Below are 61,389 nucleotides of genomic sequence, written 5' to 3'. Positions count from 1 at the left end.
TGCATTATCCCTGTACTGTGACATCACTGTGTCCAATATCCCTGTACTGTGACATCACTGTGTGTATTAACTCCATAATGTGACATCACTGAGCATATTAACCCTGTACAGTACACAGGGTACAGTAGGACAGGGGCATTATTATGTGCAGCCACAGGACAGGGGGCATTATTATTAATTTGGAGGTCCGCAACAATTGTCAGTCACTAAGTAACCTAAGGACTGTTTATATGAGACTGTTACTGTGCCGTGGATATTGCAAGCACTTTAGTAAAGTTATTCACGTTCAAGTTCAATCACTTTGTGGACCTTCAGTCATTTCATGCACCTATCGTTACTGGGAAGGGCGGCGATAGGCCAGAACATTGATTCAGCATACCAGCCCTCAGCCTGGCGTCACGAACTATAGGGTTAACATATACCGATAACCCCTCATATACCGATACTATACCACCACTACCATGCACCCCCCAAGGGCTACCACATGTGTCATCATTGTGTATTACCCCTATACTGTACCATCATGGTGAATTACCCCTGTACTGTGACATCACTGTGTATTATCCCTGTACTGTGACATAATTGTGTATTATCCCTGTACTGTGAAATCATTGTGTATTACCCCTGTACTGTGTCATCACTGTGTATTACCCCTCTACTGTGTCATCATTGTGTATTACCCCTGTACTGTGTCATCATTGTGTATTACCCCTGTACTGTGTCATCACTGTGTATTACCCCTGTACTGTGTTATCATTGTGTATTACCCCTGTACTGTGTTATCATTGTGTATTACCCCTGTACTGTGTCATCATTGTGTATTACCCCTGTACTGTGTTATCATTGTGTATTACCCCTGTACTGTCTCATCATTGTGTATTACCCTTGTACTGTGTCATCACTGTGGGTATTATCCTTGTACTGTGACATCATTGTGTATTACCCCTGTACTGTCTCATCATTGTGTATTACCCCTGTACTGTGTCATCTCTGTGTATTACCCCTGTACTGTCTCATCACTGTGTATTACCCCTGTACTGTGTCATCACTGTGGGTATTATCCTTGTACTTTGACATCATTGTGTATTACCCCTGTAAAGTGCCATCATTGTGTGTTACCCCTGTACCTTGACATCGCTGTGTGTATTTTACCCGTACTGTGACATCACTGTGTATTATCCCTGTACTGTGACATCACTGTGTGTATTTTACCTGTAACGTGATATCACTGTGTATTATCCCTGTACTGTGACATCACTGTGTATTATCCCTGTACTGTGACATCACTGTGTATTACACCTGAACTGTCACATCTCTGTGCATTATCTGTGTACTTTGCCATCACTGTGTATTACCCCTGGACTGTGACATCACTGCGTATTTCCCCTATACTGTGACATCACTGTGTCCAATATCCCTGTACTGTGACATAACTGTGTATATTATCCCTGTACTGTGACATCAATATGTGCATTATCCCTGTACTGTGACATCACTGTGTCCAATATCCCTGTACTGTGACATCACTGTGTGTATTAACTCCATAATGTGACATCACTGAGCATATTAACCCTGTACACAGGGTACAGTAGGACAGGGGCATTATTATGTGCAGCCACAGGACAGGGGGCATTATTATTAATTTGGAGGCACAGGACAGGGGGCATTATTATTATGTGGGGCCACAGGACAGGGCCCAGAGTGTTTTGCATTTCAGAGGTATGGTGTATATTACAAAGAATTTCTGGGGTGGTACAGTTTTCATAGGCCACATTTTATTGCGGTATTTATTCAGAGGGTGCACTGTCTTGTAAGGTTATACTTAAAGGGCGCAGTGTGAGGTAGTATTATATTCAGAGGAAACAATGTGTAGTAGTATTATATTCAGAGGATAGAGTGTGTGGTTGTATTATATTCAGAGGGTACAATGTGTAGTAGTATTATATTCAGAGGTACAGTGTGTGGTTGTATTATATTCAGAGGGTGCAATGTGTGGTTGTATTATATTCAGAGGATACAGTATGTGGCAGTATTATATTAAGATGATTCAGTATGTGGTTGTATTATATTCAGAGGGTACAGTGTGTGGTTGTATTATATTCAGAGGATACAGTGTGTGGTTGTATTATATTCAGAGAGTGCAGTGTGTGGTTGTATTATATTCAGAGGGTACAGTGTGTGGTTGTATTATATTCAGAGGATACAGTGTGTGGTTGTATTATATTCAGAGGGTACAGTGTTTGGTAGTATTATATTCAGAGGGTACAGTGTGTGGCAACATTATATTAATAATAGTTTTTATATAGAGGATCAGAATTCGCTGACATAGTGAGGAGTAGAGATGTCGTGAATTGTTCGCCGGTGAACAGTTCCCGTTGAATTTAGCATGTTCGCGTTCGCATCGTCGGGCGAACATATGTGAAGTTCGATCCGCCCCCTATACTTTAACATTGCAGTAAACTTTGACCCTGTGAGTCAGAGTCAGCAGACACATTACAGCCAATCAGCAGCAGTCCCTCCCTTCCAGACCCTCCTACCTCTTGCACGGACACCATTTTACCCTCATTCAGCATGCTGCAGGCTTAGGAAGTGGAGGGACAGAGAAGCTGCTCCTGCTGTATAGGGAAAGCGATAGCTAGGTTGCTGCTAGGTGGTGTATTCAGGGTCCAGTTTACTTCTAAAGCACTAGTGTAACATCTGCTTTAAGGACAGCACCCAAAAAAGCCCTTTTTAGAGCTGAAAGATATCAGTCCGTGTGTCTTGCAACAGCTGGAGGCACCCTGGTTGGGAGGGAACCGCTGGTTAAAAGGGGTACTCCAGAATCAAACTTAAGTTCCTTCAAGCAACTAACTACTACAGTATTCAAAGGGCTGAAAGATATCAGTCCGTGTGTTTTGCAACAGCTGGAGGCACCCTGGTTGGGGACCACTGCATAAAAGGGGCACTCCGCTGGCAAGCTTTTTTTCTTTAAAGCAACTAACTACTACAGTATTCAAAGGGCTGAAATATATCAGTCCGTGTGTTTTGCAACAGCTGGAGGCACCCTGGTTGGGGACCACTGCATAAAAGGGAACTCCGCTGGCAAGCTTTTTTTCTCATTGTCACACTAGTGCAAATCACATTTGGTGTGACAGTTGTGCAAATAAAAAAAAATACATTTTTTGGCTGTTAAATAAAACCAGTTGTCACTGTCAGTTCACATCACAGTTGCCAGTTTTTTTTGCCTGCAGGGCAAATTGTGTCACCCTAGTGCAAATCACATTAGGTGTGACAGTTGTGCAAATAAAAATAAAAAACCTTTTTTGGCTGTTAAATAAAACCAGTTGTCACTGTCAGTTCACGTCAAAGTTACCAGGTTTTTTTGCCTGCAGGGCAAATTGTGTCACCCTAGTACAAATCACATTTGATGTGACACTTGTGCAAATTTAACCAAAAAAATGACAGGCAGAGGAAGGCTACCCCGCAGGGGCCGTCGTGGTGCTGGGATTCCCTTTGGCCCTAGAATGGCCAGTGATCAGAGGCCACGTACCCTGAACCCCCAAAGTTCTGAGGACTTAGTTGGCTGGCTATCACAAGACACCTAATCTACTACAACTTCCGCTCGGAACCTTGACGCACCGTCCTTCTCCTCCTCTAGCTTAGCTTCGGGCACCGCCTGCCGCCACCAACAACACTAGCACCACAGCAGCTTTACTTGATCCGTCAGAAGAGTTATTTACACATCAGTTTGAAGACATGAGTGATGCGCAACCATTATTGCCAGAGGATGTAGTTAACAGGGATATGTCTCAGTCAGGCAGCATTACACACATGGATGTACGGTGTGATGATGACGTTGTACCCGCTGCTGCTTCCTTTCTTGAGGTTTCAGATAGCGGTGAAGGTGTTGATGATGACAATGTGTCCGTGGATGCCACGTGGGTGCCCGCTAGAAGAGAAGAAGAGGGGGAAAGTTCAGATGGGGAGACAGAGAGGAGGAGGAGACGAGTTGGAAGCAGGGGGAGGTCGTCGCAAGGAGCTAGTGGCACAGTCAGACAGGATGCATCGGCACCCGGGGTCAGCCAGACGGGACGCCAATCAACGCATGCTGTTGCCACCACCAGAATGCCGTCATCGCAGAGCTCAGCAGTGTCTTGGTCTTGCTCCACATCACCGGCACCCCCCCTTCTGGACTTTATGATAATTTAAACTTGAATTTTCAAGAGTACTTACCATTACACAAAGGAACGCTTGTTGTGTGTGATTTTTAAACTTAAATTTTCAAAAATAAAATACAGAGAGGGATGAACTCTGTTTCTTTATTTGATGAAAATTTTTATTTAGAAAATAATTTCTTTGTCTGTTTCTCCGTTCTGCATTATAGAGTCTTCTGGACTCTTGGATATGCTCTTGTTCTTATATTTCAGCCATGTGTACATGCCTAATTTTTCTGGCCTCTGGTGCTGCACTTTTTATGCTGCCGCAATTTTTCTGGGCGCTGCTACAGCTACGGCTGCAACAAAACCAAATTGTTGAGCCATGTGTACATGCCTAATTTTTCTGGTACTCTCTGCTGACATCTCTGTCCATTTTAGCAACCTTGCATATTAGATGTATGGTAAGGGTAGCATGGTGGCTCAGAGGTTAGCACTGCTGACTTGCAGCGCTGGGGCCTTGGGTTGCCTAAAGGAGGGCTCTAACTATGTGCTGCCTAATATGGGGGAATCTATGTGCTGCCTAAAGGGGGGATCTAAATATGTGCTGCCTAAAGGGAGGCTCTAACTATGTGCTGCCTAAAGGGGGGCTCTAACTATGTGCTGCCTAACATGGGGGAATCTGCGCTTCCTAAAGGGGGGATCTAACTATGGGATGCCAAAAGGGGGGCTCTATGTGCTGCCTAAAGGGGGCTAAAGCACGTTTTTCCAAACCATTTAGGAATGTTAGGTGATTTATGCCCTTTATGGATTAAAACCAGACTCTGCATCAACTATGTAATTTTCCATGGGAATTTTGCCATGGATCCCACTCCGGCACGCCACAGTCCAGGTATTAGTCCCCTTGAAACAACTTTTAAATCACTATTGTGGCCAGAAAGAATCCCTGTGGGTTTTAAAATTCGCCTGCCCATTGAAGTCAATGGTGGTTCGCCTGATTCGCGAACTTTTGCGGAAGTTCGCGTTCGCGGTTTGCGAACCGAAAATGTTATGTTCGCGACATCACTAGCTGCTAGCACTCGACTGCATCAAGCTTATACCCTCTTTCGCCACTCTCCCACTGACTCTGCTAGGGAGGCATGGAAGGCGGCCAGAGCTCAATTTGAATTATGGCCTGTATAGACGGGAGAGATTGACTCTCTAAACTAAGGGGCGAAGATGGAATGCTACATATTGACCGTTAATAAATCTCTGGCCACCTATTATGCTAAATTATACCAAGAGACACCTTCTGATGCCTCTGTAGGGGCGGAATTTCTGAAAGGTCTTGATTTACCATGTAAAGGAAGACCCTATACACGCGGTGGATAACCTCATAGGTTCTAATCCTCGTAATCTCCACTCTCTATCCAGCCCTTCTCCTTAAAATTTACCCAGATACCTTTTTTTTCTCTTGGGCCAGCTGGATTCCTAATGGATATATTTTGGACTGTATCTTACAGGGCTGGCATAAGGTTCGCAAAAGTGTCATCAATGAGAGATGGCGTGAAACTTATTTTAAATTGGCCCATAAAGCCCTTTACGGCTTCACTATACTCCCCACTCTGGCTTTCCCTAACAGGATCATGGCATGCCCAAAATGCTCTACTCCACTAACAGATACTTGGCATGGGGTGTCTGTCCTTCTACAGTTGATTACTGGCGCATGGTCCTAGCTTACATATAAAATACGTGGGATATAACACTTCCTTTCACAATGCGTTCCCTACTTTTCCACCAGTTTCCTCCTCCGGAACATGTTTCCCCTCCTCTCCCCAAGATACCCCAACTAATACATGTAGTCCTCCTGGTCCTTTACGCTGCCTGCTTGCCTCCTGGTTGTCCTCCTCCATCCCTACCCATACTATGCTACTCACTCAACTCAAACTATTTAGCAATGTCCGTAGGTTAGATACATATACATATACTGGTCACCTTTCACTGTAACCTATTTTATACTGATGGCACTCGATTCTACCTCTTTTATCCATAATCCCACAGTAATTTATATATTCCTCCCCCTGCTTTCTAAAACTTTTCATGTAAAAAATAAGGTTTATCATCGGCACCCCTACTCTATCTATCAACTACAGACAATGGCTTCACTTTCCCCTCCGTGCTACACATGTGTTGCTTCAGGATTACCTTAAATTTTGCTGTCATTTAAACCTCACATCCAAGCCCTTACCTACTGTCTTTACCTCAAAAATGTTTTCCAAATCCCCTCTTTTCTCAACACTGATGTAACATAAATGCTAGTAGATGCCCTTATCATCACCTGCCTGGACTGCTGCAACATCCTCCTCTGTGGCCTTCTCTGCTCCTCTCCATTCCATCCTTACTTTTGTTGCCCAACTAATCTACCTCGCTCCTCCTCTGAACAGAGCGGGCTTCTGGTTCAGGAATTCATCGGCGCTGACCGGGAGAAGGACACCAGACAGGTAGGATACCTTCACAGAGGGTTTTATTGTGGATAATGCAACGCGTTTCGCCACGCATGCGTAGCTTCATCAGGCATGCAAATGAGCATTCACATCTTACTTTTATATGTGGGGATTAACCCCTTCCCATCACAATTAAAATTAAAAAGTGCCGGGGCCAACGTCCGCACATCTCAAATGGAACACAGATAAAAGCACAAGAATTACAAAAATAGAAAGTATACATAGAAATAGGCATATCTAAAAAAAACATAATACCACATGCATAAAATTGTACATGTACTATGAATAAATAAAAACATATACATAGATTTATGCAACATAATATATATAAAGAGATAAGAAAAATTCTTAGTCGGGACTTAGTATTATAATTTAAAGTTACTTCGGAGTATCTAGTCTAGTCATTCCTTTGCTACTTTGTATAGCTATATTTAATATATATAGCATACCGTTATTAAATAAACCATAATATACATGTGCTAGTTATACTATAAATAGAGAAATAGTGAATATATATACACAATTAACGTACATTTTCTATGGTCTCATTGAGACCCCCCGGGGCTAAAGTAGCGAGTCTATGTATCCAATAAGATTCTCTGTTGATTAGACATTGATAACGATTCGGAGTATTCTGCGGAATACTTTCGATAATAATCAGTTTAAACGAATCCATGGAGTTATTATGTACAATTGAAAAATGTCTCGAAATTCCATGTAACATAATCCCATGGGTTTATGTTACATGGAATTTCGAGACATTTTTCAATTGTACATAATAACTCCCATGGATTCGTTTAAACTGATTATTATCAAAAGTATTCCGCAGAATACTCCGAATCGTTATCAATGTCTAATCAACAGAGAATCTTATTGGATACATAGACTCGCTACTTTAGCCCCGGGGGGGGGGGGGGTCTCAATGAGACCATAGAAAATGTACGTTAATTGTGTATATATATTCACTATTTCTCTATTTATAGTATAACTAGCACATGTATATTATGGTTTATTTAACTCCTTAAAGACTGAGCCCTTTTTCACCTTAAGGACCAGAGCATTTTTTGAACATCTGACCACCGTCACTTTAAACATTAATAACTCTGGAATGCTTTTTTTTTGGTTCACATATACAATATGTCCACTTTATGTTTGCATCATAAAATTTATGAGTTTTTACTTTTGGAAGACACCAGAGGGTTTCAAAGTTCAGCAGCAATTTTGACATTTTTCACAAAATTTTCAAACTCACTATTTTTCAGTGACCAGTTCAGTGGATTTGAAGGATCTTCATATTAGAAATACCCCACAAATGACCCCATTATAAAAACTGCACCCCCCAAAGTATTCAAAATGACATTCAGTAAGTGTTTTAACCCTTTAGGCGTTTCACAGGAATAGCAGCAAAGTGAAGGAGAAGATTCAAAATCTTCATTTTTTACACTCGCATGTTCTTGTAGACCCAATTTTTGCAAGGGGTAAAAAGGAGAAATTTTTTACTTGTGTTTGAAACCCAATTTCTCTCGAGTAAGCACATACCTCATATGTCTATGTAAAGTGTTCGGCGGGCGCAGTAGAGGGCTCAGAAGGGAAGGAGCGACAAATGGTTTTTGGGGGGGCATGTCACCTTTAGGAAGCCCCTATGGTGCCAGAACAGCAACTTTTGTATATGTAAAAAGAATATTTTTTTTTTTACCTAAAATGCTTGGTTTCCCAAAAATTTTACATTACCCCCCAAAATTTGAAGCCCAATTTCTCCTGATTCAGAAAACACCCCATGTGGGGGTGAAAAGTGCTCTGCTGGCGCACTACAGGTCTCAGAAGAGAAGGAGTCACATTTGGCTTTTTGAAAGCAAATTTTGCTCTGGGGGCATGCCGCATTTAGGAAGCCCCTATGGTGCCAGAACAGCAAAAAAAAAAAAACACATGGCATACCATTTTGGAAACTAGACCCCTCGGGGAACGTAACAAGGGGTAATGTGAACCTTAATACCCCACAGGTGATTCCCGACTTTTGTATATTTAAAAAATATATATATTTTTTTTACCTAAAATGCTTGCTTTCCCAAAAATTTTACATTTTTAAAAAGGGTTAAAGCAGAAAATACCCCCAAAAATTAGTAGCACAATCTCTCCCGAGTACGGCGATACCCCATATGTGACCATAAACTGTTGCCTTGAAATACGACAGGGCTCCAAAGTGAGAGTGCCATGCGCATTTGAGGTCTACATTAGGGATTTGCATAGGGGTGGACATAGGGGTATTCTACGCCAGTGATTCCCAAACAGGGTGCCTCCAGCTGTTGTACAACTCCCAGCATGTCTGGACAGTCAGTGGCTATCTGGCAATACTGGGAGTAGTTGTTTTGCAACAGCTGGAGGCTCTGTTTTGGAAACAGTGGCGTACCAGATGTTTTTCATTTTTACTGGGGAGGGGAGGGGGGATGTGTAGGGGGATGTGTATATGTAGTGTTTTTTACTTTTTATTTTATTTTGTGGTAGTGTAGTGTAGTGTTTTTGGGGTACAGTCGCACGGGCGGGGGTTCACAGTAGTTTCTCGCTGGCAGTTTGAGCTGCGGCAGAAAATTTGCCGCAGCTCAAACTTGCAGCCGGATGCTTACTGTAAACCTCCGCCCATGTGAGTGTACCCTGTACGTTCACATTGGGGGGGGGGGGGATACCTCCAGCTGTTGCAAAACTACAATTCCCAGCATGTACGGTCTATCAGTGCATGCTAGGAGTTGTAGTTTTGCAACAGCTGGAGGCACACTGGTTGTGAAACACAGTTTGGTAATAAACTCAGTGTTTTGCAATCAGTGTGCCTTCAGCTGTTGCAAACGATACAACCCCCAGCATGTACGGACAGCGGAAGGGCATGCTGGGACTTGTAGTTATGCAACAGCTGGAGGCAAAACTACAACTCTCAGCAGTCACCGACAGCCAACGGGCATGCTGGGAGTTGTAGTTATGCAACCAGCAGATGCACCACTACAACTCCCAGCATGCACTTTAGCTGATTGTGCAAGCTGGGAGTTGTAGTTATACAACAGCTGAAGGTACACTTTTCCATAGAAAAAATGTGCCTCCAGCTGTTGCAAAACCATAAGTCCCAGCATGCCCATAAGGGAATGCTGGGAGTTGTGGTGGTCTGCCTCCTGCTGTTGCATAACTACAGCTCCCAGCATGCCCTTTTTGCATGCTGGGAGCTGTTGCTAAGCAACAGCAGGAGGCTGTCACTCACCTCCAACTGCTGCTCCACGACGCCGCGCAGGTCAGTCCCTCGCCGCTGCCGTCGCTTCTGGGGCCCCGATCCCAACAGGGACGGATCGGGGTCCCCAGCTCCCGGGGTCTTCTTCCCGCACCCGCTCACGTCCTCCGGAAGAGGAGCGGAGCGGGTTGCAGGAGTGACACCCGCAGCAGGCGCCCTGATTGGTCGGCCGGGAAACTGGCCGACGAATCAGGGCGATCGTGAGGTGGCACCAGTGCCACCTCACCCCTGCTGGCTATGGCTGTTCGGGGCCGTCAGAGACGGGTCACCGGGTCACTGGAGACCCGATTGACCCAGAATCCGCCGCAGTTCACTGGACTGAATTGTCCAGCGATCTGCGGCCATCGCTTTCAGCAGGCATCCGGCACCAGCTCCCCTCCAGCTAGTGGCTGGGGACGGAAATGCGCAGGGCGTATCCATACGCCCTGTGTCCTTAAGGACTTGGAAACGGGGGCGTATGGATACGCCCTGTGTCCTTAAGGGGTTAATAACGGTATGCTATATATATTAAATCTAGCTACACAAAGTAGCAAAGGAATGACTAGATACTCCGAAGTAACTTTAAATTATAATACTAAGTCCCGACTAAGAATTTTTCTTATCTCTTTATATATATATTATGTTGCATAAATCTATGTATATGTTTTCATTTATTCATAGTACATGTACAATTTTTAGGCATGTGGTATTATGTTTTTTTTTTAGATATGCCTATTTCTATGTATACTTTCTATTTTTGTAATTCTTGGGTTTTTATCTGTGTTCCATTTGGATGTGCGGAGGTTGGCCCCGGCACTTTTTAATTTTAATTGTGATGGGAAGGGGTTAATCCCCACATATAAAAGTAAGATGTGAATGCTCATTTGCATGCCTGATGAAGCCACGCATGCGTGGTGAAACGCGTTGCATTATCCACAATAAAACCCCCTGTGAAGGTATCGTACCTGTCTGGTGTCCTTCTCCCGGTCAGCGCCGATGAATTCCTGAACCAGAAGCCCGCTCTGTTCACCGTTGTCCTACATCAGGAAGGCTGCAGATCCGGAATATTTATCTACGCGATCACCATTGTTGTGTATGGGCTACACAACTTTGTCTGGTGAGCGGTGATTTTTCCCCCTACCCTCCCCCTTTACATTGTAGTGATCTTATTCCACAAGGAGCGCCTCCGCCTCTTTTCTTTCCTTGCTCCTCCTCTGTCTTTCCCTTCTGCCAAGCCCATCACTGGCTATGTGTCGCCAAAGTGGTACTCCGCCCCTAGACATCTTACCCCCTACCCAAAGGATAGGGGATAAGATGTCTGATCGCGGGGGTCCTGACTGCTGGGGATCTCACTGTTGCACCCGGTGTTTGTATAGGGCATCGGGTGCAGCGCCGGAGGCTGGTGACACCACGGCCATGCAGCCTCAATGCAAGTCTATGACATCACGGCCACACCCCTCAATGCAAGTCTATGGGAGGGGGCGGGGCATGGTTGTGATGTCACGTCCTCCCCGGTTCCCTCCATGCACTGGATGTCTGGGGTGCCACAGCTGAGATTGCGGGGGTGGAGTCTAGGGTGTCTAGGGGCGGAGTACCCTTTTAAACTGTTCACAATGACATACAAGGCCCTCCACAACCTGTCTTCTCCATTCATCCGTGACCTGAACTCCCAATACCACCCCTCACATAGTCTCCAATCCTCACAATATCTTGTCCGCCCTCACACAACCGTCTTCAAGATTTCTCCTGTTTTTCCCTCATATTCTGTAACTCGCTGCTACCCCGACATGTTGGACTCTCACCCACCATAAAAACGACAAACAGCAAATCAAAACCCTATGTCGGCAGAATAGTCTGGAGCCTCATGGTGCCTTATGGAACTCTAGGCTCACATTGTCTTGAAGGCAATGGGAACTAGAGAATTGTGCAATGTGCAATAAAAAGTCATAGTACTTAAAGGTGTTATCCGTGAATAAAAAAAACAAAGCTATTTGTTTCAAAAACAGCTCCACGTCTGCCCCCAGGTTGGGTGTTGTATTAAAACATGTCCCATTCACTTCAATTGAACTAAGCTGAACCACACCCAACCTGGAGACAGACGAGAAGCTGTTTTTGAAAGAAATTAGCACTGTTTTTCTATTCCTGGATAACCCCTTTAAGGCTAGGATTCCACTGAGGTTTTTTCCCACCAGCAAAAACGCCAGGAATGACTGCCAGAAAAACTGTCGCAGCTTTTTCCTGCCTTTTGGCAGCTTTCTGATGTGTGGAGACAATTTTGTTCCCTGTGGTAGTTTTTTCACTGTCTTCAGGTACCACTCTGTGGGTCGGATGCTGAGCGTCCAATCCAAAGAGTTTAAGGAGATGAGGAGTGTGGCATCAATACTCTCCTTCCCTAGCCGTATAGTATACAGGGGTGCATAGTGTATCCGTGTATACTATACAGGAGCCGGGAATCCCGCACCAGACTGACAGGACTCCCTGCTCCCATAGCCCCTTTGGGCGGTATACAGGACATACAGCTATCTATAGATAGCTGTATATACTGTAAACAGTATGTATCAACTTTTCAATGCAATCAGACCACAGGTGGGCACATACTGGGTGGCTTCCCTCTGTCTTTCTCAGGGCTCCGTTTCCTGAGTGCAATAAACCGGGAAATGTAGAAACAGACATATGACTGGGAATTGCACTTAAAAAGTTCTTTATCTCAATATTCCTTCATATACAAACTTGCAATGAGATATACAGAACATAATCACCCGATGCTCAATAAACTGTTCAGAGATTGATCCACTCGGTGTCTTCAGAACTCTCCATGCGAGGCTTGCTGCTTGTTGGACGGTAAGTTCCTGGCCATGTGGACGCTAATTCTGAGGGGGTGTGGAAAGGCTCGCTAGCATGCGAGCTGCTGGACGTTTCAGGAGTCTCCTCCCTTTCTCAACATAGTTCCTGTGAACCCACCACCACCTACTTATACAGGTACGTTCTCTCGCGAGAATTCATTTCTATATACAAAATAATATAAAATAATTAAAACCAGGGTTCTGATCGGACAGTATTCATAAGAACACATTAAAATAACAGCTTTCATTAATCCCTTTTGGGGCCAAAGAATCAAGACAATGTATCTAAAAAACTTCTCTTTGATTTAATCTCTTCTTTACCTGTTCACTATTAATACCCTCTATCTCCTCCAGTATTAACCATTTTAACTCACTTATCTGATGCCCATTCTCTACAAAATGTCTAGCCAGACTTGACTCCCCGTATTTCTCTTTATTGCCATAATCTCCAGATACAGTATCTCCATTCTCCATTTGCTTTTTAAACAACCTGATGGAACTTCTATGCTCATTTAGTCTAATTTTCATTGCACGAACCGTCTGTCCCACGTATGTCATTCCACATGGACATTTTAACATATAAATAACCTGTTTAGAATCACATGTATGAAAACCTTTTAATTAGATTTTATTCCCACGTGAAGGATGTACATTATCACCCCTAATTATGCTGTTACAATTTTGGCATGACCTACATGGGAACGTCCCTACTTTCTGTGCTCTTAGAAATGATTGTCTAGTCTCTTTTTTTCTCTGTTATATCTGCCCTAATCAAATGATTAGCTATGGATCTATTTTTTCTATATATAAATCTCGGTTTTTGTCTGAACAGACTTCCATATTTTTCATCTGCTTTAAGTAAATTCCAATACTTGTTCACCACCCTTCTTATCAGTTTAGTGTGACCGTCATATGTCGATATACATGTAAAGCTTCTATCTTTATTCTTTTTCTTCATCCTATTTTTCTTTCTCAATTCTTCCCTAGGAATTTGATCTACTTCTTCTGCTGTCTTAATTAATTATTTTTCTTCATAACCTCTTTGGGCAATTTCCTAATTAGCATCTCTTTATTTTTAATATATTCCTCTTCCGTAATACAAATTCTTTTAGCCCTTATTATTTGACCTTTTGGTATTCCTCTGAATACCTGTGGGGCATGGCCACTGTTTTTATGTAATAAATTATTACGGTCGCTCTTCTTGGAAAAAAGGGTGGTCTCAAACCTATTCCCTCCATAACGCACCTCTACATCCAAATAATGAACGAGGTTTGGGCTATTTTCACATGTGAACTCTATTAACGGGTGACAATTATTTAGAAACTGTATATATATCATCAACTTCTTTGGGGTCCCTGTCCAGATGACAAAACGATCATCCACATACCTTAACCATTTCTTCACATGAACTGATAATGGGTGTGCTGGAATGAACTTTTCTTCAAACTTACTCATAAAAATATTAGCAAAACTTGGTGCGACAGGGGACCCCATCGAAGTCCCCTGTCGCTGTAAAAAGAAATCTTGTCCAAATCTAAAATAATTCTTATACAAAATCAGTTCCAGCAGATCCATTATGAACTGTATCTGAGTATTACTCAGAGTAACATCCTTAATTAGTTCCTCTTTTATACTCAATATTCCCTCATCTGTAGGAATATTGGTATACAAGCTTTTAATTAGAGATGAGCGAACTTACAGTAAATTCGATTCGTCACGAACTTCTCGGCTCGGCAGTTGATGACTTTTCCTGCATAAATTAGTTCAGCTTTCAGGTGCTCCGGTGGGCTGGAAAAGGTGGATACAGTCCTAGGAGACTCTTTCCTAGGAATGTATCCACCTTTTCCAGCCCACCGGAGAACCTGAAGGGTGAACTAATTTACGCAGGATAAGTCATCAACTGCAGAGCCGAGAAGTTCGTGACAAATCAAATTTACTGTAAGTTCACTCATCTCTACTTTTAATGTCTAGAGTACAGAGTAAAATATCTCCCTCCATTTTCACATCATTATATGATCCAAGAATTCATTCGTGTCTTGCAGACAGTTCAGCAATTTCTTAACGATCTTCTGGAGAGAAGTATCAACATATACCGCTAGAGGGTATAAGACTGAGTAGACCCCCGAGACGATAGGTCGTCCCCGGGGTCGACTCATGTCTTTGTGTATTTTTGGTAGCAATTACAGAAGGGGAACACGGGGGTTATCATTAATGAGTAATTCTTTCACTTCCTTAGTGATTATACCTTGAAGAAAAGCTTCTTCTATTATACAATCAACCTCTTTTTTAATCTCTCTTGTTGGATCATTATGCAACTTTTCATAAACAGTTTAAACATCTAATTGAGAATACTTCTGACATATACAGTTCTTTGTCCTGAACTACCGCTGCCCCTCCTTTATCCACTTTTTTTTATAATCACTGCGGTTTCCTTTTTTAGATCTTCTAATACGGTTTTTTCCTCTCTAGATAAATTCGGTTTAATCCTATATTTCTCTTTGTTCCATTCCTCTGTTATTTCTTTAATCACTACCCTTTGAAACGTATCCAAAGTGCTGCAGTTTATATTCGGATCCTCGGAACCTCGATCATTATTTGGATGTAGAGGTGCGTTATGGAGGAAATAGGTTTGAGACCACCCTTTTTGCCAAGAAGAGTGACCGTAATAATTTATTACATAAAAACAGTGGCCATGCCCCACAGGTATTAAGAGGAATACCAAAAGGTCAAATAATACGGGCTAAAAGAATTTGTAGTACGGAAGAGGAATATATTAAAAATAAAGAGATGCTAATTAGGAAATTGGCCAAAGAGGTTATGAAGAAAAAGGATTAATTAAGACAGCAGAAGAAGTAGATCAAATTCCTAGGGAAGAATTGAGAAAGAAAAATAGGAACAGCAACAAAAAACGTGGTCTCAAATGGCTGGAGGTGCTCAACCCCAAATGCAGTTGTGCATATATACTGGGGGAGCAGATCCTGCCCTTGTAGTCCATTGCTAGGGGCGATCCCCAGCATAAAAATGCATACAATGGAGGATGCCTGCAGTGGACTACAAGTGCCACAATAGAATCCTACACCAGATAAACGGTGTGGATGTGTAACAATTAGAATACAATACAGAAATGTAGGTGCACTACTGTGGTAGATGTATACAATGACATTGGCTAATCCCTCAACACTGATGTTAAAATTGAGACATTTGCCAGTGTATCCTTATGTTAAGGACACACCAGAGCCCGCACACCAACGCCAAGGTTTCACCTTGGCGTTGGTGTGCGGGCTCTGGTGTGTCCTTAATATAAGGATACACTGGCGAATGTCTCAATTTTAACATCAGTGTTGAGGGATTAGCCAATGTCATTGTATACATCTACCACAGTAGTGCACCTACATTTCTGTATTGTAAAGAAAAATAGGATGAAGAAAAAGAATAAAGATAGAAGCTTTACATATATATCGACATATGACGGTCACTCTAAACTGATAAGAAGGGTGGTGAACATGTATTGGAATTTACTTAAAGCAGATGAAAAATATGGAAGTCTGTTCAGACAAAAACCGAGAGTTATATATAGAAAAAATAGATCCATAGCTAATCATTTGATTAGGGCAGATATAACAGAGAAAAAAGAGACTAGACAATCATTTCTAAGAACACAGAAAGTAGGGACGTTCCCATGTAGGTCATGCCAAAATTGTAACAGCATAATTAGGGGTGATAATGTACATCCTTCACGTGGGAATAAAATCTAATTGAAAGGTTTTCATACATGTGATTCTAAACAGGTTATTTATATGTTAAAATGTCCATGTGGAATGACATACGTGGGACAGACGGTTCGTGCAATGAAAATTAGAGTAAATGAGCATAGAAGTTCCATCAGGTTGTTTAAAAAGAAAATGGAGAATGGAGATACTGTATCTGGAGATTATGGCAATAAAGAGAAATACGGGGAGTCAAGTCTGGCTAGACATTTTGTAGAGAATGCGCATCAGATAAGTGAGTTAAAATGGTTAATACTGGAGGAGATAGAGGGTATTAAAGGGGTACTCCGCCCCTGGCATCTTATCTCCTATCCAAAGGATAGGGGATAAGATGTTAGATCGCCGCGGTCCCACTGCTGGGGACCCCCGGGATCCCCGCTGCGGCACCCCGCCATCATTACTGCACAGAGCGAGTTCGCTCTGTGCGTAATGACGGGCGATACAGGGGCCGGAGCAGCGTGACGTCATGGCCCGTCCCCTTAATGCAAGTCTATTGCAGGTGGCGTGACGACCGCCACGCCCCCTCCCATAGACTTGTATTGACGGGGGCGGGCCAAGATGTCACGAGGGGCGGAGCCGTGACGTAACGATGCTCCGGCCCCTGTATTGCCCGTCATTACGTGCAGAGCGATCTCGCTCTGCGCAGTAATGATAGCAGGGTGCTGCAGCAGCGATCCCCGGGGTCCCCAGCAGCCGGACCCCGGTGATCTGACATCTTATCCCCTATCCTTTGGATAGGGGATAAGATGTCTAGGGGCGGAGTACCCCTTTAATAGTGAACAGGTAAAGAAGAGATTAAATCAAAGAGAAGTTTTTTGGATACATTGTCTTGATTCTTTGGCCCCAAAAGGGATTAATGAAAGCTGTAATTTTAATGTGTTCTTATGAATACTGTCCGATCAGAACCCTGGTTTTAATTATTTTATAATATTTTGTATATAGAAATGAATTCTCGCAAGAAAACGTACCTGTATAAGTAGGTGGTGGTGGGTTCACAGGAACTATGTTGAGAAAGGGAGGAGACTCCTGAAACGTCCAGCAGCTCGCATGCTAGCGAGCCTTTCCACACCCCCTCAGAATTAGCGTCCACATGGCCAGGAACTTACCGTCCAACAAGCAGCAAGTCTCGCATGGAGAGTTCTGAAGACACAGAGTGGATCGATCTCTGAACAGTTTATTGAGCACCGGGTGATTATGTTCTGTATATCTCATTGCAAGTTTGTATATGAATGAATATTGAGATAAAGAACTTTTTAAGTGCAATTCCCAGTCGTATGTCTGTTTCTACATTTCACGGTATACTGTAAAAAGAACACGAGGTCCATTTACCTCCCTCGCTCCCTGTCCCTGCAGAGTCAGTGTAGCTCCGCCCCCTAGTGATGATGTTATTAGGGGGCGGAGCTTCAGACGGGAGCCAGGCTGGTAAGGGTGTGAGGCTCTGTTCACATTGTCCATTTTGTATAATGTGAACAGACCCTTCTGGCAGTGTCCTCCCAGACAGGGAGATTCCAACTGTTGCTAAACTACAACTCCCAGCATACCCAGACAGCTAAAGTCTGTCTGGGCATGCTGGGAGTTGTAGTTTTGCACCAATTCGAGGCTCTCTCTTTGGGAAGACATTGCATTATGGGTGCTCTCTCCAGTGGAGAGCGCCAAAAATGTACTAACCATGTTTTTGTGTTTTTTTTTTCTTCTCGTTTCAGATCCGTGTATCCAGAGGATTACGGCGGATTTGGTGGATGAATTGGATTTTTTTTTCTTTTAATAAAATGGCTAAAGAGGGCTTTTATTTAAATAAAATAATTTTTCCAATGTGTCGTATTTTTTTTTTATTGACTTTTCAGGCTTAGTAGTGGAAGCCATCTTATTGATGGAATCCATTACTAAGCCAGGGCTTAACATTAGCCCCAAAAACAGCTGGCGCTAACCCCCAATTATTACCCCGGTACCCACCGCATAGGGTTCCCCATATTTTTATTCACAAAACTCCACTGGGGAGAGTGCAATGTCTACCCATACAGAGAGCCTCCAATTGTTGCAAAACTTTGTTTGCCTTTGTCTGTCTGGGCATGCTGGGAGTTGCAGTTTAGCAACAGCTGGAGTCTCCCTGTCTGGGAAGACACTGCCAGAAGGGTCTGTTCACATTTTACCAAAGGTACAATGTGAAAAGAGCCTCAGACTTACCAGCCTGGCTCCCATCTGAAGCTCCACCTCCTAATGATGTAATCACCAGGGGCGGAGGTACACAGATCCAACCGGGACTGGAAGGAGGTAAGTGAACTTCTTCATCTTCTGTATACACTATATACAGCTATCGATAAGTAGCTGTATATTCTGTATACCGCCCAAAGGGTTAACCTACACTGTCCAGCAGTGTAAGTTAACTCTTTCCTTGCTAGGCTGGTGCATAGTGCACAGCTCAGCAAGGGGTTAAGTGAGCCAGCAATGTGTTTACTGATACACATTACAGGCTCACTGTAAGTTCTTGCTGAGCAACAACCTATATCTACAACGTATATCTACGGCTCAGCATCAGCTGTTCTCCCGGCTGAGTCCTAAAATTCATATCAGGACGATCACAACAGGTATCAGGGGTGACACTTGGTGTGATCTGTCCCTTACTGCAGGTACTACTGCTCCCAACATGGAGCACACTCTGCTCCATGCTGGGAGTTGTAGTATCTGTACTAATAGACAGAGGGCTCGGATGTCACTTCTGACACCCGTTGCAATCTGTCTATTATCGCAGGCACTACAGCTCCCAGTATGGAGCAGAGTGTGCTCCATGTTGGGAGTAGTAGTACCTGCAGTTAAGGACAGATCACAGTGGGTGTCACTCCTGACACCTGATGCAATTGTCCTATCTATTGCAGAGATGGATCGGCTTTCTCCTGCACTCGCATCTCTGCACTATACTCCAGCCGGCCAGTGATGTGAATAGAAACTCACATCACTCATTCATATTTTCCGTACTTTTTTTTTTTTAATGGTACCTTTCAAAATTTTAATAAAAAAGTTATCTCCATCCCTTTTTTGGATCGCTAAAGTCCCAAAAAAAGAATAAAAATCGCCTGCAAAAACGGCAAAGGGAAAAGCCACATGGCGCTTTTCTTGGTTTTTTTTTTTCCACTCCCATAGACTTCTATGGAAGGAAAATACCAAGATTTTCTCGAAAAAAACGCCAAAGTATCAACATTTTTGAAAAACTGCCAAGGAGCCAAAAATAGCTGAAAAACGGCATAAGGATAAAAAAAATGCCAAACTGAAAAATGGCAAGTGGATATGGCATTTTGTAGTTCACTACTGACTTGCAGCTAACATCTGGCCGCTGCATTTTTTTTCACTGAATGGGCGTTTTTTTTGGACGTTTTTGTGTGAAAAACCTTAGTGGAATCCCAGCCTAATGGTGTTCATTAAATAGTGATAAACTCTGTACTGCAGGAAGGATGGGAGGTTCACCTGCAAAAAGACCTTTTTGCAAAAAAAAGACACTTTTGCATGACAGAAGCACAGAACAGCAGCCCCGTATCTAGAGCAGAAAACTCCAGCTAATTTCTTCCTTTCTTTTGATGAACAGTAGTATCACAAAAAAGCAAAAATAAAAATGTATTAGATATGCATTAAAATGTATAGAATCGTTTAAATTCTTAGCTCGAAATCAATCAATATAAATGCCAAAAGAAAAGTGTCACACCAGAGCATGTAAGCTGTGCAGATATACTGATGGGGACATATTTGCTCCTCACCACCAGGATAAAAAAAATCAGGGACCTGAGTGAGTGGTCAGATTCTGGACCTGGGTATCTACCTTTCCAAGCTGTTTATGGTCTTTTTAGGTTTTGTTCATTTATGCAGGACAATTTATGGTCTATTTTGTTCCCTGCGGAACCCTATTATGTAATGAGGGAGGGCATTGGGACAGGGTTTCTTCTGTGGGAATTATTAGAGGACATATTAGTTATCCCTAGGGCATATATAAAGGGCACTGGGGTGATTTGACATGCTTTAAAACATTTTCACACATATCTGTCACAAATACGGTATATCAGACCACATCTTTTTGCACCACAAAACTGAGTTTTAGGATATGTTCACACTGCGGAATCAGCAGCAAAAAATGACAATGTGGAATTTGATCCGCCGAGAAAATGTACATGCAGAGTCCCTTTGTTTGAAGGAAAAGTGAGACCATATATGCTGCCCTGCCACTGCTAAAAAATATAGCGATATAGCCATAGTTATTCTGTATGCTTACAGTTTTTTTTGTGCAATAGGGACAGTCCCTACTCCTGTCTCCTCCTGTATCACTGCCGGACCACCGAACCTGAGCCATTGAAGTGGAGACAAAGCCTATGCCAGATCTCACATATGCGCTGCGTCTGTGTCTGTACCTGTTTGTGACGGTTTTCTCACAATTCTTCTGTGATTTTTGCTCCAATATTTATTTTTAACAGCATACAAAATTACTTTTCATCACTAGTCAGGTGGTGGCAGGAAATCTGTCCGCTTCAATGGGTGTAGTGCCCGCTGGGTGGGAGAGAGATCATTCTGAAAATATTTGTATTTTTGCAACAGCTGAAGGCTCATTGGTTAGAAAACACTGGTCTTTTGAATGGATGCAGCTCATTTGTGTTTCAATGGGTGGGGTGGCTGATGTGTGGGAGGGAGGAAATGACCTAACACTTACAAACTATGAAACTATGGGATTTGTAGTTGAAGAAGAAAACTCCAACAGGAAATAGCCAGTTCACAGAAAGATGGTTAATCTCATGCAAGTTAGCCCCAAGAGAAGCACAGATCCTTTCTAAGCATGTCCATTACTGTCTGGCAGGTACATACTAAAATCACCTTATGGTGGAGAACCCCTTTAAAGAGCATATTAGTGTAGCCCCTTTATTGCAGTACAACAGTGTTCCCCAACCTTTAGTTATCTCGCTTTTGCAAAGCTTCAACTCTCAGAATACTATAAAACAATTACTTGTTTTCCATAGGGCTTTGCTCTCATGATACAATAGATTCAATATACAATGGTCGTCCTGGAACACATGAATATTGTAACTTGAGGGACCACTGTATATTTAATTTAGTGTTGTATAATGCTTAATTTCCTCTGTGGTGGCGCTATAGGAAAATGTGATCAATTCCAACAGACTGCGGCTAATTGTTGTTGGTTCCAGCAGAGGGACACATCTTGTCATAAGCTCAATTTTGGGAGACCCATCTTACAAAAATGTACTGTACAAAATTAAAATCCAATAATTTTACTCCATAAGTAAACAATATGCAGCAATACCTTCATATGTGAAGTTTATTTTATAAGAACATAAAGTAGATACATGAAATCAGTCATATTGTTTACACCATTTGGTAGTGATATGTTTAAGTGATTTTTGACTTGACGTTATGGTAAAAATAATTTAATATGTAAAAACCAAAACTGTCTGGTTTCCCCATAACAACCAATCACAGCTCAGCTTTCATATTCTAACAAGCTGTGGTAAAATGAAAGTCGAGCTGTGATTCGTTGGGAAAAAACAGACAATTTGTTTTAATTTTTTATAATTTTTTATTTATTCTCCCATCTTCTTCTGTACTGACTACACACACTTTTTGGTTTTGCATCATCTATATAGTCCATATACATCTCAACTGTCCATTGTCTTGAATTGTCATATATTAAATATTTCAGTACTCATGTTAACTTGACTGATAATCAGAATTTCTCATGGATTCACTTGGCCTTGATACCGGGGCCTTCTATTCTATAAGAACAAGAATTAGCCAAAGTATTATCTTGTACCGATGAGCCGCGTCCAACAGTGTCCAAGAGGAGTTCTGCCTTGGACTTCATGTTTGTCATCTGAGAGGAGTATCACGTCAACACCATATCTTGTAATGTACAAACTGTTCTTAAGAATAAATGATTTTGCAAGTAAGTCGATTTTGTAGATTGTTCCAGCAGTCACTACAATGAATATCATTGGGTTTTTCCCACTTTTGACTATACTTTACTATTTGGTCACTGCATAACTATTGCTTTTCTTTTGGTCAATTGCTGTCATCATCTGTATTGCCCATGAAGCTTTGAAGATTGAAGAAATCGAGGGAAGCATTTACCACCTGAGACAGGTGCACAATGCCTGTGATCACCAGGGCCAGTATAAAAGCAGGCAGCGCAATGTTCCAGATCGTGGCCAGGATATTGTAGCATCGTGCCTTCCGTCCATAGCGTCGAGCAGCCAGCTCATTCCCATGTACCTTCTGGTCTCGTGCCTAGGAGAAAACAGGACATAGAATAGTAAGATCAAGTAAGAATTTTGACTCACATTCTTACTGTGCCAAACTAAAGTACCGTATTTTTTGCCGTATAAGACGCACTTTTTTCCTCAAAACTGGGGGGGGAAAGATGGTGCGTCTTATACGGCGAATACACACCTATCGGCGCGGTCCCTGCGGCCATCAACGGCCGGGACCCGCGGCTAATGCAGGACATCACCGATCGCGGTGATGCCCTGTACTAACCTTTCAGACGCGGCGATCAAAGCTGACCGCCGCATCTGAAGCGAAAGTGACACTCACCTGGCTGCTCAGTCGGGCTGTTCAGGACCGCCGCGGTGAAATCGCAGCGTCTCGAACAGCTTACAGGACACCGGGAGGGACCTTACCGGCCTCCTCGGTGTCTGCTCCATGCCGGGATCCCCTGCATGGCCGGCGCTCTCCTTCAACGTCATCACGTTGTCGCGCACGTTGGCCCGTCATCCAATAGGAGCGGCGTGCGTAGCGATGTGATGACGGCGACGTGATGACGGCGACGGAGAGCAAGGATCCCGGGGAAGAAGACGTCCGTAGCATCGGGGACACCATGGCAACAGCGATGGAGCGACATCCAGGGCAGCGGTGACGAGCGGTGACAGGTCCGGAGTGGCGGGGACACGTGAGTATTACCTCCCATACCAGTGGTCTTCAACATGCGGACCTCCAGATGTTGCAAAACTACAACTCCCAGCATGCTCAGCCAACGGCTGTCAACATCTGGAGGTCCACAGGTTGAAGATCACTGTTGGGTTCAGAATCTTTTTTTTCTAGATTTTGCACCTTTAAAATTGGGTGCGTCTTATATGCCAGTGCGTCCTATAGGGCGAAAAATACGCTAAGTCATCCTTTTAATGTAAGCGTACCAAATCACTGCATATTCAGACTATATACTGGATTTGTTTGTAGTATATAGTCTGTAACTATGGGGACACATAGGTCTATATAGGAGCTGCATACATAAAACAGCACAATATTTATTTAATCAAAGCAAAGATACTTCATTTTTTGAGTCCTATTTTTCCCATTCTAAAGTATTGATGTATTAATCAGACATGATAATATGAATATATTATATATTCTTACAGTCTTACATGAGAATAACTAAAAAAAAAAAAATCACTAGCTTCTGCTGAAAGCCACACAAGGATAAGGAGTGCCACACAAGGGTATCAAAAATAATATAAAATAATAATATAACATATATTTTATATATATATATATATATATGTATAAATAATTCATATTTCATATTGAAAACATGAACACATGATGAGTAGCTCCTACAGAGTGTAATACCACTGCTGCTTAATGCAATACGCAGTAAATAGGGGGTGTAATATAATGTAAAGTATAAAAAACACAGCAAAAATCATAAATGATGATGGATGATTATGGATAGTTTTCTAATGTAGAGAAAGCACAATAAATAATTATATTGGACACCCTTACTCCGGTGGGAAAAAAAAATTCATATCAACTGGCTCCAGAAAATGACTTTTATATAAAAAAAAATCTTAATCCTTCCAGTACTTATCAGATGCTGTATACTACAGAGGAAGTAGAGCTTTTCTTTTCAGTCTGACCACAGTGCTCTCTGCTGACACCTGTGTCTGTGTCAGGAACTGTCCAGAGTAGGAGAGGTTTGCTATGAGGATTTGCTCCTACTCTGGACAGTTCCTGACATGGACAGAGGTGTCAGGAGAGACTGTTGGTCCGACTGCTGGGGCCCCCCGCAATCTCCTGTACGGGGCCCCGGCAACCCGCGGGAAGGTGGCATGTTGACCACTGCACGAAGCGGCGGCTGACACGCCCCCTCAATACAAGTCTATGGCAGAGCCGTAGCGCTGCCTTCGGCAATCTCCGTCTCTGCCATATTGATGTATTGAGGGGGGGGGGGGGGGTGTCGGCTGCTGCTTCGTGCAGTGGTCGACACCCGCTATCTGACCAGCGAGCCGGGGCCCCATACAGAGAGATGGCGGGGGGGCCCCAGCGGTCGGACCCCACGTGATCTGAAACTTATCCCCTACCCTTAGGATAGGGGATAAGTTTTTCAGCACTGCACTACCCCTTTAAGAGTTGTGGCGAGCTACATTTTCTACTGCAGGTGAGATGTAGTATTATATGCCACTTATTCAAATGAATGGAGAGTTCTGTAATAACTAGAACCAAAGGACAGGTGGTCCGAGGTTCTAATGCAAAGATGGGCATGAAAGGTTCAGCAGAGGACCGCTCCATTTGCAGCATAGATTGAGATAATCACTTATTACTGGGGCCTATCAGGTTGTTGTTATGTCATGCGCATCGGAACCATTTATTCTGGTGGGACTAGTGCATATGGAAAGGGATTGTCATCCTGAAACAAACCCTTTAAGTATACGTAATAGCTGACTGTAAGAATGTAAACCGCATGTCTGAAATGTGTTATCTTATTGTGCTCCATTGGTTTCTGGTGACCAGGAATCTGTCTTTAGCCCTCAGTGACAATTACAAGAGTTGTGGATGCACCTCATGCCTTGTACATGGGTCATGTTGCCAAATACAGAACATTCTTCTTCAGCTGGATTGTAGGAGATTGTTGGGTTGTTTGAACATATAGCCACAAAATGACAGAGGAGCAAACCAGAGGATAACCCACTGATGTAATCACAGCTGCTCCATTCCATTGGACTATATTTTGGACATGCAATTGATGTTGCTAAAAATGATCCCTTATGTTACCTTGTGTTTTTTTTGTTTTTTTTTTACTTTTCTTCTCTTTGCATTAGATTGTAAATAAATAATAAAATACATTAATGTATAAAAAGACTAGAGAAGAATAATGAGAAGGTCAAAACTGAAACCACAGAAATAGTCCCACCATATTAAGCAGTGAGTAAATTCATAACAATGCAGAGAGGTAAAACTGATAAAAAATGATCTACCTACGAATAACTGACAGAATATATAGTTTCTTATATTGTTTAAAGGGAACCTGTCACCTAGATTATTTTTTATTGACTGGAGACAGATATTGAAAAATGTTCTTTTTTTTCTAGTCTGTTTCCATTTTCTGTAAATTTTTTAATTTTTTGTATACTATGGGGGCAGCCATATAGCCCGAACTTCTGCTTTCCTTATTTAACAGCCTTTAGATATTTTCTTCACAGCAGCTACATCGATATTAGAAATAGACTAGAGGAGACCCACCTGTCTATGGAAAGGTTTTCTAGGCATGTTCTGTGACCTGCACAGAGCTCATTGTACAGCGAAAGGGAGGAGGGGAGCTCTGACCATCACCTATTGTGAATGGCCTGGTCTATATACTGGTGTCACCTTGTACTGTAATACTTTTTATGATGACAGGGAGAGGATTGCCGAAAAGTTTTCACTGTAGAACATAAACGTATCAGCTCATCATCAGGCTTAGTGGCCAGAATGAAAACTGAAAGATTTCATGATTATTCTAAAATATAAAAAAATTATCATAAAATAAAAAAATAGAAAAATCACTAAATATTCTGGAAAGGTATTTTAAATATAAAACTTGACTTAACAGTAAGTAATTTTCTTATGACACATTCCCTTTAAAGGGGTAGTCCAGCACAGGAAAACTTATCCCCTATCCTAAGGTCTCTCCTACAGGGCCCCGGCTCTCCGGCCAGATAGCGTGTGTCGACCACCGCACGAAGCGGCAGCCAACACGCCCCCTCAATACAGCGCTATGGCAGAGCCGGAGATTGCCAAAGGCAGCGCTCCTGCTCTCCCATAGAGTTGTATTGAGGGGTCGTGTCAGCTGCCGCTTTGTGCAGTGATCGACACGCCCCCCTGCCGCGGACTGCTGGGGCCCCATACAGGAGATCACAGGGGGTCCCAGCAGTCGGACCCCCCTGCGATCTGAAACATCTCCCCTATCCTTAGGATAGGGGATAAGTTTTCCTGTACTGGAGAACTCCTTATACTATTTAATGCCTTAACTATTTAATGCCTGATTTCGGTGCAGTTTATATACATTTTATTATTAAATAAAACATGGAATTAAATATAAAAAATATAATAACAATCCTTTTCAATATAGTTACCTTCTTTTGGCTCTACTCCTGGTTTTGCTTGTAAAAGAAAAAATATATTACAAAAACTGCATTCACAACTGTGTGTGTGACTTCTGTCTAAGGAGAGATTGGAGACAAATATGTACATGCCGCAAAAAGAGGTAAGTAATATAAGTAAGTAAATGTATGCAAGATGTCCCAATTTTAGTGGGATAACCCAGCAAACTGTAATGTTTCTAGCTGTTTCGTAGGCTGTGAGATATAAATGTTGGTAAGGATATGTAAATGTGAACTTTAATGGTCAAGGTAAAGGCTTGTGAATTACATTTCCTATAATTATATATTTTTTCATATTTCTTTTTTTATATTTTATATTCATACTGTTAGATTAGATTTTTTGACATTCTGATTGTATCTTCTAATTATATTTCCTACAACTTATTTTGTTTTCTGTAAAATTTTCCATCAAGACACCTAAATGCTACACAGAAGTCCCCCCCCCCCCCCCTAGTCTTGTTTTCTTTTAGATTATGTGTATGTTGAGTCCCCACCAGCAATGCATTTTCGTCTTACTTAGCATCACACTGGGCTGTATACTCCAGAGGAAGTTCTTTCTTTCTGAATTTTTTTCTGTCACGACCACAGTGATCTCCGCTGACACCTCTGTCCATGTCAGGAACTGCCCAGAGCAGGAGCAAATCCCATAGCAAGCCTATCCAGTACTTATCAGCTGCTGTATATTGCAGAGGAAGTTGTGTAGTTCTTTTCAGTCTGACCACAGTGCTTTATGCTGACACCTCTGTCCACGTCAGGAACTGTCCAGAGCAGGATAGGCTTACTATGGGATTTGCTCCTACTCTGGACAGTTCCTAACATGGACAGAAGTGTCAGCAGAGAGCACTGTGGTCAGACAGAAAAGAACTATACAAATTCCTGTGGAGCATACAGCAGCTGATAAGTACTGGAAGGATTAAGATTTTTAAATAGAAGTAATTTACAAATCTGTTTAACTTTCTGGCACCAGTTGATTAAAAAATATGTTTTCCACCGGAGTACCCCTTTAAATCTACAAAGCAGGGGGAAATAGGCAGCTTCCACTTATCATAGGGAAAACAATGAGAGTAAAATAATAACAAACAAAATGTAAAAATAAAATTTAACAAGTCTAGTCTATGTTCCCTGCCTCTACATTTAGTAGCCTCCTCTGCCCCGCGATAGCCAATAAAGCAGACCAAAATCATAAGCAAGGACCAAAAATGCCTAATGGTTTTGACCATGTTAGATATAAAATAAATATAGTAGCATTTAAACATTTTCAAGTAATCTGCTCCATGAATCCAGTCAACGTCTGCTTCTGAGATATATGTACGGTATACAAAGGAAGACAAGACTAGAAGCAGGGCCAAAATAAGTGTGAATGTAGGGGGAAGTAATAATCACTCAAAAATCATGTAGTCTGTTCATTTTGAATTCTGGGAAATTTCTTTAGTAAACCTTAATAAAAATGTTGTGGTGCAACATCAGCAATCACGGTAAACCATATATATATATAATTGTCCAAGCTTAAAGGGTAACTCTCATTAAAACACATTTCTGCTATTGCACTAAGAAATATTTCTAATATACTTTGTTTAAAAAAAAATGAAGTTTTCTATGTTTTATCTGTGCTTAAAAAAGCTCAAGAGCACATTTTCCCCATTTCATACACAGACTCAGGACCGAAGCCCAAACACAGAAAGTGCAGCCTGGAGTGCTGAGGGGTGTGTGTCCAGCCTCATCCAATCATAGCTCCTCTCACACTTAACTGCCATATGCTGTTGGTTGGACACACCCCCCTCAGCACTCCAGGCTGCACTTCCTGTGTTTGGGCTTTGGTCCTAAGTCTGTATATAAGATGGGGAAAATGTGCTCTTGAGCTTTTTTAAGCACAAATAAAACATAGAAAACGTAATTTTTTAACCAAAGTATATTAGAAATATTTTTTTTATTTACCAGAAGGAGTACAATAGCAAAAATTTGTTTTAATGAGAGTCGCCATTTAAACAGTTTACCTGTTTCCAAGTTATACAACAGAGACCCTCCATAACCCATTATACATATTGCTCTGTTTTCTCACCTTGACAGAGTAGACCAGTGCCATGAATCCAAGACAGAAGAGGTTCAGGTAAACAGTATTACACAAGGACCAGAGCAGATGATCTCTGGGAGCTGTAGGGGATCCAATATCGACAACAGTATGAGCATTATCTGGTTTGTTGGGGTGGGTCATGAAAATGTCTTCACGGGGGTAGGAAGTGTCCATATCTGGTTAGGAAAAGGGTTAATGGAGACCAAGTTGATAAGGTAGATAGTGAGACTGGTAGACTGCAAGTGAATGTTAGGGACCAGATAGGATTGTACAGATAATAGATGCCTGGGAAGGTGGTGGTAGGTAGAGAGAAGTAAAGGTATAAAAGAAGCAGGTGCAGAAATAAGACAATGTAAGAAAAGCTTCTGGTCAGAGCGATGTCTGGGAAGGGAATGAGTGTTGTATATGTCCTCTTTATAAACATGAGGCTACATCTGTCCCCTCCCTTCTTCTATTATAGGGTTCCTTTCACTACATGCTCATTTTGGTCACCCTGACGCTGATTTTGCCTTTTCTGTTTACTGAGCCCGCCCAAGCTTCATTCCTCAGATTTGCTTCTCTACATCATTCAACTCATTTTGTATTCAGTGTAAAACTACTTTATTAAAGGGGTACCCTAATTTTGGCTGTAAGAGCATCATGGGAGATGTAGTCCAAAACATCTGCAGTGCCGAAGGTTGCCTATGCCTGCTCTATCCTAAGGTTAGGATAGGGGATAAGATTTCTGATCGCGGGTGTCCCGCTGCTGGGGACCCCCGCAATCTGTCATTCAGCACCCACCCTTGCGAGCTCTCCGCATAGCTGGGGGCTCCGAGTGTGCAGCGTGACGACCACGGGGCTGGAGTATTGTGACGTCACGACTCCTTTGGATAGAGGATAAGTTGTCCTGCACTGGGTGTATTCACACACAGGATCTGCTGCATATTTGATCAGCATAAAAACTGCTGCTTCAAATCCTGCGCATCAAATATACGCAAGCGCAGGATACTGCCCCCTCCCTCCCTTGTGTATATTTGCGTATATTTGATGTGCAGGATTTGAAGCAGCAGATTTTATGCTGATCAAATATGCAGCAGATCCTATGTGCGAATACACCCAGTGCAGGACAACTTATCCCCTATCCAAAGGATAGGGGATTACTGTCTAATCGCGGGGGTCCAACCACTGGGACAGGTCTTGTTGACCCCTGAAAGAAGCGTTCGGGCATCTCTGGCTCTCCCGAGATACATGGAGGGGGCATGTAGGCCTCCGCTTTGTGTGAGGGTCGACATGCCCCCTTCCTGGGGACATCTAGGATGCTGTGCAGGAGATCGCAGGGGGTCCCATTTTTTTTTCATTTATACAGTTATTTATTTATTGTTTGCACCCATGAAAACATAATTGTGGGGCTTCCGGTTCCGGCGCTCTGATGGAGTAGACGTGTGTGAGGGAGCTCCGCTACTCCGTCCGCTACAGCCGCACTACCCGCTCTCCTAACCTGCGCACAAGGGGTGTCTGGTGCCTCATTCACCCCTGCCTACCCTCCGATGGAGAAATTTGTCCTACGCGGCGGGACTACAGCATCTCAGAACTCCTCATCCTCACAGCCTGTACCGAGCGCAGCGCTGACAAAGATGGCTGCGAGCGGGAACTCGGAGGAGCTCGCTACAGCGCAGCAGCAGGGAACGCTGTTGCCGAACCTCCAAGTAAGTGGATCCATGGAGGAAATTATCCCCAACCTGGGACTCACGGGCAAACAACTAGTACTGGAGATGGCTAGGCTGTTTTCCCCTCAGATCACGGCCACAATAGAAACCTCCATGTTGGCGGCCATTGCCCATTTGAACTCTGAAGTCTCCTGACATACTACCCAGATTGCTGATCTGGAGCAACGGTTTATTTCAGTTGAAGATGAATTGGCGGAGGCTAGGAGCGGTCTCCAGACCTTAACTAAATCACACAAGGCTCTACAAGATGAGGTGGAAGACCTTGAAAATAGATCAAGGAGAAACAACTTGCGGGTGGTGGGGCTTCCAGAGGTGGTACAGCACTCACAGCTTTCTCTACTATGCTCAGTGGACCTGCCTAAAGCACTGGGTTTGGAAGGAGGCTATTTGGTTGAAAGGGCTCATAGAGTGGGACCCCCACCTCAGCCAGATGATCAGAGGCCTAACCGTACCCCTAGAACCCGCCAAGTGATCGTCCGCTATTTGAACCACTCCGCTACTATACCAAGGTCATAAATTGCTCATCTTTGGTGATTATTCTGCTGATGTTGCTAAAAGGCGCAAGGCCTTTGCTTCAGTATGCACGTCATTGGTCAGGAAGCAGATCCGTTTTCTCCTACAGTATCCTGCAACATTAAAAGTGTTTCAAAGCGATGGAACTTTTCAAACTTATGCTACTCCTGAAGCTGCAGCTTTTCTGCTAGATACCATGGAAGACATGGAAACTTCTGCCAGAGGTGCCCAAAAGAGGCGTCGAGCGGATCGAATGGCACCTACCCAGGACTCTGTTGGGTAACTGTAGCTACAACGTTTTTGAGAGGGTTCTTCTTTTTGTTTACTCCCCGGAGGGGAGATTTGTACCCTATAGACTTGAGGACTGGCGATTATTGCTTGGGATTATTTATTTATTTATTTATTTATTTATTTATTTTTGCAACTGTTTTGTTTTTTATTTTATTTTTTATACCTAGATTGTTTTGATCTGGGGAGGTTCAGTACATATTTTTGTGCGCTGGACTTCATCTATTGATGCTATCCTACCTTACCCTTTTACATGTTTTCTTACCCTGCGTCAGCTGATATTTCACTGTTGACTTCTGCTATAAGGGTACTGGGTTCAGCATGACGGGAGGGTGAGGATTTACGTTGGGGAGGAGGGGGGGGCTGGGTCTTGTAGAGGGAGGGGAGTGGGGCTCATATTCGGTATTGTGTATGGGTAGAGCTTCAGGAGAGTGGGTCAGTGCCCCACTGGGGACCGTCAGACAAAAAATGAAGCCTGTAATGCGATAGGCACTGGTAGGGAGTGCCATAGGCTCACTTGGATTTTCTGTTTTTTGTTCGTTGTTGTGGTTTTATGTGTTATGTGTTGTATGTGCTCTCACCTCTTTTCTCTTCCTTTAAGTCAGACCCCAAGATTGCTATGTTTGGAACGAGTGGACTGGAAAGTGAGTGCTGCTGGGATCCCAGGTACATTTTTGTGGACCGATAATTACATCCCACTGTGTGATGCTCCAGATGGAGATTATATCGTGGAATGTTAAGGGGCTACAATTGCCCTCTAAAAGACGCATGGTGCTACGGCATCTTCATAAGTTGGGGCCAAAGTGGCTCTGTTACAGGAAACACATTTGGTAGCGGAGGACTTTAACAGACTTAGGCAGATGTGGGAAGGCACAGTATATGGTTCTCCCTCTAGAGATGGTAAGGCAGGAGTGGTCATTTTGGTACACAAAAGTTTTGCTCACACACTTATTTCCCAAGACACTGATGGAGTCTGTTTCTGACTGTTTAAGTGGACACATGCACATTTGTGGCCAGCTGGAGGTCATTTTGCAGGGCTCTGGCAGTGCTCCTCCTTCTCTTCCTTGCACAAAAGCAGAGGTAGTGGTCCTGCTGCTGGATTGTTGCCCTCCTACGGCCTCCTCCACAATTTCCTAATGTACTGGCCTGTCTCCTGGTAGAGCCTCAATGCTCTGGACACTACGCTGACAGACACAGCAAACCTTCTTGCCACAGCTCGCATTGATGTGCCATCCTGGATGAGCTGCACTACCTGAGCCACATGCTACCACTAGAGTGAAAGCAATGCCAGCATTCAAAAGTGACCAAAACATCAGCCAGGAAGCATAGGAACTGAGAAGTGGCCGCCACCTGCAGAACCACTCCTTTTTTGGGGGATGTCTTGCTAATTGCCTATAATTTCCACCTGTTGTCTGTTCCATTTGCACAACAGCATGTGAAATTGATTGTCAATCAGTGTTGCTTCCTGAGTGGACAGTGTGATTTCACAGAAGTGTGATTGACTTGGAGTTACAGTGTGTTGTTTAAGTGTTCCCTTAATTTTTTTGAGCAGTGTATTTGATTCCTTATGCCAAATAAATAACTTTTGTAATTTGCTTCCATAAAAAAAAAAAATGTATGTTAGTTTTTCTGCTGGTCAAAATTAGGGATTAGCGAATCCGAATATTGCCGTGATTCGATGAAACGAATCACTTCATTAAACTCCATTTAGTGCCGTCCAGGCTCCAGGGCATCTAAAATGGCAGATCCACATGTGAGGACATGGGGAAAGGAACGCTGGAAAGGCAAGTAGGCGGGATGACCCTGAATCACATGCAGCATGCAGCCTATCAGCAGCCAGCCACCCCTGTGATATCACAGCCCTATATTATCGGCAGCCATCTTGCGGCCAGCCATTCCAGCGTTTTGTTTCAGAGAGAGCGTTTCATTGCAGAGACAGATGTGTGTTGCACAGCTTGAAAGCAGCGATTCAGCACAAGCCCAAATCACTGCAGAAAAGCACTGACAGGGAAGGGAGAGAGAGAGAAACTACACTTCTGGGTGTAATACACAGGCGACTCTGTACTGCTGCAGTGGGGTGCACAGCAACTCTAAATCTTATAGGGGCCAGTTAGGCTGAGCACTAAAAGCCAGGGCCGGATCATCGTTGGCGCTCATGGAGCGCCTGCTCTGGGCGCCGTGCCCGCAGGGGTTCCCTGTCACATTCGGGACATCCCTGTGTCCTGAAAAATCTTTTCAGGACACAAGGATGCCCCGGTTACCTCTCTGCGGCCCCGCATTAACTTTAAAAATGCAGGGGCTGCCGGGAGGTAGCACGCGCAGGGACGTCACTGACATCTCGTGCGTGCGCCCATAGAAGAGCAGAGCGGAGCGGAGCAGTGAGGACGCGCGCATGGTAAGTCACCACTCCCAAGCATGTCATCTTCAGTGTTCACTGTGTATAATACTATATAAGATTATGATATAGTGTCCACACTAAGTTAATATATTGCACTTTAGGTGATAGTTTATTTATTTTCTTATATAGGTTGGATAAAGGCTAGTCCAGTGGCATTGGATGTAGAACGTATATGCCTTTTATAATGTTTTTTGGACGTCTTATTTTGTACATCATGATGCGCCTGCGTGTGAATATAGGCTTTAAGTTTACAGATAAAGAGGATATGTGAGGCAGGTTGTATATATTGTGTCCTATTTATAGTGTATAATGGTAGGAGATAATATGGTATACTTGCATACTGTACAGCCATATATGTCTAAGTTTCCATGATAGGTTAGAGATACTGTATACCTCGTACGATATATGCTGTACGTATATCTAACAACCTATCCACTCAACTCACCTATTTCCATATATTGATATGTATCCAACTTATCTACATCTATTTCCTACTATGCATAGATTTGCGATTTTTCACATATGCACGGTGGCAGTAGAGTTGATGAATGGGTCTTTTTGCATATGTTTGTAAAAGATATCATGGGGTCATGGGTTGCGATGCGCATGCGCGCCAACATATTAATGTATATTCTGGTCACTTATAAATTTTATTTTGGTTTATATCAGTATTTAAATCACATAGAGGAGTGTTTCCTTACATGTGAATAAAGGTAGTGAGATTGGTTTTGGAAAACGAGGGCTCTTGTGTGAAATTATGCGCATATAATGAGGGTTATTGAGGCACGGGTCACAGTGCGCATGCGCAAAGATACTTTATACTATATACTTTACTTTGGCTCATGTCAGTACCTAAACTACATAGGGGAGTGTTTCTCTACATATGAATAAAGGTAGTGAGATTGGTTTTGGGAAATTAGGGTTTTTGAGTGTAACTATGCGCATACAATGATTGAGACATGGGTCACAGTGCACAGGCACAGAGATAAGAAATAACAGTGTACGCGAAAGGCATTTAGCCGACGCGATGGAGCGCATCGGTGCATGCGCATATGGCTTGTATGGGGAGTATGATGTGTGCAGGTGCGAGAGTGTGACGGAGTGAATGTGATTCTCATAGTACCCAGAGAGGTAGAGAAATGGAGGCACAACACCCCTGAGGAAGTTGCCAACGGGCAACAGAACGTGTGGGGTTCTAGAGGGGCACCTGCCTGGTCATTCCTCCATCAGCCGCCCCTTGTTCCTTCTCCCCCATCTTATCAGTGAATACTATACAGGTTGTATACGGGTTATATTGTTGTGGGGTAGAGAATGTATTGATGTGAAATTGTTCTGACAATCATTGTGACGGGCTTGTATTATACTTGAATAGGCAGGTGCCCTGGTTGGGGTTCCCCTCTTTTAGGGGGCTCCCCCTGTTTGTGTAGGTGGCCATTTTGGGCCTTTTAATTGATTTTTTTTTTAAATACTTCCATTTTTACTAAGCTTTTCATTTATACATTGACTCTGCAAAAGCATATTACATTTCTCAAAGATTTAAACAACAATATTCTCCCCACATTTACTTATTTCCAAATGGAGGGAGGATTCCATGAAGGGGGAAAGAAAAACAAAGTAAACCTAGGCAAAACAAAACACACCAAAACAAAACAAAATAAAAACATATTATACTTTTCTCTCTCTCTCTTCCCCTCACCCAATCTCTGTCAATCCATCTCCGCCATATCAACCACAATTTATCTTCATTCCCTCTTTTGATATATATGGCTTTTTCCCAAGCAACAATTTTTTCCATCTTTTGAACAAAGTGCACTCTGGATGGTGGATTTGGGTTTTTCCAGCGCTGGGCTATCAACTTGCGCGCATTATATAATAGTCTGCCCACCGCTAACTTGTTATCTTCTATCGGCAGTTCCTCCACATAACCCAGTATACATATTTTAACCTTCCTATCAATATCAACCTCATATATGGCTCCAATATATTCTATCATTTCTTCCCAATATCTTTTAATAACCGGGCATTCCCACAGCATATGGAGTAGGTCAGCACTGGAGCATATACACCGAGGACATTTTGCCACTTCTAGATAACCTATTTTAGCCAGGAATGCCGGAGACTGATACACCCGATAAAATATATACAAATGGGATAGTCTCGCACCCTCACCCAATGCCTGATTGGGTACACTACTCATGATATTATTCCATTGATCCAATGCCACCTGTTGCTCTTCTCTCCATTTATAAAAAGCTGGTATGTTTTGCTTTTCCCAGCCCTTCATAGCTATAAGTTGGTATAGTTTTGAAATGAATCCTATCTTCCTATTGTCCTTTGTTATAAATTCTAATGCTATGTCTTCGCTTAATTTAATATCCGTGTATTTTTGTTGGGCAGACATCGCATGCCTCAGCTGTAGGTATTGGAAGAAGGCGTATCGGGGTAAATCAAATTCCTCCTGTAACTCCAAAAAGGAGCGTATATTTTCCCCTATATATATGTCTTTCAATGTCCTGACTCGTGCTTTCTCCCATTTTTCAAAACCTTACAATTTACTTAGCTCCTTAAGTGTATCATTCCCCCATATCGGGGTATACTCGTTAACCTGACCAACTCCTCTAATCTTTTTAATGCTATTCCATACCCTATGCATTAGATCAAACGTAGGGAGTTGTTGATTTTTCTTTTTCCTAAACTCGCCTTTTTCTAAAGAAAGTATTAAATTATTTTCTCCTCACCCTATACTCTTTATCATTCCGTCCAGAATATTTCCGTCGTCCCCTTTGTACCAGTTCCTAAAGTATTGGGCCTGAGCAGCCAAAAAATACCACCAGGGGTTAGATAAAGCTAGCCCTCCCTCAGATTTGGGATGCTGCAAATACTCTAGTTTTAGTTTTGGTTTATGAGCGTTCCAGATTAATTCCCTAAATTGTATGTTGATCCTCTGGAAAAGGCTAAATGGTAACCAAACCGGTGCATTATGTAACAAATATAATAATTGAGGCATTAAAATCATTTTAATGCGGTTAATCCTCCCTACAGGCGATAATTTCAGCTTCCGCCATGCTATACTTTTACGTTTAAACTGATTTAGCAGAGGTAGCATATTTCTATTCTGATACTCCTGGATATTTGGTGATATTTCTATTCCCAAGTACTTAATTTGTTTTACACATGAAATATTTATACTTTGATTTATTTGAATATTTGTAACTGATCGATCTAGCGGCATTAGGAATGATTTTTCCCAATTTATTACAATCCCCGAGAGTTCTCCGTAACAAGAAATGACCGGAGGAGTGGTGGTTGGAACACTGGGGCAGTAAACAGGCATACAGCCTCCAGCCATACACTGTATATGGCTGAAGGATGTATGTCTGTGGGGGAACTGTACTTCACCTAATGTGGGGAACTATACTGCACCTAATGTGGGGAACTATACTGCACCTAATGTGGGGAACTATACTGCACCTAATGTGGTTAACTGTACTACACCTAATGTGGGGGGAACTGTACTGCACCTAATGTGGGGGAACTGTACTGTACCTAATGTGGGGGAACTGTACTGCACCTAATGTGGGGGAACTGTACTGCACCCCTAATGGGGGGGGGGACTGTACTGCACTCCTAATGGGGAGGGGAACTGTACTGTACCCCTAATGGGGGAGGGGAACTGTACTGCACCCCTAATGGGGAGGGGAACTGTACTGCACCCCTAATTCGGGGGAACTGTACTGCACCCCTAATGGGGGGGAACTGTACTGCACCCCTAATGGGGTGGGACTTTACTGCACCCCTAATGTGGGGGAACTGTACTGCACTCCTAATGTGGGGGAATTGTACTGCACCCCTAATGTGCGGTGACTTATACTGCACCTAATGTGGGGGAACTACAACCTAATGCGGGGTAACTATACTGCCAACCTAATGTGGGGGAACTATACTGCACCTAATGTGGGGGGAACTGGTGGGGGGGGGGGTTCCCCATCATAATGAAGTGCTCCGTCTTCCAGGCAGCCTTAATCTGGCCCTGTTAAAAGCCATTGTCACCTGCCATTAGTGCATAATAATACTGTACTGGTCTCTACTACACAGTGATTCTGTACTGCTGCAGTTGGTTGTACAATAACTGTAAAGCTAACAGCGACCAGTTAGGGTGAGCACGAAAAGCCATAGTCACCTGATTACAGTGCCTAATACAGGTTGCGGAGCGTAGCGGAGCGGAGCGTATTGTCCTCTCATAAGTGTAACCTGTGCGTACATAGGTGGTGTAAGTTTTTTCCCCTGTCAAACTAATTTTGGCCTGCTTACTGTGAAAGGCCAGCCAAAGCTACACACTTGTTTTTTTTAGCCTTATACAGTTTGTAGTGGAGTGCATAGTCCTCCTCTCATAAGTGTAAACTGTACGCACATCTACGTGGTGTACATTTTTTTCCTGCTAAACTAATTTGGGCCTAATTACTGTGAAAGGTCAGCCAAAGCTACACACCTGTTTTTGTAGCCTTATACAGTTTGTAGTGGAGCACATAGTCCTCCTCTCATAACTGTACACTGTACGTACACCTACGTGGTGTCCTTGATATATTTTACTATAAAACTAATTTGGGCCTAGTTACTGTCAAAGGCCAGCCAAAGCTACACACTTGTTTCTGTAGTCTAATACAGTTTTAAGCATAGTGGAGTGCATAGTCCTCCTCTCATAAGTGTAACATATACGCACTCAGCTGGTGTATAAGTAGGCAGAGAAGTGCCAGGACGTACACAGAGGAGTACCAAAAATTCATCAGGCGTAGGCAGAGGTCGCAGCAGAGTAGGGGCATGTAGCAGCAGGAGTTGCAGCAAGAGGTCTGAGCTCCCGGTGTCAGCTAGCAGTCGTGTCTCGACCAGCAACCCAGCAGCCGTGATTGATTGGTTCACTCCGTCATCCACTTCATCTCCTCATGCTGATGCTGCCACCTGCAGGCTCTGTCATTGTGCCGCCATATGGTCTCCTCATGCTGATGCTGCCACCTCCAGGCTCTCATTGTGCCACCATATGGTCTCCTCATGCTGATGCTGCCACCTCCAGGCTCTCTCATTGTGCTGCCATATGGTCTCCTCATTCCAATGCTGCCACCTCCAGGCTCTCTCATTGTGCTGCCATATGGTCTCCTCATGCTCATGCTGCCACCTCCAGGCTCTCTCATTGTGCCGCCATATGGTCTCCTCATGCTGATGCTGCCACCTCCAGGCTCTCTCATTGAGCTGCCATATAGTCTCCTCATGCTGATGCTGCCACCTCCAGGCTCTCTCATTGTGCCGCCATATGGTCTCCTCATTCTGATGCTGCCACCTCCAGGCTCTCTCCTTGTGCCACCATATGGTCTCCTCATGCTGATGCTGCCACCTCCAGGCTCTCTCATTGTGCCGCCATATGGTCTCCTCATGCTGATGCTGCCACCTCCAGGCTCTCTCATTGTGCTGCCATATGGTCTCCTCATGCTGATGCTGCCACCTCCAGGCTCTGTCATTGTGCCACCATATGGTCTCCTGGAAGGGAACAACGTATGGTCAATTGTAACAGGTGGGAGTAAAAACTTCCCCTGGAAGGCCCTACTCTCGCACTATTAATTCCCTTGTTTGTAAGTATTACTCGCACTAAAAAGGGCGGCCCCACACAGGAAACTCTCCCTATTTCCACCTAAAAACACTGCCATTTCCCAGGACACTTGCCAAAAAGGGAATTAATAGGGCGAGAGTAGGGCCTTACAGGGGAAGTGTTGCGCTGAGCGCTCCGGGTCCCTGCTCCTCCCCGGAGCGCTCACGGCGTCTCTCTCCCTGCAGCACCCCGGTCAGACCCGCTGACCGGGAGCGCTGCACTGACATTGCCGGCGGGGATGCGATTCGCATAGCGGGACGCGCCCGCTCGCGAATCGCATCCCAAGTCACTTACCCGTCCCGATCCCCGGCTGTCATCTGCTGGCGCACGCGGCTCCGCTCTCTAGGGCGCGCACGCGCCAGCTCTCTGAGACTTAAAGGGCCAGTGCACCAATGATTGGTGCCTGGCCCAATTAGCTTAATTAGCTTCCACCTGTTCCCTGGCTATATCACATCACTTCCCCTGCACTCCCTTGCCGGATCTTGTTGCCTTGTGCCAGTGAAAGCGATTAGTGTTGTCCAAGCCTGTGTTACCTGATCTCCTGCTATCCATTTTGACTACGAACCTTGCCGCCTGCCCCGACCTTCTGCTACGTCTGACCTTGCCTCTGCCTAGTCCTTCTGTCCCACGCCTTCTCAGCAGTCAGCGAGGTTGAGCCGTTGCTAGTGGATACGACCTGGTTGCTACTGCCGCAGCAAGACCATCCCGCTTTGCGGCGGGCTCTGGTGAACACCAGTAGCCTCTTAGAACCGGTCCACCAGCACGGTCCACTCCAATCCCTCGCTGACACAGTGGATCCACAACCTGTAAGCCGAATCGTGACAGTAGATCCGGCCATGGATCCCGCTGAGGTGCCGCTGCCAAGTCTCGCTGACCTTACCACGGTGGTCGCTCAGCAATCGCAGCAGATTGCCCAACAAGGACAGCAGCTGTCGCAGTTGACCGCCACGTTACAGCAACTTCTGCCTCTGCTACAGCAGCAACCATCTCCTCCGCCAGCTCCTGCACCTCCTCCGCAGCGAGTGGCCGCTCCTAGCCTCCGCTTGTCCCTGCCGGACAAATTTGATGGGGACTCTAGACTCTGCCGTGGATTTTTGTCTCAATGTTCCCTGCATATGGAGATGTTGTCGGACTTGTTTCCTACAGAACGGTCTAAGGTGGCGTTCGTAGTGAGCCTTCTTTCAGGAAAGGCCTTGTCTTGGGCCACACCGCTCTGGGACCGCAATGATCCTGCCACAGCCACAGTCCAGTCCTTCTTCGCTGAAGTCCGTAGTGTCTTCGAGGAACCAGCCCGAGCTTCTTCTGCCGAGACTGCCCTGCTGAACCTGGTCCAGGGTAATTCTTCAGTAGGCGAGTACGCCATCCAATTTCGTACTCTTGCTTCCGAATTATCTTGGAATAACGAGGCTCTCTGCGCGACCTTTAAAAAAGGCCTATCCAGTAACATCAAGAGATTCCTGCCAACCTGCAAGAACTTATCCATTTGGCCACCCGCATTGACATGCGTTTTTCTGAGAGACATCAGGAGCTCCGCCAGGAAAAAGACTTAGATCTCTGGGCACCTCTCGCACAGTATCCTTTGCAATCTACGCCTGGGCCTCCCGCCGAGGAGGCCATGCAAGTGGATCGGTCTCGCCTGACCCAGGAAGAGAGGAATCGCCGTAGGGAAGAAAATCTTTGTCTGTACTGTGCCAGTACCGAGCATTTCTTGGTGGATTGCCCTATTCGTCCTCCACGTCTAGGAAACGCACGCACCCAGCTCACGTGGGTGTGGCGTCTCTTGGTTCAAAGTCTGCTTCTCCATGTCTCACGGTGCCCGTGCGGATTTCTCCTTCACCCAACTCCTCCCTCTCAGCCGTGGCCTGCTTGGACTCTGGTGCCTCTGGGAATTTTATTTTGGAGCCTTTGGTGAATAAATTCTGCATCCCGGTGACCCGTCTCGTCAAGCCGCTCTACATTTCCGTGGTCAACGGAGTTAGATTGGATTGCACCGTGCGTTACCGCACAAAACCCCTCTTAATGTGCATTGGACCCCATCACGAAATGATTGAATTCTTCGTCCTTCCCAACTGCACCTCTGAGGTCCTCCTCGGTCTGCCATGGCTCCAGCTTCATTCTCCCACCCTTGACTGGACCACCGGGGAGATCAAGAACTGGGACTCTGCTTGCCATAAGAAATGCCTCTCCCCCCCTCCCAGTCCCGTCAGGCAAGCCTCAGTGCCTCCTCATGGCCCCCGTCCTGGTGACACACTGCCCCGTGCCAAGCTTCACCCTCTGCCCTCCCTCCCCATTCCCACTCCTGCTGTACTGCCTGCCTTTGAGGAAACCCTCCATTCACTCCCGGTGTCCTCGTCCCAGGTAAAGCAGTTGTCGGACAAAAAAAGGGGGAGACCTAAGGGGGGGGTACTGTTACGCCGAGCGCTCCGGGTCCCTGCTCCTCCCCGGAGCGCTCACGGCGTCTCTCTCCCTGCAGCGCCCCGGTCAGACCCGCTGACCGGGAGCGCTGCAGTGACATTGCCGGCGGGGATGCGATTCGCATAGCGGGACGCGCCCGCTCGCGAATCGCATCCCAAGTCACTTACCCGTCCCGGTCCCCGGCTGTCATCTGCTGGCGCGCGCGGCTCCGCTCTCTAGGGCGCGCGCGCGCCAGCTCTCTGAGACTTAAAGGGCCAGTGCACCAATGATTGGTGCCTGGCCCAATTAGCTTAATTAGCTTCCACCTGTTCCCTGGCTATATCACATCACTTCCCCTGCACTCCCTTGCCGGATCTTGTTGCCTTGTGCCAGTGAAAGCGTTTAGTGTTGTCCAAGCCTGTGTTACCTGATCTCCTGCTATCCATTTTGACTACGAACCTTGCCGCCTGCCCCGACCTTCTGCTACGTCTGACCTTGCCTCTGCCTAGTCCTTCTGTCCCACGCCTTCTCAGCAGTCAGCGAGGTTGAGCCGTTGCTAGTGGATACGACCTGGTTGCTACTGCCGCAGCAAGACCATCCCGCTTTGCGGCGGGCTCTGGTGAACACCAGTAGCCTCTTAGAACCGGTCCACCAGCACGGTCCACGCCAATCCCTCGCTGACACAGTGGATCCACAACCTGTAAGCCGAATCGTGACAGGAAGTTTTTACACCCACCTGCTACAATGGACCATACCTTGTTCCCTTCCATCTTTTGGAGGAAAATGTTACTTGTCCGAAAAAGGGCGACCCCACACAGGAACCTCTTCCTATTTCCAACTAAAACCCCTGGGAAATGGCAGTGTTTTTAGGTGGAAATAGGGAGAGGTTTCTGTGTGGTGCCGCCCTTTTCAGGGCAAGTAACACTTGCCAAGAAGGGAATTAATAATGCGAGAGTAGGGTCTTACAGGGGAAGTTTTTACCCCCACCTGTTACAATGGACCATACATTGTTCCCTTCCACCTTTTAGAGGTCTTTGCATCACATCAATACTTGGTGGTGTAGGTGGCACATGGTGTTTTTTGCATACCTTTCTTTTGTTAGATATATATAAAAAAAAGAATAATATTAAAATGTAAGTTTTTCGTAATGCGTATCCTCAATACTGCACACCAACACTTTGACAAAAGAGACTGTTCTCTTATGCCTACCTGCCTCAGCTACTATTCTGATCCTGCCACCCGCTTGATGCCACACATCTGATGCCAAGTTCTCCTTCTTTCACCCACCTTCATCACCAGGTACTGGTATTAACATCCACCACCCCACTCTACTAAAGTGTACCAAAGTGCATATTTGTCCTTTACAGCCCACTGGGTGAATGTGGTTCTTGCACAGCCACAACAGCAACTTGGACAGGTCAAGCCACTTTCACTTCCATGCTCTCAGGCCATTGGTCCTGTGACAGTGTGCAACTCCGCCTCCACTTCCTCCACAATGTCCTCAGCCTCCACTGCATGGACAAGTCTCAGTGCCCCTCCAGCATACCATGTGTGCAGGCATGGCAGTGTGACGCTGTTCTTCACATGATTTGCCTTTGCAAACGGAGTCACACAGGGGAGGAACTGCTAAAAGTCATTCATCAAGAAATCGAATCATGGCTTACTCCACGAAAACTGGAAATGGGAACCATAGTGACAGACAACGGGAAGAACATCGGGTCTGCGCTGTGTCTAGGAAGACTGAGCCATGCGCCCTGCATGGCACACGTGTTAAGTCTGGTTGTCAAGCAGTTCCTGAAGTGTTCCCCCCATCTACAAGACATTCTAACAATGGGAAGAAAACTTTGCATGCACTTAAGCCACTCGTACACCGCAGAGCACACCCTCCTTGAGCTGCAGCATCAGTACAGCATCCTCCAACATAGTCTGATTTGCAACGTTTCCACACGTTGGAATTCCACCCTCCATATGTTGTACCGACTATACAAACAGAGAAAAGCCATCACTGATTTCTTGATGATACAAGCGGATAGGGGTACTCCCCTATGTAACTTCAATGTCAACCAGTGGCAGCTCATACGTGACACCTGCCGTTTGCTCAGGCCCTTTGAGGAAGCCACATTATTAGTCAATCGCGAGGATTATGGGATGAGGTCATTCCACTGCTTCATTTCCTACAACACGTGTTGGAAACGATGGCTGGTCAGGGCAATGGAGACATGTCGCCTACATCTCACGGCCACATGAGCCCTGTGGGGGCTGAACTGGAATAGGAGGAGGAGGGGGAGGAGGACAGTGGAGCACAGGCAAGGTTTTGTGAAATGGGTGGTTTTTATAGTCATCTGACAGGAAAGGAGGAGCAGGAGCAGGCTGTGGAGCTGCAGGGGGATGAGAAAGATGAAACAGAGGACCCAGACACACCATGGCCATGTGGTCTCCTCATATTGATGTAACATTTAATACAACTTTTTATGTCAATCTATTTGAAATCTTCAATTAAAATTTTAAAAAATATCTTTAATCTTTTCAATTGTGAGGCCCTATGGTCTTGTCAGGCTGTTGCCACCTCCAGGCTGGGTCATTCTGCCACTATATGGTCTCCTCATGCTACTGCCACCTTTAGGCTGTGTCATTGTGCTGCCATGTGGTCTCCTCATGCTGCTGGTACATTAAATGAAACTTTTTAGGTTCATCTATTTGAAATCTTCAATTAAATGAAAAAATAAATATCTTTAATCTTTTTAATTGTTAGGCCCTATTGTCTCGTCAGGCTGTTGCCACATCCAGGCTGGGTCATTCTGCCACATTATGGTCTCCTAATGCTGTTGGCACATTAAATTAAACTTTTTACATTTTAATCTATTTAAAAAATGTTATTAAAATTTTTTAAAGTATCTTTAATCTTTTCAATGCTCACCAGAATGGGTCCTCAAAAAAGGATTTTAAAATTTTTTAATAAAAAAAAAAATTATTCAAAAATCTCTTTTAACTCTTCAATTGTGATGCCATATGGTCTCCCAACCCTGCTGCCACTGCGGAAGTGATTCTAATAGCGATGCCTGTAATCTGCATGTCATACTGAATAACAGTATTATTTCCCTAAAACAGCACACTCTGTATGCATGTTACGACAAGGCAAAGAGTTCTACACCCCTATTGAGGCTCTCTGTAGGCCAGAAATAGCTGTTTTTTAATAGCAATTTGCCGCAAATAAATTCAGACCGAACTAAATTTTGGGGGGAAATTTGGCGAATCGGCCAAATCGAATTTTCCAAAAATTTGCTCATCTCTAGTCAATATCTCAGATTTTCGTCTCCTGCTTGTAATGGCAGGAGACCAAACTCAGGAAGTGTTTCTCTGCAATGAGCTTGATTGACAGCTGCAAAGAGCCTCACTGAAAGCAACTGCACAGACTAAACTGCACAGACTAAAAGCTAAACAGAGCCTCACTGAAAGAAGCACTGACTGAAAGCTGCTGCACAGAGCTTGAGGTCTTCTATTTATCACATCGCTGCAATGATGTGAGGGCGGAAGTGGTCCCCCAGTAGGTTTCAGTGATGTCATGCCTGCTGGGAAACTCCCACTTTCTTCTGCTGAGGGATTTCACTATGTGAGCAAGAATAAATGTAAGATAAACAGCTTTTAAAAGCTCTGAAATTTTTTCTAAGGGTGGGAGGGGTGTTAGGAGTAGGTAGGGAATATTGAGTTAGTTTAGAAAAGTTTATTTAGGGACCGGGACTTTTTAAGTAGAATCATATGACATCATGAAGGTTAAACTATCCACCGCCGACTGGAGGGTTTTCAGATGGAGTTTGGAGATTGTACCCATTCACAAGAAAGGTAGTAGGGAGAAATCAAGCAACTATAGGCCAGTAAGTCTGACATCAATAATGGGGAAATTAATGGAAACCCTACTAAAGGATAGGATTGTGGAACATCTAAAATCCCATGAATTGCAAGATGAAAAACAACATGAGTTTACTTCAGGGAGATCATGTCAAACAAATCTTATTGATTTTTTTTTGACTGGGTGACTAAAATAATAGATGGCGGAGGGGCAGTAGACATCGCATATCTAGAGTTTAGTAAGGCTGGGGGGCGTGGCCGGAGCTCAATGGAGTAGGCAGCAAGACCTCAGAGCTCGGATCTCCAGCTGTTATAATTGCGGTTTATACCCTGCCTAAGTACACATAGTAACAGAACTTGCCCTCAGAATACTCCCTGAAGCTCCCCAGCAACTGATCGTGAGAGTTAGAGAGCTGTGGCACGTACGGACCCTTCACAGGAGACGGGACCTGACTGCTTCAGCACATGCCCGACGCCATTACACAAAGCAGCAGAGGGAGACTGCAAAAGACAGCGCTCCAACACAGACAGCACGGGAGCCACACAACAAGGTGGGGAGACTTGGGTATTCCCTTACTCACTCACCCCGGTCCCTGAACAGATTAAGAGACTGCAGACATCCTCCGGAGACGATCCTGGTGCCCTCACATGCCGCTGTTTCGCTGAAGAGCGCAGCGCGTGCCATTTTCACAAGCTCCCACTGCACAGTAAGGGAAATAGAGGAGATTCAGAGACCCTCAGGCACCTTCCCGGAGCTGGAAAGGACAACCTTTGTTACCCCCACACGAACTGTAAGTCAAAACCTTGCTATATTCTGCACAAAAATTTCTTGCAGACCTATACTCTATTTCTGGAACACTAGTACAAGTCTATAAAAGTCCAGTAATTAGACAACAGAATTGCTAGAAGAGTTACCATAACCTTGTGGGGATACAAGGGCTGTTCTGCTCTAAAATCTTTGTGGATTAGAAATTGAATACTCCATAGCCTACTATAGACTACTACTACTATACAGCACATCTGAGACTCTTCATAACTTAAGATCTGCTACCATCTAGTGGCTGAATTGTATATTGCATTGCATTCTGAACAGTTTAGTGTCTTCCAGAGTTCACAGATTCCGTTGAGCCTTGCATAAGTCATTGCCTTGTGATCCCCTAGCTCTAAAGACTAATTGAATACTACATTTCTTGCTGTAGAGCATTTCTAAGACTCTTCATAACTTATGATCTGCCACCACCTAGAGGCCAAATTGTATACTGCATTGCATTCTGAACAATAGCTCCCAGATACTGCCTCGCCAGGCATTTTCTCAAACGTTCTTCATAACCTGATAAAAGACTTTATAAAGTAATCTTTTTTTTTTTCCCCTGAACATCCCATGGGAAGACAAAGAAAAAGAAACAGAATAATCCAGCAAAGATTCTTACACTCTCGATCTATTTCCATGCCTCATACAAACTGTCCTGTTTCCTGCTTACAAAGTAGACATATATTACAAACCTACAGTGCGCCTTCCTCACCAACTAGTGTTCATCCTTTGAGACTTTTTTAACAGATTCAACCCAATCAGGGACGACTCTGATACAACTCCAGTTATGGATAAACCTAATAAAAACTGGATATGATGACCACTCTCAACTAGAAGGAGAAAACTTAAAAGAAAACACTGCCATCACAAAACCTTCATTCTCATTGAAGGAAACTACCCTAGAAAATGGTGAAACCATCATTCATATGCAATCTCCTGCTCATCTCATGACCATGGGACCTAAAGAACAGAGGAAATCCAAATACTCCCATCCCACTGCTAAGAGGACTCTAGCTAATACAACAACTTTGGAAATGGACCCATCTGCCTCTTCTTTTTCACCCCTGTGAAAAAAAACTTATCAAACTCCCTGGTCTCCACATGTGCCAGAATCACAAGATGGGTTCTCACTGGACAATGTTGATAAAGGCGGGAGAGCACAATCGAGTCAATTCCCTACCATAGATTACTTCCATGGATTCTTGACAGAGATAAAACAAACTCTCAGAACAGAGATTGCAAGCATCCGGCAAGACATAAGGTCAGTTAACCAGAGAGTTGACAATCTGGAATATGACCACGATGATACCCGCCAATATATTACCTCTCTACAGACAACTTTGTCAGCCCACTCAGTGACTATCAGAGACATCTAGAGGACCTTAACAATAGAGGTCGTCGCCACAACGTTAGAGTAAGGGTCTTGCCGGAAGCCACACAAGACGAGGACCTAAGAATTACATTAGAAGCAATTTCTAACATGGTCCTGAAAGCCCCATCAGATCACAAAATCCAAATGGATAGAGCGCACAGAGCTCTTAAACCCAAAGGCTCCTCACCCTTACCAAGAGATGTCATCTGTTGTATCACGGACTATACACTGAAAGAGGAGATAATGTATAAGGCAAGAAATCTACGTAACATAGACTTTGATGGAGCTGCAATCCAGTTATTACCTGACCTATCGTGCATTACTCTTCAAAAGAGGAGACAATTAAGACCTGTGCTACAAGCACTTAGAGAAAAAGACATTGTATACCGCTGGGGCTTCCCATTCAGCTTAACAGCTAAAAAAAATTTGAAATACTGCAACACTGAAGACATCGCAGGATCTTACACCCTTCTGTGGGACTCTAGAGATATCTATTCCTCAATTGAGCAACTGGGAACTGCTACCACCTCCTCCTGCTCCACCACCTGTCTGGACAAAGGTCACCCCGCGAAAAAAACAAAAGCCACAGTCTAGCACTCCTGATTACTATGGGACACCTCTTCGTGATCCCATCACTTTTAAGTCTGGTAGAACTTTAGACTGGCTTACTTTAGCTAGACTTCAGAGACTTCAACTTAATCCAGAAATTCGTATGTCATAGTCATTTAGGCAGGGCCTAATCAGAATTATTGCAAAATATGATACCACATTAGAACTTAGAACCTACATTCTTCATTCATATTATATTGTATACGTTTTTTATTATTTTACTATTAAGGATTATACAGCTTGAGTCGAACTTCACAAGGTCAATTAGATTGACTTGTTGATATCCGCTCTCTCTCCCACATACTGAAGAATTTCTCTCTTCCCTAGGCTATCTTAGCTTCAGGTGTGAGATTTAATTTGAGATTCTTCACAGTTATATCCACAATATATTTATTGGATATATTTAGAGAAACATTTTCTCAGTTGACTGTCATTTTGTTGATTGTTATGTTCTTTATGTACTGTCACTGAACAAACACAAGTGGCTAACAGGCAATTGCGTAAACTGGATCCTATCATAGCCTAACAACACCAAAAAAAGATACTGATTTGGATGCAAAAATAGTGAATAAACTTTATTCAAGTGCATTATAAAATCATACATAAAATACAAGGTACTATACAGATGAAAGCTACAGAAAGAGGTAGTGATACTGAATCCACAATGGTAGACAGTACGGACGGCAGGCCCCCTGACGAAGCCCATTCGCGAAACGCGCGTTGGGGTACAGGTAGTGATCTCCCCTATTGGTGTATGGCAGATATTTGTTACTTTATGCTGTCTTTCATGCTCTCCTCTTTTTTATTATATAATGCTGCTGACTGACCTCTGAACAGGGCTAGGTGCTATACAATTAGTTACTTGCACGTTACTCATAGCCCGTTTGAGGACATATACCAGCTTTATACACTCATTATATGTATGTTTCATTATTTATTTTTACTATCTATGGGCATGTTGCAATTTGACATCTGTGGACTGTATCCCTGCCGTCCGTACTGTCTACCATTGTGGATTCAGTATCACTACCTCTTTCTGTAGCTTTCATCTGTATAGTACCTTGTATTTTATGTAAGATTTTATAATGCACTTGAATAAAGTTTATTCACTATTTTTGCATCCAAATCAGTATACTGGTATCTTTTTTTGGTGTTGTTATGGAATAACACTGCTAGGAATCCATCACTATACCAAGACAACCGGCATCCAGATACATATTGGATGGGGTGGTATGATATTGGCTGCACTTACACACAGCTAAATTTGCTTTTCCCCCATATACAAATTTACTATGGCTATATTGATGTCACTTAACGTTAAAGGTCTAAATACTGACGTTAAAAAACGACTATTACTTAGGGACTTAAAGGAGTACTCCGGAGCGCTGGTACTTAAAAAAAAAGTTTACCTCATCTGATAGCTCTTTCAAAGACTTTTCCAATGATACCTCATTTGTCAAATTTGGCCAAGCCATTCTCTTGTAATTGCCACCTGTAGCAGTAAGTAGCCATGTCATAAAGACTACATTTCCCATGACTCCCTGCATCAGCTTCCTGTTAGCTGCTGCTCTCTCCCCCTCCTCTCTCCCCCCCCCCCAGGAAATTATAATAAATTATAATAAAGTAACGCCCACAGCTCCTTCCCTCCCTCCATGTGCCCACTAGCACAGTGTTTCCCAACCAGGGTGCCTCCAGCTGTTGCAAAACTACAACTCCCAGCATGCCCGGACAGCCGAAGGCTGGTAGTAGCAGTTTGCAACACCTGGAGGCACCCTGGTTGGGAAACACTGGTGTATGCCCTATAGAGGTGTGGTGAACTACAACCCCCAGGAGACTACAGAGGCAGCATGCTGGTGTTATACCACAGACTGAAGACTCCTAAATGATACATGCTGGGAATTGTAGTCCCTTTTGTGTTTGTGTATGCCAGTGTATCCCAACCAGGGCTGATTATATTAGTGTCCTGTGTATGAGGGGGCCGACCTGGGAAAATAGTAGGGTGGGTAAAGGGCGGAACAAACAAACAAACAAAAAAAAAGGAGCAGCCCCAAACCAGCAAGGCATGTGGCATGCTGGGATTAGTAGTCTTCAGCACAGCAAGAAACATGAAATAGAAGCAAAGATAGGAAAACAAAGTGGGGGATAAAAAGACAACAAAGAAAGGAAATAGAGTAGGCTAAACAATAAACAGTTGGCCTTTTCTGTTATCCACTTTACAGTTATTTGGAATTACGGGTCCGTTGGCTGTCTCCAACCTCCACACTAATCCATCGGCTCAAGTAAAACTTAAACATGCCACTTCAAACCACTTCCCTATTTCCAACGGCACCAGACAGGGGTGCCCCCTTTCCCCTTTATTGTTTGTCCTCAGTATAGAGCCCCTTGTGGTTTATATATGGAAAAACGCAGACATTCATGGGGTTAAAATAGGATCCAAAGAATTTAAGGTGTCTCTATTAGCAGATGACGTTCTTTTAACACTAACAAATCCCCACGTATCCATACCTAACCTCCTCACATATCTGGATACAAAATGAATTAGGATAAAACAGCAATATTGCCGATACGCATTTCACCTATGGACCTCGATACCCTTAAAGGACAACTGCAGCAGTATGACACTTCTCCCCTATCCACAGGATAGGGGATAAGTGTTTGATTGTGGGGGGTCCGACCGCTGGGACCCCCCGTGATCTCCCTAACGGGGCGCCGCCATTAGCGCTCATGGTGAGCGTTAAGACGCGTAGCGTCGACCAAGAGGTCGACGGGGACACCCCGTCTCCTCCCCGTCCCCATACAGTTCTATGGGGGAGGGGGGGGGGGACACGAACACTGCCTCCCCGCCTCTCCCATAGAGATGTATGGAGGAGGCGTGCCGGCCGCAATGTCATGCTGTGGCCGGCACGCCCCCTGCACGGGACAGCCGCGGCCCCGTACAGGAGATCACAGGGGGTCCCAGCGGTCGGACCCCCCGCGATCAAACACTTATCCCCTGTCCTGTGGATAGGGGATAAGTGTTAATCACGCTGCAGATGTCCTTTAAATGAAACTTTAAATACCGGTGGCAAGATACGGCTCTTAAATATTTGGGTATTAAACTTACCTCTAACGCCACTTCTCTCTTTAAACAAAATTTTCCCCCTCTAGTTTGCAAAATTACTGTCTAAGTGGAAACCACTCCCCCTATCTCTCCTAGGTAGAATTGCGGCCATAAAGATGACGGTTTTACCCAAAATATTGTACCTACTAGAAACACTTCCTATCTCAATTCCTAAGGGGGCTCTTCTTAACCTTCAGTCAATATTACTTAAATTTATTTGGAAAGAATGTAGACATAGAATTCCTTTCGCAGTATTGACTATGCCCAAAAAACTTGGTGGATTATCTTTCCCAGATTTATATAAATATTATGTAGCGACACATTTGAGAAGAATTCCATCAGTGTATGCAATTCAGCCGAACCACAGATGGTCGGAGATCGAGACGGGGTGGATTTTACCTACTCGCCTTGACTTCTTGATCTGGTCCTGGCAAGAATCCAAACATCCTAGGAAACTATTGAGAACCACATTATTGACGCTTAAAATCTGGAAAACTGCTAAATCTACTCATAGTTTAATATCACATAAATCACTGTTGACACCATTAATCTAAAATCCTTCTTTCCCATCAAGTTACAGAGGAGAGGTGATCAATTCGTGGAAAGGAGCTAATCTACTCCGTTTGATAGATATAGTTGACCCATTAAGAAGAAAGTTGATACCTTTTGCCACCTTTCAATCAACCTACCATCTCTCTGATTCATCCTTTCCACTATATCAATATATACATTCACGGCTGTTGTCGACCTCACTAGATACAACCCTCCCTTCCTTAACACCCTTCGAGGCCATATGTAAAAACTACATTTCAACTCGAGGACTTATTTCGAACATATATACATTATTGATCCTACCCAAAGATATTTCCGAGATACGTTATACATATATGGATAAATGGGAGTCATATCTGGGGCGGAGGTTTTCTATCAATCACTGGCGAACTATCTGGTCTAATGCGGCCAAACCATCTACTGTAATACTCACGTTTCTGAAGACAGGAACTCCGGTGTATGCGGATCCGCTGGACCTGTGTGGCAGATGACTCGGACCGTACTAGGGAGTGGAGTCTAAGGTGCCGCTGGTCTTCACCAGAGCCCGCCGCAAAGCAGGATGGGCTCGCAGCTGCAGGCGACACACAGGTCGCTACCCCTGGCACAGCTCGACCACACAGGTGGCTGAGGAGATGCGAGGCACAGGAGGGATGAGGCAACTCGTAGTCTGGATAGCAGTAGGTCAGGGCAGGCGGCACAGTAGCGTAGTCGGGACGTAGCAGGAGTTCAGTAGGCAGGCGGCAGAGGAGCTAGGTCAAGTCAAAAGAGCAGGATATCTAGTACACGGCAAGGCAATACAATGGAACGATTTCTCTAGGGCACAAGGCAACAAAGATCCGGCAGAGAACTGAGGAGGGTGGAGGAATTTATAAACAAGCCACAGGTGGTTACACTAATGAGCGTACTGGCCCTTTAAATCTTAAAGCTCCGGAGCGCATAGTGTAACATCTACATGTACAACCTATCAGGAAAATCAATACAAAATTCTCACTTTTTGGTATCACACTCCTGATTTACCCCACCACTTATTCCCTCAGGTACCTCCGACATGTTGGAGATGTCAGACATCAGTGGGCTCACTCCCTCATATATTCTGGGACTGTCCTGATATTTTGGAATACTGGAATACAGTCCGTGAGCTCATAAGTAGTGTTGAGCGGCATAGGCCATATTCGAATTCGCGAATATATGGATGAATATTCGTCATATTCGCGAATATTCGCATATTCGTAATATTCTCGTTTTATTTTCGCATATGTGAATATTCGTGTGTGCGAAAATTAACATATGCAAAAATTTGTATATACAAAAATTTACATAATTTTTACATAAAATTCGCACGCCAGTCTCACACAGTAGTATTAGAGCCATCTTACACCACATAAGCTGGAAGCAGAGAGGGGTGATCACTGTGATGTGTACTGTGAAAAAAAAAAAAAAAAAAGAATATTCGTAATTACGAATATATAGCGCTATATTCGCGAATATGCGATAATCGCGAATAAAATTCGAATTGCGAATATTCGCGAGCAACACTACTCATAAGACAGGTCAAGGGACTGATGTTACCTCGGGACCCTACCATATTTTTACTTAATATGTTTCCCAGTGACTTAACTAAAACACAAATGAAACTTCTATTATATATTCTAACGGCAGCAAAATGTATGATAGCAAGCTGGTGGAAAGAAACCACCCATCCACCAATTAGCATGTTATTGGAAAGAATTCGAGAGATAAAAAGAATGGAATACTTTTCAGCAGCATTTGAGAATACACTCCCCAGATATTACAAAATATGGCAGGACTGGGAGACTTATGATATGTAATAGGCACTTGAAAAATGTCCATATAATCAGAGAGAGGACCATGTCATCTTTTCTTTCTTCATTTTTCCTTTTATTTCTTTTCATCTTCTTTTTATTTTCCTTTAAAAATAACCTTTTTATTTCTATACTTTTCCTATCTTTCCTTTACTTCTTGTTACTCCATAAGAAGTGAATGTTAATAAGACATGTTTGTAACATCCACATTATCTATGCCTGTGCTTATAATCAATATCAAATGAGGCTGGGACTGAGGAGCCAATCAGGGCTCCCAGCGGGAGATTTAAAAATGAACATTGTGAGTAGCAGGAGGTCATATGTATATTAAAAGTGCTGTGGGGGGCAAGATATGCGCTGCTAATTTTAATATACCTTTCATTCATAGCGCAGCACCAGCAAATGTATATAGAAGCACTGGGGGTGCAGACATGCAGACATCTGCCCCCACATCGGCCGATGCGTTATCTGCCCCCACATCGGCCGATGCTGCTGCTAGAATGCTTTTCCTTCATAGTGCAGCTCGGCATATGTATATAAATGGCAGCCTGCGACAGTACAATATACATGCGCTGCGGGGGGTTACTTGTGCCGGCTGGGGGGTACATATTTATTAATGCACCAGCGGGGGTATACATTTACTAATGCACCGGCGGGGGATATGTATTTATTAATGTGCCGGTGGGGGGTATACATTTACTAATGCGCCGGCGGGGGGGTATATATTTATTAATGCGCTGGCGGGGGTATACATTTATTGATGCACTGGCGGGGGATATATATTTAATGTGCCAGCGGGGAATATATATGTATAAATGCGCTGGCGGGGGTCATGTCTTTATTAATGCGCTGTGGGGGGCTAGATATATAGGCCATATGTCTCCCCCCCTGCAGCGCTATATATCTTGCCCCCCACAGCGCTTTTAATATAGACATGGCCCCCGCTGCTACTCACAATTTTCATTTTTAAATCTCCCGCTGGGAGCCCTGATTTGCTCCTCGGTATCAGCCATTCAGGGCTCCCTGCGGGGGATTTAAAAATGAAAGTTAAAACACACTATACATCGCAGGGTTGGGAGCTTGCCTCCCGCTCCCTGCTTAATAACTTCAGATCGCATCGAGAAGTGAAACCCTGTGTGATCAATCCCTCAGCCCCTGTTCAAAAACCCCCATCATGGAACAGACTATGTTCCATGATGGGGGTAGTAGTACAAACACTAATGTAGCTTCCCCAGCTGTCTGTAGACTCCTGCAGCTAGGGAATTACTACTCCCATCATGGAAACAAGTCTATTCCATAATGGAAGTAGTAGTCCAGGCTGTGGGAATCTGTAGGCAGAGGTGTCACGGCCATACATGAGGGATGTTACATAGTTACATAGTTACTGTCACGATTCGGCTTCCAGGTAGTGGATCCTCTGTGCCAGCGAGGGATTGGCGTGGACCGTGCTAGTGGACCGGTTCTAAGAGGCTACTGGTTTTCACCAGAGCCCGCCGCAAAGCGGGATGGTCTTGCTGCGGCAGTAGCAACCAGGTCGTATCCACTAGCAACGGCTCTACCTCGCTGACTGCTGAGAAGGCGTGGGACAGAAGGACTAGGCAGAGGCAAGGTCAGACGTAGCAGAAGGTCGGGGGCAGGCGGCAAGGTTCGTAGTCAGGATGGGTAGCAGAAGTTCAGGTACACAGGCTTTGGACACACTAAACGCTTTCACTGGCACAAGGCAACAAGATCCGGCAAGGGAGTGCATGGGAGGAGATCAGATATAGCCAGGGAACAGGTGGGAGCCAATTAAGCTAATTGGGCCAGGCACCAATCATTGGTGCACTGGCCCTTTAAGTCTCAGAGAGCTGGCGCGCGCGCGCCCTAGAGAGCGGAGCCGCGCGCGCCAGCACATGACAGCAGGGGACTGGGACGGGTAAGTGACCTGGGATGCGATTCGCGAGCGGGCGCGTCCCGCTGTGCGAATCGCATCCCCAACGGCCATGACAGTGCGGCGCTCCCGGTCAGCGGGACCGACCGGAGCGCTGCAGGGAGAAAGACGCCGTGAGCGCTCCGGGGAGGAGCGGGGACCCGGAGCGCTAGGCGTAACAGTACCCCCCCCCTTAGGTCTCCCCTTCTCTTTGTCCAGTAACTGCCTCCCCTGGGATGAGGACACCGGGAAAGAATGGAGTGTTTCCTCAACGGCAGGCAGTACAGCAGGAGTGGGAATGGGGAGGGAGGGCAGAGGGCGAGGCCTGGCACGGGGCAGTGTGACACCAGGACGGGGGCCATGGGGTGGCACAGAGGCTTGCCTGACGGGACTGGGAGGGGGGGAGAGGCACTTCCTGTGGCAGGCAGAGTCCCAGTTCCTGATCTCCCCGGTGGTCCAATCAATGGTGGGGGAATGAAGCCGGAGCCAAGGCAGACCGAGGAGAACCTCAGAGGTACAGTTGGGGAGAATGAAGAATTCAATCCTCTCAAGGTGGGGTCCAATAGACATGAGGAGGGGCTCTGTGCGGTAACGCACGGTGCAGTCCAATCTGGCTCCGTTGACCGCGGAAATGTAGAGCGGCTTGACGAGACGGGTCACCGGGATGCTGAATTTATTAACAAACGACTCCAAAATAAAATTTCCTGAGGCACCGGAGTCCAAGCAGGCCACGGCTGAGAGGGAGGAGCTGGCTGAAGAAGAAATCCGCACGGGTACCGTGAGACGTGGAGGAGCAGACTTGGAACCAAGAGACGCCACACCCACGTGAGCTGGGTGCGTGCGTGCGTTTCCCAGGCGTGGAGGACGGATAGGGCAATCCACCAAGAAATGCTCGGTACTGGCACAGTAAAGACAGAGATTTTCTTCCCTGCGGCGATTCCTCTCTTCCTGGGTCAGGCGAGACTTATCCACTTGCATGGCCTCCTCGGCGGGAGGCCCAGGCGTAGATTGCAACGGATACTGTGGGAGAGGTGCCCAGAGATCTAAGTCTTTTTCCTGGCGGAGCTCTTGGTGTCGCTCAGAAAAACGCATGTCAATGCGGGTAGCTAGATGGATGAGTTCTTGCAGATTGGCAGGAATCTCTCGTGCGGCCAGCACATCCTTGATGCGACTGGATAGGCCTTTTTTAAAGGTCGCGCAGAGAGCCTCGTTATTCCAGGATAATTCTGAAGCAAGAGTACGGAATTGTACGGCATACTCGCCAACGGAAGAATTACCCTGGACCAGGTTCAACAGGGCAGTCTCGGCAGAAGAAGCTCGGGCTGGCTCCTCGAAGACACTCCGGAGTTCAGTGAAGAAGGCCTGGACTGTGGCTGTGGCAGGATCATTGCGGTCCCAGAGCGGTGTGGCCCAAGACAAGGCCTTTCCTGAAAGAAGGCTTACTACGAACGCCACCTTAGACCGTTCTGAAGGAAACAAGTCCGACATCATCTCCATATGCAGGGAACACTGAGACAAAAATCCACGGCAGAGTCTGGAGTCCCCATCAAATTTGTCCGGCAGGGACAAGCGGAGGCTAGGAGCGGCCACTCGCTGCGGAGGAGGTGCAGGAGCTGGCAGAGGAGATGGTTGCTGCTGTAGCAGAGGCAGAAGTTGCTGTAACATGGCGGTCAACTGCGACAGCTGCTGTCCTTGTTGGGCAATCTGCTGCGATTGCTGAGCGACCACCGTGGGAAGATCAGCGAGACTTGGCAGCGGCACCTCAGCGGGATCCATGGCCGGATCTACTGTCGCGATTCGGCTTCCAGGTAGTGGATCCTCTGTGTCAGCGAGGGATTGGCGTGGACCGTGCTAGTGGACCGGTTCTAAGAGGCTACTGGTTTTCACCAGAGCCCGCCGCAAAGCGGGATGGTCTTGCTGCGGCAGTAGCAACCAGGTCGTATCCACTAGCAACGGCTCTACCTCGCTGACTGCTGAGAAGGCGTGGGACAGAAGGACTAGGCAGAGGCAAGGTCAGACGTAGCAGAAGGTCGGGGGCAGGCGGCAAGGTTCGTAGTCAGGATGGGTAGCAGAAGTTCAGGTACACAGGCTTTGGACACACTAAACGCTTTCACTGGCACAAGGCAACAAGATCCGGCAAGGGAGTGCATGGGAGGAGATCAGATATAGCCAGGGAACAGGTGGGAGCCAATTAAGCTAATTGGGCCAGGCACCAATCATTGGTGCACTGGCCCTTTAAGTCTCAGAGAGCTGGCGCGCGCGCGCCCTAGAGAGCGGAGCCGCGCGCGCCAGCACATGACAGCAGGGGACCGGGACGGGTAAGTGACCTGGGATGCGATTCGCGAGCGGGCGCGTCCCGCTGTGCGAATCGCATCCCCAACGGCCATGACAGTGCGGCGCTCCCGGTCAGCGGGACCGACCGGAGCGCTGCAGGGAGAAAGACGCCGTGAGCGCTCCGGGGAGGAGCGGGGACCCGGAGCGCTAGGCGTAACAGTTACATAGTTAGTACGGTCGAAAAAAGACATATGTCCATCAAGTTCAACCAGGGAATTAAGGGGTAGGGGTGTGGCGCGATATTGGGGAAGGGATGAGATTTTATAATGTTATAACGGGTCTTAACGGATGAATATTTATTCATCCATTTAGCACCAGTTATTTAATCCGTTATTATACATCTGTTTTCACAAAGAAAATGGACGTTTAATAACGGATGAATGCTCATAGTGTGAAAGCAGCCTTAAAGGTAGGAAGACAATGTAATAGAGCAGCAGGAAATTCTAGCAGAATGCTTGGATGTATAGGGAGAGGTATAAGCAGTAGAGAGAAGTGCTCATGCCGCTGCACAGAACACTGGTGAGACCTCACTTGGTTTATTGTGCGCAGTACTGGAGGCCGTATCTCCAGGAGGATATAGATACTCTAGAGAGAGTTCAGAGAAGATACTAAACTAGTATATGGCTTGCAGGATAAAACTTACCAGAAAAAATTAAAGGACGTTAACATGAATAGCTTGGAAGAAAGAAGAGACAGAAGGGGATATGATAGAGACTTTTAAATACATAAAGGGAATCAACACGGTAAAGGAGGATAGCATATTTAAAAGAAGAAAAACTACCACAAGAGGACATAGTTTTATATTAGAGGGGCAAAGATTTAAAAGTAATATCAGGAAGTATTACTTTACTGAGGGAGTAGTGGATGCATGGAATAGCCTTCCTGCAGAGATGGTCATGCATGGGATGAGCATAAGGCTATCCTTCATATAAGATAGGGCCAGGGACTATTGATAAGATTCACATTATTGGGCAGAATAAATGGGCCAAAAGGTTCTTATCTGCCGACACATTCTATGTTTCTATGTTTCTATTGTGGATTGTGCCACCCAGGAATATGTGTAACTATATAAACTCCTTGTTACGCCGAGCGCTCCGGGTCCCTGCTCCTCCCCGGAGCGCTCGCGGCGTTCTCCTCTCTGCAGCGCCCCGGTCAGACCCGCTGCACTGACATTCACGATGGGGATGCGATTCACATAGCGGGACGCGCCCGCTCGCGAATCGCATCCCAAGCCACTTACCCGTCCCGGTCCCCGGCTGTCATGTTCTGGCACGCGCGGCTCCGCTCTCTAGGGCGCACGCGCCAGCTCTCTAAGATTTAAAGGGCCAGTGCACCAGTGATTGGTGCCTGGCCCAATCAGTCTAATTAGCTTCCACCTGCTCCCTGTCCATTTAACCTCACTTCCCCTGCACTTCCTTGCCGGATCTTGTTGCCTTGTGCCAGAGAAAGCGTTTAGTGTTGTCCAAAGCCTGTGTTCCAGATCTCCTGCTATCCTCATTGACTACGAACCTTGCCGCCTGCCCTGACCTTCTGCTACGTCTGACCTTGCCTCTGCCTAGTCCTTCTGTCCCACGCCTTCTCAGCAGTCAGCGAGGTTGAGCCGTTGCCGGTGGATACGACCTGGTTGCTACCGCCGCAGCAAGACCATCCCGCTTTGCGGCGGGCTCTGGTGAATACCAGTAGCAACCTAGAACCGGTCCACCGACACGGTCCACGCCAATCCCTCGCTGACACAGAGGATCCACATCCAGCTAGCCGAATCATAACACTCCTCCTTGATCACATGATGATTGGTGACCCCTCCCCCCATAGAGATCAGTGGTGATGGGGATGAGCTCTGTACTGGGAAGTCCAAAAATACCTTATACATTGTGTCACTTATTTCCCATATTGCAACATTTCCAACTGTCACTTTCCCATCTTCCCTGCAGCGGGCAGGGGTTAGTTGGAGCATGACGGTTGCTGTGTGGTCTGTGCACCCTCTATGGACGGGCTCATGCACTGCATTCATTATGTTCTTTTATCCTATTCTGTAGTAAAATGCACTAATTGTATAAGCCGATCAGGATCTACAATGTGTAATGCTAAAAAGTGTTAATAAAACTTATAATTTTTCAATACACTTTTTAGGTGTTAGTGCTAATATACATTTTCTGGAAAATAAGAAAAACGTGCTATGGAAATATCAGCTTCTTTAATGTAGAAATCAAACAGTAAGGCTGGGTTCACACTTGTAGTTTTGGTGCATTTTTTTATTGATATCAATCATTTGGGCAGATTTATTATAATTGGCAAGTTTTAGTAATGTGTCATTCATAAATTTTGGTGCATTTGCCAAAGCGCACCAAATTGCATCAACGCTTTTAACCTCTCTGTTGAAAATGAAAAATCACAGCCTGAAAAAGACACTAAAAACAGGGGGATATCATTTCAAAAATAACTTTGAAAAACATTAAATTCATGCCCACACTTGGGGAAAAAAAAATAAAAGAACAGAACAGAATAGTCAGAAATTAAATAAACTTAGTCACATGTTTGGTGCATGACATAGAAAACACAGAAAACCAATAGTAAGGCTAAGTTTCCACTCGTTTTTTTCTGGCAGTTTTTGAATATTGGCCACTGAAGTTTTTGAGCCAAAGTCAGAAGTGGATCCATAAGGGAGAAGTGTAAGTCCTTCCTTTATATGTCCTATTCCTTTTGAATACACTTCTGGCTTTGGCTCAAAAACTGCAGTGGCCAATATCCAAAAACTGCCAGAAAAAAAAAAAAACAAGTGAAAACTTAGCCTAACTGAGGGCCAAACTGTAGAGGACTTCTCTTATATCTTTATATGTCAGCATTTGGCATTAAAAATGAGGAGTGGGCGAGGAGTTGGGGCCTCCATTGTCCAGCAGTGTATTATAGTTTACGCCAGAAAGTGGTGTTTATAATATGCATGTGAGGCCTTAGCTAAATTCACACTGTCGGTGTGCTCCAACCCCTTCTTGGTCTGTTAGGCGCAAATGGGCCAAATGGACTTGGAACTCGTTGGACCACGAGGACGCACACATTTTTTTTTTCTAATGGACTGTCCGTCAGAGCTTCATTCACCAGAACACAACAGCAGTGTGATTCCTCATCCAAAAGATAGAAGACAAGTGTCTGATTGT

General features: G+C 44.7%; 1 protein-coding gene across 6 annotated transcripts; it reads right to left on the bottom strand.

The window, feature by feature from the left end:
• Positions 1 to 21,779: 21,779 nt before the first annotated feature.
• On the bottom strand, positions 21,780 to 60,206 carry LOC130277718 (interferon-induced transmembrane protein 5-like). 6 transcript variants are annotated; one of them, XM_056528434.1, is made up of 4 exons: positions 60,099 to 60,182; positions 52,605 to 52,920; positions 28,933 to 29,120; positions 21,780 to 22,746 (listed from the first exon to the last, which is right to left on the bottom strand). In XM_056528434.1, exons 1-4 carry the CDS (start codon positions 60,105 to 60,107, stop codon positions 22,522 to 22,524), a joined length of 738 nt encoding a protein of 245 aa, XP_056384409.1. In that variant the 5' UTR covers positions 60,108 to 60,182; the 3' UTR covers positions 21,780 to 22,521. The 6 variants fall into 6 exon arrangements, with proteins under 6 accessions (XP_056384409.1, XP_056384410.1, XP_056384411.1 ...); XM_056528435.1 differs by having other exon boundaries at positions 28,933 to 29,024; XM_056528436.1 differs by lacking the exon at positions 60,099 to 60,182 and adding an exon at positions 52,023 to 52,074 and having other exon boundaries at positions 52,605 to 52,684.
• Between the last annotated feature and the right edge of the window lie 1,183 nt (positions 60,207 to 61,389).

This window comes from Hyla sarda, chromosome 6, assembly GCF_029499605.1.
Source record: "Hyla sarda isolate aHylSar1 chromosome 6, aHylSar1.hap1, whole genome shotgun sequence".
NCBI lineage: Eukaryota > Metazoa > Chordata > Amphibia > Anura > Hylidae > Hyla > Hyla sarda.
This window is presented reverse-complemented; position numbering and strand designations above follow the sequence as displayed.

Excerpts from the sequence above, each read along its gene's own strand:
- LOC130277718 (XM_056528434.1), bottom strand. Across the intron at positions 29,121-52,604 it reads GAGTTCCTGTCTTCAGAAAC|ATATGGACACTTCCTACCCC; the intron begins GTGAGTATTACA and ends TTTCCTAACCAG. Across the intron at positions 22,747-28,932 it reads CACTGGTCTACTCTGTCAAG|GCACGAGACCAGAAGGTACA; the intron begins GTGAGAAAACAG and ends GTTTTCTCCTAG.